Source organism: Mesocricetus auratus, unplaced genomic scaffold, assembly GCF_017639785.1.
Source record: "Mesocricetus auratus isolate SY011 unplaced genomic scaffold, BCM_Maur_2.0 Super-Scaffold_100004, whole genome shotgun sequence".
Taxonomy (NCBI): Eukaryota; Metazoa; Chordata; class Mammalia; order Rodentia; family Cricetidae; genus Mesocricetus; species Mesocricetus auratus.
Window position 1 is genome coordinate 113,492,269 of NW_024429189.1, and position 72,089 is coordinate 113,564,357.

General features: G+C 41.7%; 1 protein-coding gene across 2 annotated transcripts; it reads left to right on the forward strand.

The window, feature by feature from the left end:
- Positions 1-10,823: 10,823 nt before the first annotated feature.
- Positions 10,824-57,735, forward strand: Pax1 (paired box 1). 2 transcript variants are annotated; one of them, XM_040746453.1, is made up of 5 exons: positions 10,824-11,133; positions 11,555-12,184; positions 13,565-13,707; positions 14,143-14,365; positions 57,579-57,735. In XM_040746453.1, exons 1-5 carry the CDS (start codon positions 10,872-10,874, stop codon positions 57,689-57,691), a joined length of 1,371 nt encoding a protein of 456 aa, XP_040602387.1. In that variant the 5' UTR covers positions 10,824-10,871; the 3' UTR covers positions 57,692-57,735. The 2 variants fall into 2 exon arrangements, with proteins under 2 accessions (XP_040602387.1, XP_005072620.1); XM_005072563.4 differs by lacking the exon at positions 57,579-57,735 and adding an exon at positions 18,721-19,920 and having other exon boundaries at positions 10,833-11,133.
- Positions 57,736-72,089: the final 14,354 nt, after the last annotated feature.

Consider the following 72,089-nt stretch of genomic DNA (forward strand, 5'->3'; position numbering starts at 1 on the left):
AGGTCCCCCATTGCCCTTGGGGTGCTGCAAGCCAAATCATTTTCTTTCAGTGACAATCTCCACCTGCTTACAACATGTCTCTCAGTGGGGACAAAGAGGAACTACTAGGAGTCATCCTGGATCAAAGCTTGTGATTCTGCGGCAAAGACATATGCTTGCTTACACCTTCATCCTTGCAGCAAGGTTGGCAAAGCAGACAGTGTTCACAGCCTTCAGACTCAGCCTAGCCTCTTGGGACCTACCCTAGAGAGATATAGGGTTGAACTGAGTAAGAGGACAAGTAGGTTGATAATATAGTCAACTGCAAAGTCACTTGGTGCTCTGAAGCTGGGATGGCCCTTCCAAGTTGTTCTCCAATTCTTGTTTCACCAACTTTTATACCCTAACAGTGAGCATCAGTAGATATAGGGAAGTATTATCTTGTGCACACTGGCTCTCTAGCCTCCTGTGGGAATTGTGAACATCAATGTCAACAGTCTTATCCTATAGCAAGGACGTACTAGTACTGGCTGGGGAGATCTGGATAGTGCCTGACAGTGTCCACTGCTGTACATGAGTGACTGGCACCCCATTCAGTGGAGGCCATGAGATTACTAAGGAAGTTTGCCTAGCTAATGAGGTGTAAATGATTGGTGTGATGCTTGCCCTAAGGTTACAGTCATTTTGTTATAGAAGATGCCACTTAACTAAAACTTTAAGGCATTTAAGGATTTAAGGCATTTCTTGAAATGGGGAAAGTAAAAAATGTGTGGCAATCAAAAAGGGAGGTAAGTTTTTTGAAGAATTGTAATTCATGAATGAGGGAGTCTTGAATACCATTCTCAGTCAGGAACACTAAGTAGAATTCAGGAGGCTGCTAGAAGCAAGAGTCCCTGAGCTCCAGGGACTGAACTCCAAGAGAGTTCCTGGTGGCAGAACATGTTCAAAGGGCAACAAAGGAAGTGAGGGGCTCCACTTGGGGCAAAAAAAGCAAGAGAATAAATACAGAAGTAAATAAATATAGAAGTAAAATCACCAGGCAGAGCTTGATGTGACATTGGGCAAAGCCAGAGCAGCCTGTAGTTCCAGTTTAGACTAGGGCCCAGAATGTCTAGCCAACAAGAAAGAAATTCAAAAAGAAAGAATTAAAACCCTCCTGTGTTACTGGAAAATTCTGGGCAAACAGACTTTTCCTTCGTCCTCAGTTTTCTTAAATTGCAGAAGAGAGAGTTGATGGGGGAAGTCCTGTGTATATTTCAATAAAGCACTGTTGGCCAATAGGGAACCAAGATAGGTGGGACTAGGAGTCCAGGAGCACACTGGGAAGGAGAAACACAGGGAGTCAAGATGTAACGCCATGGGGTAGGAAGCCCGGAAACTTCTCCAGTAAGAGAAATACTTAGATTAACAATTATGGGATATATACTTAAGTCAGAGCTAGCTGGTAAGAAACAAGCAAGGCCAAGAGCTTCATAATTAATATAGCCTCCTGTGTGTTTATTTGAGACTGATGCGGCTCTGGAACCAGGCTGGCTAGAAGGCTTTCCCTTTACAGAGAGTGACATTTCTGTCACTTACTTTTTAAATTAGATGATATGATTCTGTATTCCCACAATATCATTTCAATGTGTTGAACCAGCCCCATAAGGGATACAGCAAGTAAATGAAACTTTGTAAAATACTTTAACCATCATTCCACAAGGCACATTGTGATACAGCTTTCTTTATCAACATTTCTATTAGCAACTCATTCCCTGAGCATCCAATAGACGGACATAAAAGCCTAAGGTTAGTCAACCTATATTCTGTTTAAGGCATATATGCTATTTGAGCTCATTGATACTAAGCTTTAAAAGGCAAGGGTGTTTGAACTCCACAACGGTGCATGCACACCCACATACCTCACCCCTAGCCCCACTTCTGCACCCCAACACACTTTGCCATCATAATCATCAGTCACCTCTGGCCACACCCTCCCACCAGTTTCCCATCCTCTTAAATGCAAAGAGACCCTCTGAAAGTACGACACCAGCCTCTAGTTCCATGACCCAAGTACCTTAAGTCCAGAGCTATACTGTGATGCCATCAAATCCCATCTGAGTCTATTCATCCAAATTGAAGCTCTGCTGCCTGCCAACTCCAGCCAATTCCATAACCCTTCTTGCAGAGTTACTTATGCCCCAGTTTAAGAGAAACTAAGATGAAAGTGCCAGATTTGTTCTGCTCAAATCAGCCGGCTGACATTGCAAACATGAACACATGTCCCACACATGCACCCAGCATCCCCGCTTCACACGAACATGACCTAGGTTACATTTTGTGTAACATAATTGCAGAAGAAAGATTAAACTAAAGAGAGTTTTGGTTCGACTAGAGGTATTATTACATAAAATGGAATGGACAGCACCTTCTGATGCTGCCCATGAGAGGGGGGCAGGCAAACCTTTTTTTTCTTGTTGGCCTGTCAAAAAGTAATAGTACAAACTCTGAGTATTTCCCATGCTGGCAGATATTAACTCACTCACTTTGCCAGTGTCTACATGCCTAGGAGTCTTGTCAAAACTAATTTTCTCAACGTATCTGTTCATGCAATTCACCACCTTGCCGCTCTTCTAACATCTGTCAGGACATTTCAAACCACCCTTCAACCTTCAGCTTCTGCTTATTATTGAGAAACCTCAAACAATTTTAAGTGCATTTTACTTTTGCTATTGTCATTATTGTTAACAATTTTCATATATCATTAAATTATTTTTCATATGATCTTATAGCAATTACTGCAATTTTATCAAAGAATATGAACATCAAGAATTTTTACAGAATACTTGAAATAATCGATAGAGTTTATAAAGTATATCATCCAAGAGATATCCTAAATAGATGTCAATGTAATGTTTTAAAACACACACATGCATACATGCAAGAGCTGTGTGCATATCTCAATGATAGAATGCTTGCTAGCATGCTCAAGGTTGTGGGTTCCAAACCCAGACACTAAATAATACCCCCAAACTCCAGCTGAACTATTATAGCTACCCACTTAGGTTTAGTAATGGTTTACATTTCACAGCTAGAAAGGATTTCTTAAACCATTGCATGTGGCCCTATACTTTCAAAGTCATTGGTTTTGCAGTGGCAGTGACTCAGGGAGTTTGCAGAAACTTGTTCACAAAATTGAAAGAAGCCAATGGTGGCTGCTGCCTATCTGCAACCCTAGCACTCAAAAAGATTGAGAGTTCAAAGCCAGAGAGGATTCCATAGTTTGTCTCAAACAGCAAACAAAGACAAAAACAACACAAAACAGGAAAAGGAGGAAATAACCTGAAATGGTACTTGAAGTTTGTAATATACACAAGCTCCTAAGACAATAAAGAAACGAATTAAAAAACATTATCCAGCTAAGCTAATAAGAACAAACGATTATTTCATTTTACTTCTGAGACTTTAGAGATTTGTAAGGTGGTTTTTTTTTTGGCTTTTCCTTACCTCCTCTCCTCTGGCCAAGATACCCACAGACAGTTCCATCGCTATCCAAGTCTGCATCTATTCTCCAGCACACATACAGCCTGACACTGCCATCATGGAAAAGCTTTCTTCCTCTAAGGTACATGGCACAGGAGTAACAACTACAACCACAAAGAAAAATCCAAAATTACGGAACTTAAGGGTCAGTATTTGTCAAATGATTTCAGAAGGTTGAGGGCTGTACTGTCCTGCCTATTGTTTAAGCCAGGTTGGAGTGTTATGAGGAGGTAAGCTCCCAGCTCCTTGGATGACACAATATTCCCACTCACCCGACGTGGGGTGCCTAAGGTTCATTTCTACATCCTTTCAGGCCAAACTGTGGCAATGCTCCTGAGCTAACTCCCATACACTCTGCAGTGTTTGCACTTAACCACGATCAGGGGGTCACCTATCTGAGAGAGTTGGAAGACAGGGCTCTTATAAGACAGGAACCTCAGCAGCCAGCGGTGACCGAGAAAGAGGCACAATTCCTGCCCTGCTGTTTCCAAGAGGCTCTAAGTGCCACAGAAGCAAAATTCACAGGGAGGCCATTTCAGACAAGGATTTGAACTTGTATTTAAGTGTCCTTATAGGGCATTAGCACAGAGAAGGCCAGCTGCCTCCAGCCTTTCTGTTTCACCTCTCAGAGCCTTGCTACAACGAAGCATCATGTCATACTCCTTGCCTCTACCTTCCTCCAAAAGCAGTCTTGAATTTAAAACCACCTAAATACCACCTAAATGTTTCTTTAAATTTTTGATTTCCAGACTGCAGCCCTATCCATTTCAAATCCAACCACAGTCTCCTGGTGTCAACATGGTCTAGAGTGATTCCAGCACTGTGGAGATTCAGTAGTTTTTCTAAAAACCCTTTGCAAAGGCAGGGCAGGGCAGGCTGCAGGAATCCCTATTTGATGACATAAAACCTACTACACTTTGGCTAGAGCCAGCTGTGGAATTGTGTTATTACAGGGCTGGAGAAGGGCACTCACCCCTCAGTGGTGAGGCAGGTCTTTTCCTGTATACAATCTGCAGACCCTGTCTAATATTTTCCATACTGGGCAATGAGATCACAAACTCCAAAACACTAAATCAAAACCGGAGGCATTACGGGTCTTCAATAAAACTCCATAGCCCATACACCAGGGGGAGGGAGAAGAAAATTAAAACCATCACTAAACAGCAGACATACTTTATACATACATAAATACGCGTGTACATACGTGTGTATGTATATGTAGCATCACTGGGATGTTGCAGTGACTCTACAGGAAAAGATAACCAATAGCGATCAGTTCAATGAAATAGGACAGACAAGCAGTGAAAAGTTACAAGTCAAAAATCCCATCTGTGCCTTAGAGAAACCTCACCACAAAAGACACTTGATTTCTGGTCAAGGAAAATGATTCCATGTGGGAAGAGATTATAGAGATGTGAAAAATTAAATGAACGTGAAGGAGAGCCTGTGTTGGTGAGACTACATAATTACAGAAGGAGGCTTTAAGACTTCCCAGCTATCGCTAAGGAAACTGACCCATGACCTCAGAGCAGAGGCTTTATTTCCACATAAAATGTTTCCTGGTGTTATGTGTCTATAGAAATGAACCAATGGACTTCTAATTATGAATCATTATGCTAATTATGGAAGAAATAGGTCACTGTTCTCTCTACACCTTTGGTTTGCAGGAAGGGAATCGGGCATTGAATTCCTGAACATTTAGTGTCCTGTGGTGAAATAATGACAGCAACCTCTCTGCAAACCTAACTACTACATTTCTAGTGTATAAGTGATCCTTTCTCTGCTGAAGAGTGGAGAAGACTGATGTCTAATGAGAAATCAGAGAGATCCGAGTAAATGAGGTCTGGCAGGCACTGTCTTAATTTAGACAAAAGGCTCCAATAAGTAACTTCCAGTTGCCATGTCCATCCTCTTTTCCGTCTGTGCAGAAGCAGGAATCTCAAAAGCATTGCCCTCGAGTTCACAGGAGCACACTTCAAGCTGTTTCCTATTAGGTTGGGCCAGTGTGGATTCGGCTCACATGTCAATCTCGGCAACTGAGCGAGTCTGATCGGCAGGGGCATCCTTTACGAAGTAGGAGACCCTCGTCCACCCCTGTATTTTAATAAGTCCTTTCCAACACTGGCACACCACCACCCTTGCAGTTCCTGCCACTTTGGTCCTTTATACCTCTCCCATGGCTACTCCCCGATTTCCCAAATACTCAGGAGATAAGCCCCATGCACAGCTGAAGTTCCTCCAGTGTTTCCAGTTTTAATGTTGCTGTTTAGATTTTTAGCACTAACAAATAAACATTTTAAGGTATCTCTGCAAGGGTGAAGTTTTGACCATGCCCTGAGTGTTCTTCGATTTGATATAAGTGGTAGTGGTGGTGGTGGTGGTGGTGGCGGCGGCGGCGGTGTGTGTGTGTGTGTGTGTGTGTGTGTGTGTGTGTGTGTGTGATGTAATGAGATGAAATAAATCTAATTGCATAATGTAGGTAACTTTACACAGAGAGAAACTGACGCTTATGTGATATGCCCATTGCCAGAGAAGTTGGGGAGGTATACAACATGAAGAAGTCAGGATTTTGGTCAGGTTAGGATTTACATAAACCAAGAACAAGATTTACATAAACGAATGGCAGGCTCCTTCAAAAGCTCAGAGAAACTACCCGCTTCCTGCCTCCACCCGCAAAAAACCCAAAAAACAAAAAAGCCTCACTGACTTTCGGAGTTTATTTTTTATCACCCAATGCAACCTTTGATGCTTCCACTCTGAAACTCTGAAAGCTAAATGGCAAATATAGTAGTCGGGTCCCTACATTTCAAAGCAGGAAGTGTCTTAGATCTTCACTGGTCATGCCCAATTTCCCCCTGTTTGTTTCTAATGGACTTGAACAGTAAATCTATTTTCTGCTATTTCCCCTCTAGTCTCAGAACCTAATGGAGGATCCAAGACTGTTTTTTTCCTGCAAAATAGTTATCTGTCCTTATTTACTACTTTCATTTGAAGAAACTGGAAAAAACTATTTTTCTTTCCTTCGTTTCTCTCATCCTGCATTTTCAAGGGCACTGTGAGCAACCAAAGTTGGTTGAAACAGTTCCGGTCGACTCAGGCCTGTTGCTCCGACTTTTCTAGGCTAGCAGAGGTAAAGCATAAAGCGAGCCTCGGCAAAGAGCTGGGCAGACACTAGCAGGCCAGGTGAAAGCCAGCCGCGGGAATCTGTCGGTGGGGCCTGAGGGATGGAGCGAGCGTGTAGCAGTGGGTTTTGTTCTTGCTGCCACAGCGATCCTCTCCTTACTCTTAGGGAGCTGGGAAGTGTGCTTTGGGGGGTGGGAGCAGGAGCAGGCGCTGGTTCCTCTGACTGCTAAGGTGGGGAGGGCACAGGTCTCCTGCTGACTTGACCGCTGCTGGTGTCAATTAATCTGTGTTCCCCCTTCTCCCCAGCCTGCCCTTTCCCACCTCAGTCACTTTCGGTGTAGTTCGTTGCATTCTCCCTGTTCCCTCTGGTTTCCAGTTCGGGTGGTCCCCGAGGGTTTGCAATCTTCTTCTCCTTCTCCTTCTTCTCCTGTTTCTTCTTTTTCTCCAGACGCTTTCTTGCACCTGGCCACAACTCATACTTTAAATAAATAAATAAATAAATAAATCTGTTTTCTTACTTTTAAGTGTTGTGTAGTGTTAAAATTGTCCTTTGTAAAATTGTCCTTGTCGTTGTAGAGTAAGTAAGGCTGCCCTTCTGAGTCCTCCTTACACAAAGCATTCTGTAATTTGTGTTGTATTTTAAAGCGAATTTTAGAAGAAAAGGGATTCGATTTGTTTTAATTTCGAACCGTGCAACGTATCTCCCAGTGTTCATAAAACGGCGAAAATGCAGAGCCTGAGCCAAGAGAGACTGGCAAAACCCACCTCTGCCAGTTCCCGATGGCGGCTGGTGGACTAGGCAGCTGGAAATCCGAGGCGTGCTGAGATTCGACCAAGGCTACTTCGGGCTTCTAGGCGAAAGCAACGTGGGTTTCTTCCCAGCATAATCAAATCGCGCACCCGCAGGGTCAGAATCTAACTTCACATGCTTGTTTAGTTTTCTCCTAAATGCGTGGGTCCCGGGGAACAATCAGCCCGTTGTATGCTTCGTTTGCACCCTAATAACTACCCCCCACAATCCCATCAAAAATCAAGGTGATGCCACGGAGTGAAGGAGGGAAACTGATTCACTCAGCCTGAGCGTTCAGGTCCTGCATTCACAGTTCTGGTGACAAATGGGCAGAATATTTCTTAGCGACTTTGTCAGCAACCAACCTCCAGTCCCCAGAAAGACAATCACTTTTCTTTATGGCCTCCTCTTTAACTTGCACCACCTAGCAAGCCGCTACCCTTTCCTGCCTTGGAATAACTGCGACAGGTCTTAGGATCCCTTAAGGACCTCACCTTGGTCCTTTGTCCCGGTGTGCATCCAGCGCCAGGTGGAGGAGGCTTTTGCTGAGCCGGGTTTCCGCGCTCCTAGAAACCACTGCTCACTCGTTGCACGCTGGGTTTAGCACAGGCAATACTGTTTTACCAAGCTCCAATGCGGAGTCTATATGTTTTCTTACCTCTTTGCGCACCTCCTGGACCATTAGCGGACTCGGAGCAGTGGAGATGACCAAGCTACAACCCAGAAGGTCGAGGAGGAACTTTGCCTTCCGCAGTCCAACCTTTCAGCCATCCCATCCCGTCCGCAGCGCGGGAACCTGCGCAACCAAGCCGGGACCCGACCCGACAGGGGGCGACAAACTGTAAGGTTTTCCCCGAAGCCCAGCAGGATTGACCGCTGTGTAGCCCAGACCCGCTTCTGACTGTTGGGGAGGGAACCTTGGTGGAGGGAAGGCTAGCAGGCTCTGTTAACGCCAGAAAGTCGCTGGCCCCAAGTGTGATCCCTTAAGTCTCCCCTCTACCTTCTGTCCTGCATCACGGGGCCGCCTTTCCCTAGGGAGTTTGGTGCTGTCTGGATTGCACTATCTTGCCAGCGAAGCACGCGGGCTGAGCAAATTTACAAAAAGGTAGCTGGGTCGAAAGTGCTGTCATACTGGCAAGGTTTGCTTCAGGTTCTCTTTGACAGTGCCTAAGGACAACCCACCTGCAGCCCTTCGCTACGGTGATGAACATCTGGGATGCACCCGGATAAGGGACCAGGGACAGAAGCCCTGTGTTTCACACCGGGGAGAGTCCACGGTGGATGGTTACACGTTTCTTGGTATCCCTTGTCTGTCTAGAAATCCTGGAAATGAGCCTCTACGTTAGAGGGTACCAAATCCTTAATCATCTAGAGAGAACTGACGGTGAGGTATCCTGACACCCCAAAGCTTCAAAGAACTGCTCTGTGCACTCATGTTCCTCAGCTTGTTGCCCAGCATGTCCACCTTAATCGACATTGTTCCCTAGATCTTTACTGGAAGGCTGCTCTGTTCTGGACAGGCCTGGTGTTCCAAGTGAGGTTACTGTTCTCACGCTGGGGTCACCTTCTAGGGTGCATTGATCCCCTAAAGCTCTTCCACATTTCAGCAATCTCACTGAGACTCTCGGGGCCTGGGGCTGCACTGTGTTCTATGGGCTGCTAGACAGAAAAGTGTCTTCAATTCTTTTGAAACTGCCATCTCTCCATCCTCTCTCTGTTCCTCCCTCTGTCCTTCCATCCCTCCATCTGTCCTTCCTTCCATCTGTCCGTCCCTCCCTTTTTCTCTTTTGCCATGGCTCCAACATGATTTCGCTGGATGTTGTACAGTTTCCTTGGAGAGCCCAGAATTTATGGCTCAGGTCCTTTTAACACACATTTGCATAGGTTGATTGAGGTCTATTAAATTACACTCCCCTCTCCTGAAAATGCGGCAGCAATGGGGTCAGGGACTCCAAAGAGGCTCCTGAAGCTATGAAGCTATGCGTCTGCAGGGAGCCTTGAACAGTCTCACTGCACTTGTGGAGCAAGCAGTTTCCAGGCTGCTCGGAAGAGCTAGAACATGGAGCGATGTGTGTTGGTGCAGAGGGGTGTTTAGACTCCTTGGAAGTTCCAGGTTATGGCTGTTTCTGAGTTCCCACCAGGCTCTCTTTCCTGTTGTTTTGTGACCAGCCCAAAGCTGTCTCTACTTGGCTCACCTGGAGACTCCCAGGTCTCGGCCCCCTGGCTCCAGTTCAAATGCAAAATTATATGATTCTCACCACCACCACCACCACCACCACCACCACCACCACCACCACCACCACCACCACCACCACCACCACCACCACTACCACCACCACCACCCTGCTGCTTAGTGGTTGCTGCAGATATCAAGACCAGTTGGGAAGCCCAGAACTGTGCCTTGATTCCGAGTGGAGGAGCTAGTTTTAAATGCCAGTGTCAAAGACTCGGGGACTGTGCAAACTGCCTTAGGTGGGGAAAGGGCCGCTGAGGGATTTAGCAGAACTGCTGGTACTAGTGAAAGGCAAAGACAGACAGGTACAGGGCAGAGCAGAGTGGTGCGGGGCTTCATAGCCTGCCTGAAAGGGACTGTGTAGATTTAGGACAGGAGCTCAGCGGTCATCAGGCATTTTGCGGATTGCCAGATTGCTGGGGGCCGGAAGTAGCAAACCGGACTCTTTCTGGCCTGCTCCTTGTGCCAGTTCTTGGAGACTGAGTTCTGGTGGGTGGGCTTTGTCATTAGAGACAGAATCTGGAATGCGCCCGCTTGGGTCATTGATATCACCTCATATCACTCCAAAGGAAAGTCGTTAGGCTTTCTTGAAAGCAGGATGGACACAGTAAGACTGAAGTGAGACATGGGAGCCTCGGCCCCACAAGCCACCAGAAACCATCTTTTCCAGGTGCCCCAAGCAAACTGGACTCCTCTTTCTTTTCATTTTGGCAGTTTCCTGAGTGCTGCACCCACCCGCCTTGTCTCTTATTCTGTTCAGGGCAGCAGGTGGTGAATACACTAAAACACCTTGCCCGGGTGAAGGTCTATCCTCCGAAAGGTTATTAGTAATGGTGGAGAAGTGATTGTAAAATTAATGTGTGGTCAATTTGAAACAACTTCCATAAAGTATGTTAGAGAGGCGGCAAAAGGCAATGGAGATTGGATGTTTCTAGGATCTGGCTCAGCTAGGTTTGGGATGATGTGTGTTCTTGGTGTGGGGGAGGGGGAGGAGTAGGGGGATGGGTTCCGGAGGGAGTGGAGAAAGGCGGAGGGGGAAGCCTGGAGCTAGGAGGTGGGGTAGAGTTTCTGGGCGGGGAGGGGGACGCTAGGGAGCGGTGACGGGAACCAATGAGCTGCCAATTCGTGAGTCTCCTGCGTGACTGAAGAGATTGACGTGGAGGACACGTCAAATTGATTCTCGCACCCCACAGCTTCCCGGTCAGACGAATTTCTCCCAATCGGATGAAGTTCACCTTGGGCCTGGGGTCGCGGGCCTGGAGAGTGTCCTGGGAGCAGGCGGCGGCGGCTGCAGCGGTGGGCCCTGGGGCGGGCGGCGCGCTGGGCAGCAGCTCACTGCGCGTCTCCTGCCGCCGCGGCCCTCGGCTCGCGCGCGCCCTCCCTCTATGCCTCTCCGGCGGTGGCGGCGCCCGAGCTCTCCCGGACTGCTCCGGGCCCAGCCACCGCCGCTCCGGCGCCAGGCAGCTGGCCGGCCCGCGCGCGATGGGTAAGGGGCGAGCCTGAGGCAGGGCGGGAGCGGAGCTGGGTTGACACTCTCTGTCTGCCTTCTTCATGATCCTCTTTCCCTGGGCAAAACGGCCTGCTCCCTCAGTAGCCGCGTTCTCTGACGTACTCGGTCCTCGAGGGGACAGTCTCTTAAGTTCTGGGAGGAGGTGAGAACGTTTGACCAAAGTCGCGAGAGGGGAGGGAGGGCTGAAGCGCATAATACTTGCCTCTGGTCCTGACTCTTGCCAGCATGTACCCCTCTCTTCCCTCAGGATCTGTGCTGTCAGGGGTATGGGTGGACCTGCAGGTTACCTTGGAGTGGCGTTAGGGTGCACAGTACATCGGCCCGCTAGGACACTCATGGCTAACCTGCCGGTGTTTTCTTCTCTGCCTACTCACTCCTATTCGGCGCGTCTCCGCAGAGCAGACGTACGGCGAAGTGAACCAGCTCGGTGGCGTGTTCGTCAACGGCCGTCCCCTTCCCAATGCCATCCGCCTGCGCATCGTGGAGCTAGCACAGCTGGGTATCCGACCCTGTGACATCAGTAGGCAACTGCGGGTCTCGCACGGCTGCGTGAGCAAGATCCTGGCGCGCTATAACGAGACCGGCTCCATCCTGCCCGGGGCAATTGGGGGCAGCAAACCCCGAGTCACCACCCCCAACGTAGTGAAGCACATCCGGGACTACAAGCAGGGAGACCCTGGCATCTTTGCCTGGGAGATTCGTGACCGGCTCCTGGCTGATGGCGTTTGTGACAAGTATAACGTGCCCTCTGTGAGCTCTATTAGTCGCATCCTGCGAAACAAGATTGGCAGCTTGGCGCAGCCAGGGCCCTACGAAGCAAGTAAGCAGCCGCCACCGCAGCCTGCGCTGCCCTACAATCATATTTACCAGTACCCCTACCCCAGCCCAGTGTCGCCCACGGGCACCAAGATGGGCAGCCATCCTGGGGTCCCCGGCTCCGCGGGCCACGTCAGCATCCCGCGTTCATGGCCCTCTGCACATTCAGTCAGCAACATCTTGGGCATCCGGACGTTTATGGAGCAAACAGGTCAGTTGTGATGTCCTCTGTAATTCTCTACAAAGGGACAGAATTGGGGGCGGGAAGACTAGCGAGGTGTTGCATGCCTTTCTTTCCCTAGGACTGATTTTAGTTCAGAGAATAGTTCAGGACTGGTCACAGAAGCTGGGGGTCCAGAACCTTCTGTGGGAGTCTTCGGACATCTTGAACTTTTTATGACAAATATGGAAAATATTTCCCAAATAGAAGAGCAGGCGCAGACCACAAAATCGGAGGCTTGAAATTGCACTTTTTCATTCTTGCAAAAAGAATGCAAATGCCTATCGCCAAATCTAAGCCAAACAAACCACTAGGGACATTGTGCACCGCTCTGTCTTTAGCTTTCAGGTTCCTTCAGGAGCTAACGCAGGCCCAGAAGCTCTGTTGAGTAGAAGAGAAAGAGCCCCCGTGGTCAGTTTTTCTTTTAGATGTGGCCCAGATCTCTGTCAGGTTCAGAGGTCTTTCAAGTCCTGTTCTTAGAATAGAGGTAATGATGCCCCATTCTCTTCAGGAACAGTCGCTAGGAATTGTGCTTTGATTGTCATTAAAATTCAACCAAATGTTGGTATTTTTTTTTTCGGGTGGAAAAGGTTGGAAGTTTCCTCAGGCAACTTTGGTGCCCTGCCTAGGATGATACATATGGGTGTTTTCTAGAAGCATCGTTTCCTTTTCCCAAGGAATCTAGCAGACTCCAGAGGACAGTAAGCAGTCTAGGAGAAACAAGCTGAAGAGAGTGGAGGACTTAGCCCTGATTTCTGAGGTTTTGCATTCTGTTCACTGGTGGCTCTATACTAGAATAACACCAACCAAAATTTCTCGTGGAGCAACAGAGAACAGGTTGGGAGGTGACTACCATGCCTATGCCCGCACTGGAACCTTTCCTTGCTGGGACACACACCTGAACTGGGAACAGTTCTGTTCCCGGGGATATCCTGGTGTGGGTCTCAGAGTTGTTGCCTCATTTGGGAGACCAAGAATGTCCTTAGAGGCAGTCTCAGGTCAAAATGAACTCTTAGCCCTTTAGATGATAATTAAGACATGCAGAGGCTTACACAATTTTAGTGAAGTTGCACTGAATTTGGAACTTTCTGGTTGTCACTTCTGAGCGTAGGAGGAACTGCCTTTGATTGAGCTTTTCGTAGGAAGCGGGCCAAAGGTTGGGGGAAATGAAGGGCAGGCCCTCTCCTCCCTGCTCCCTGCTCTGAATGAAAGCAAAGTGCCTGGCCCTGCCTCCCTTATCCCTCCAAAGAAAGGCCTTGGTATGTGTGGTAGCACCCTTGGATTCTAGTTGAGTCTTTGGCTCCTTTGCAAACGTCTGGACTGGAGATCTTCAGGAGTGCACAGGTTTCCACTCCATCTGCGTTCCTGCAGGGGCCCTGTCTGGGGGCGAAGGCGCTGCCTACTCCCCCAAGATGGAAGACTGGGCGGGTGTGAACCGAGCGGCCTTCCCCGCCTCACCGACAGTGAATGGGCTCGAGAAACCTGCCTTGGAGGCAGACATTAAATATACTCAGGTAACCAGAATGCAGGGTAGGAGATGACCTTGGGCGGGGAGTTGGGGGGCGCAGAGGAAGGGTTGGGGAAGGGAGACATAGAGAAAGAACAGCACTGTCTCCCAGGCTTTTCGTTTGAGCAGAGCGGTCTTCAGCGGCTCAGTGCTGTCCTCAAGTCCGGCGGTCCTAGTTTGCAGCAGTCTGGCTTTGGAGGGCAGGAGACTGCCTTGCCTTGTGATTAAAAAACAGACAAACAAGACTGAAAGCCCCCTTTTGCCTAAACCCTAAAGGTGGCTACCGCGACTTCCTCACTTTCTATCACCGGAGTAGACTTTTAGAAATCTAGGGAGGGAGTCCCAGAACAGAGGCAAGCGATGGGACAGCAGAGTCCACGCTTCAACGTGGCCTGTGCTGGAGAAGTCGGCGGGTTTTCTGACAATCTGTGTCTATCTGCAGTCCGCATCCAGCCTTTCCGCAGTGGGTGGCTTTCTTCCCGCCTGCGCCTACCCGGCTTCCAACCAGCACAGTGTGTACAGCGCTCCTGCAGCCAGCTACCTTTCCCCGGGACCTCCCTGGCCGCCAGCCCAGGGACCCCCGCTGGCGCCCCACGGAGCTGGTGTGGCCGTTCACGGCGGGGAGCTTGCAGCTGCCATGACCTTCAAACACCCCAGCCGAGAAGGTGAGGGGACACCATCTGGGAGGTGTCAGGATATTGGAGGGGTTAGGAAGTGGGGAGAGAAGCCTGGGAGATAGAGAGAAGGAGGGGGGGTGAGGGAGGAAAAAATGAGGGAAGGAGAGAAGAGAGAGGGAGGATAGAGACATTAGAATACTAGAAATAAACCTGAATTATACTTTAACCATGCAGCAACTTGTGGCAGATTGATCTCTAGCAGGTGTACCTAAGAAAAGACACAGGGAGACTGGGAGAATCCTTAAAACGCCTGCTTTAACCATATTGAGAGACAAGGAAGAGAGCCGGGCTGGTAAACTAGACTTCAGGTGTGAAGGGAGTTCTTGCCACGTTGGTAAAATCGCTACTGCTCCTCCCTGGTCTCAGGTTTTTCCATTCCAAGAATGGTCTAAAACGCCTCCCAGGCCCACATTTGTGTAGTCTGCAAAATGTTGCTTTCTATAGTATACCTGCCATTAGCATTCCTGTCCTCTGCACCTGGACCCCTCTTTGGTCCCATCAGTCTGTTTCTTTCTAGTTCCCCTTTAACCTTGGCCCTGGTCTCAGATTATTTTCTTCAGCACATTCTCTGGGGGAAATGGCCAGCATTCAGCTTTGGTCTTCGGAAGTTCAGGTTCTTTCTTTCCCAGAGCACTCTGACATAGAAACTCATCATCCTCCCCTCTAAATCTGCTCCCCCCAAAAGTCAACCAAGAGATTCAAACCATAGGGCCAGTATGGATTAAACCACACTGTCCAGGGAGTTCTTATTTTTCACTGGACCTGGGAAATAATTCACCTGATCCTAAACTGCCACTTACGAACCTGACTATATTTAGGTTCTGATCACCAGAATATTTAAACTTCATTGTTCTGATGGGGAGGCAGTTCCAGCAGAGAAAGGGCTCCTGTGCGCATAAACCCTAGGGGTCAGATGGATGTTCTGGGCTTAGGAAAGGAACTACCTTATCTGTTTCATACCTACAAAGGCTGGAGGGGGGTGACAGTGGGGGGTTGGTGGCCATGGCCAGGCAGATGATGGTGGTTCCCAGACAAAAAGAGCTATTTCCAAGAAGTTTTAGTGGGGCACGGTGACAGGATCCGGGTGCCAGAAGGGAGGACTAGGATACCATCCACAGGAGTGAACTGAAGGAAGAAAATAGCTTTAAAATTTTTATATGTTTTACAGAACATTCACTAGGATATTCAGATAATGCTCATTTGCCTAATTATTCAGAAAGTCAAGTGCAGAAAACTGAAGGAGCCGAATAATTTATTTTAATTTAGTTTAAATAATAGGATAATACTACTTGCTTATTTGCAGGAAAATCCAAGAAGTAATTCCAAAACGGAGACTATGAACTCCCAATAGCTGTACATTTAAGGATAGCTAAAGGGTCACAGTGTGAGATTTCACTCAGATCCTCCACTTCTCCCATTGAAACGCAGGGCTTTTGATATGGGTATTTGAATGAAATTTGACACACTATTGTAAAGTGCTTAACTTAGCAGGCTTACTTGAATTAAGTAAGTATAGCCATGAATTTGAGTGATTTCTCCTGGGTTTATCCCAAGGAGAAGGAAGGCCCAGGAAAATTAAGAGTTCTTTGATTTCAGAGGGAAGTAGTTCATTTTTAGAAGGGTCATTTGGTCCGAGGGTGCTTCCAGCCCCGCATTATAAACAGGTGAAGGAGTATGGATACCATCTAAAGGTGATCACACATGCACTGACTTTAAAGTTCTGTAGTCTACATGGACAGGAATCTGCATTTGGGTTTATTTCTGCTGATTTTCTTTATCAGACAACTCCTTTTTAGAAACACAGAGCTTCTCACTGACAGTCCCGTCTCTGTGACTATTGTATCTGCTTCCTACAATAAAATGTCCCATTTCCAAAACCTACAACTGAGTTAGCTATGCTGACTATTAAATTAGTAAGTTAATGTCCTGACTCAAAAAGTTCCTTTGAAAAAAATCGATTAAAGGAATTATTCACACCCATCTTGACAAATGATTTCTCATGCTGGCATGCAAGCATGTCTGTTCAAGGATTGTAAAAAAATTGTTCACTGAACACCTATTTTTGAAGTATGAGAATTATACACTCCCTTAGTGTATAATTTCAATGATTGCTTCCTAACTGGTCTTTGAAAGGTCAAGACAAAGGTATACAACACAGTGCCACTTATTTTCAACAATTTCTTAAGCAATTAATGTCTTCAAAGAAACCTACTCCATAAATTTCTTACTATTAACTTTTGTTCAATTTATAATAACAGGTTTATAATATTTAGCTAACTTTTAATAAAAATTGTGGAGATTATGAGTTCATATTCATATGAATATAAATATACTCATTAAAAATCAAATTATTTTGATGAAAACGATTTATAATAAAATTTACACTGGAGTGTCCTTCGAGTTACCTTCAAATGGGCATCGCACTGATCATTCAGTCTGGAACTTCAAATATCAGCTTATGCTTCACAATTTAGTACTTTTGTCTTGGTGAAAGGTTCCATCCTATGCAGGGAAGAAAGTAGAAGCAGTGTTGTCTCCCATCTCCCGAAAGGGAACTTTAATTCTTGGCAACTGAGAGGAGTGTAAGGAAACTTTATACTCTTTACAACGTGGTGTGGGATTTTGAAGAATATTCACATCCATCCAAAGGACTTTGTGCCAGGACTTTCCTCCCCAAGGTGACAGACCCTTACAACTTACCCCCTCTCAAGGCAACAGGCATTCAAAGCACATTTCAGAAACCAGCAATCCTTTAGTGTTCTAAAACTGCTCCCAGGAGGTTTTAAAAAAAGGAAGGGGGTGTATTTGGAAATCAAATCTGGGAGCATCACTTTTTGGCTTCCAGTGAAAAAACTTGAACAAGGAAAATTTGCTATTTATAGTTGTTAAAGGGAATTTGTAATTTTATTCTGTTTATTGCTGATCCAGAGTTAATGCTTGTAGGATACCAAAAGAGAATTGTGTCACTGATGAGTAGCAAGCTATTGCAAACCATGCAGCTCCTGGCTAGCCTTTTTCTTTTGCTTGGTGGAACTCTGAGGCTCCCTTGGTCCTGTTATACCATACTTGTAATCCTAGTATTTTTAAGACGTCCACCCTAGTTGTGCTCCCATAGATTAAAGTATGCCAAGTGACCCTTGCTGGAGGTCCCCAGAACGTACACACCCACATTCCCAGGCCCCACAGACTACCAAAAAAGGGAGGGGTTCTGAGACAGAGATGAAAGCTGAGGAAAATTTTTTGCCGAGGTGGGATGGAATCCCTCTCCTGGATCCCGGGTGTTTATTTTTCTCTGCTTGTCTCTAAGGTAACTTACTCTTGCCTGAGAAACTTCCTTCTCAGATGTTTTTAAAACAGTTCCTCACGTTTGAAGTGTGTGGACCAAGTGAAAGAAGCCTGGATTCTTGGTTGTGCAGGCTTTATAGCTCTTCAAAATCTTTCACTAACCGTGTGCGTGCGTGCGTGCGTGCGTGCGTGCGTGTGTGCGTGTGTGTGTGTGTGTGTGTGTTTTCCTTCCGTGTACTGTTAATTTCAGGTAGAACAGTCACAACACTTTAAGCCTAGGGCTGGGAGGACAGCTGGCAAGTCAGAGTTACCTCTCATCCGAATAGAATTGAGGCTTTCGAGGGGAACTCGTTGTAGTAGGAAGGGAAGGTAAATCGAAAACGCGCCCCTTTAGAATTTATTCGTTTTTCCTCCTGGTGCAGGACAGGCTGCACCGGGATCCCAGGAGAGAAAAAACAGGATTGCACAATCGTGGCATCACTTTCTGGCTTCCAGTAGCAAATCTTGGGCCCCTTCCCAAACCCCAAATAATAGAGCAATGCCGAGAATACCGCCTCATCTGGCAAACCCGCTGCCAGCCATTTTATCCCGGAGACCCATAGGGCTCAGGGTGGGCTGTGTCTGCAGAATTCCCGCTGCTTACCTAAAAGGATACCTTGGTGCATGTCTGAGGCTCCCAGGAATGTTTGGCAGTGCATTTTCCACACCGCACCTACCTCCAGCCCTCGCACCTGCTCATCCCACTGGCATCTGGAGTGGATCAATGGGTGGGGGTCGGGAAGACATGTTTTGCGGGTGTCAGCACCAGGTTGGCCATATTCTGAAGTCTCCTTAGGAGCTGAAGACCTTCACGGAACTCCATGGCCATCTTCAGGAGTGAACGCTTGGTGAGGAAATCCTAGTCCATCTTGCGGCTCTCTCAAGAGCACAAGGAAGGATGAGCTTTACTGGTTCCAGGCATTGGAAGGGTCAGGGAACCCAGTCCATGACATAATGGCGTCCTGCTCCACTGCCTAGGCTCTGGGCAGTGACCCGATGCTCCTTTGCTTCCTCCGCAGGGGCCGACAGGAAGCCCCCCAGCCCAGGCGGCAAGGCTACAGACGCACTTGGTAGCTTACACGGACTGCCCATCCCAGCCTCGACCTCCTAGGGGCTGCCCCCTCGAAGAGCCACAGGCCAACGACTCAGCTCACTGATCCTCTGTCTGGACACACGGAGCTGGGGCCGGCACTGCCCCGGCCCCAGCCTGCCTCTGCCAGTCCCGCTGCTGCACTTCTTCAATAAGCCCCTGGGATCTTTAAGGCTTTTCTGAACCTTTGCTTTAGATGGTTGCATCCTCTTAACCATCCTAGCTGGGACAGAGACTCCGCATTCACAGCCTCAACTTAAAATTTTTATCCCCCCATCTATATCCATCTTCCTCTTCTTCCTCTTCCTCTTCTCCCTCTTCCCTCCTCTATCTCAATCTCCTTCTGCACCCCCCCTTTTTTTGCCAGTATCCTAGTCTCTCTTCTTTTTCACTTTTCTCACCATAAAAGGTCAAGTCGTCTTCACCTATACAGCTTCCCTGATTGTACTTTTCCAATGTGGAAAGATTCGATGCACTCTCCAAGGACCTATCCCTCCTCTATACTCCTGACTCCTCTGAGAACCCACAGTCCTAAGGAAGTGGGGATTGAACCTAGGAGTGAAGAAGCCGAAACCCTTTATTATGTATTTTTATAGTAACAAGCCAGATTACAACTTCCTTGAATTGTCCCCAATCCCGAATATTGTTTGGAAATCTTTTTCTTTTTTTCTGTGCCCAGTGTCTGGGCTGGCTTTGCTTCTGAGTTATCACCTAAAAGAAGACAGGATAGAGAAAAGGGACGCTGGGGCTGATGGTGTTCTAGTCCTTTCCACCCAAGTGCCTAATCTAACAGCAAAGCCACCAGTGTTATTTGGGTGTTCGAGGCTCAGTACATTTGTTAATTTTGAAAAACAAACTGCTTCAAAGGACCAAGGTTCCTTCTGGCCTCTGGTTTGCAAGGAATAGGGGTTGGGAAAAAACCCAGGAACCCAGGAGGTGTCTGCTGGAGCTGGGAACCAGGGCTATTAACTGAATTCTAAGTTCAGGCACACTGGTGGTGGGACTCAGTGTATAATGCATTTTTTTGTGGTCATAAACATATTATTACTGGTGAGAGTCTGACATCACCTGTTAAACGTGGCTGCCTTTGAATAAAGGAAAGTCTGAACCTCGCTTGGTGAGGGAGAAAGTCTGTGTCCTCTGCAGTGTATTGTGCTCACACTGAACTCCCCCATCTACCATCCCAGGATACATATTATTAGAGGGGTTTCTTTGATTTTCTTGATCCATCACTGACCAGCTTAGGCAGATGTTGAAAAAAAAGGTGTCCTACATAGGGACCTTTGTCAGTGGCTTCTGCAGATTGATGGGATGGTGGTTCCCTTTCCTCTTCAGGACCAGCTTGATAAGAGCCCAGGAAATGCCAGCTCTGCTTTAGAGACCTGCAGAAGCAGTTGTAGAAACCATCCTAAAATGAAGTAACTTCTTAAAGGGAAAAAGGCAGGGAGCAACAACAGGGATTTTTCTAGCATTCCAAAAGCTAAAGGAAATTATCTCAGGTTACCAAACAATCAAGTGCTTTTAAACTACAAAGGAGTTTCTGGCTGATTGTTTCTCCTCCTCCCTCACAGTGTTTGACTTTCTGAAACCAGGGAAGAGACTTTTGAGTTATTGCCGAAAAGTGGCACTGTCTGCTGCAGCTGTCTGCTGTATTCTCATCCGTAGGACCAGTGGGAAATAATTTTCACTGGGTTTAAAAACTAATAGTACCTGTTGAATTGACTGGTCGTAAACCAGTAGACACTTTTCTTTACACAGAAGCCTTTTTCATGTTTTAAAGTCTCTTGGCTTTAAAATGTTGCATTTTATAGATAGAAATATAGAGGGATAGTGCTGGATTAATTTTTTATGGACCACACAGCGAGTTATGAAGACAGAGCTTGGGCATTGAAATGAATGACAGAATCTCATCTCATCTAAGAGTCAGGTTTGGGACTTGGGCTCCAGAGACAATGTAGCCAGCTTTCCACAAGCCTGTAGAGAAGTGGGTATTAAGGAGACTGGGAGGGAAGTGTGAAGAAGTAGCAGGGCCTCTGTGACTTCAGCTATCCTCCATGCACTTAGATGGGTGCATCGTCATCTAATCCAGCAATCCTGGCACTGAGCTTTAGAGGTCCTTTCTTGCTTTCTGGAGCAGGACTGACTTGCTTAAACTGGTGTAGACATTGCAACCTTTTCTACTGCAGTCACCATCGTCTGAGTGTCACCACCTCTTGTTTCCTGGCATTCCCAACCAGTGTGTAAGCTGCTTAGGCATAAAAGACGGGAGGGAGACTCTTGAAATCCAACTCAGGATGACAGACAGAGACTTTTGTTTTTCTTAAGTTCCACCTGCAAAGAGAAACACTTCTCAGATCTAGATCTTTCCCACATTGTTTTGAAAGCCTGTGATAAAGGTGAGTCTTCAGCATTTTGGGCTCTGGGCGGGCTGTATATAAGGGAGGCACACAGTAGTCACAACAACAATAGGCTTTGGCTTTTCCTGTTATGTTAGTACTGAGGGATAAACTCTTCTGATTCTGGGGCTATGAAGATTCCCAGTGAACCTGATTTCAGTTCCTCCTCCACTGAGGGTGTCAGAGGACTGCAGTCCACCCTGCCTTAGCCACTGACTCCCATCTGTGAGATGCACTCTTCCAGTGTAGTAACGCCTCCAGGAACCATCAGTAGGAGGACTGGCATTGCCTATGCTTGGTTTCTCTGGAGATGAATTTTTTCTGCTGTTAAAAGGGGTCAGAGAATTATTTCTAAGATTGGTGGGAGATTTGAATTCCATTTAAAAGACAATGTTTTGTTCTCTGTGCATCTGGAGCTCTAGAGGAATTGCAGATTCACCATACAATGTTATAGCACCATGGAGGGTAGAATAATTTGAGAGAGAATCACTATTCGCAGACTGTTTGTCTCTGGGCAGCCATGTGTGTTTTGTTTTTACTTTAAGAATAACTTGAAAAATAGAAAGGCATATCAAAGAGAAAATCATACAAAGAAAGAGAATCATTCAGATGGCCCTCTGGTGGTTTTGAAAGAGTGGGAGTAATACACAGTATAGTCATCCAAACTAAAACTCAATATTTCTTCCTAGTCTTGTCTCTGTTCTTCCAGGTGAATGGATGCTCTTGTCACCTCCCATATGACCTTCTCTCAGTAAAAGATTTGTTTCTGCTTCATTGATAGCCCAGGGAGGAGCTGTGCTGTGCATACAATTATGGAATGCGTGTCTGCTGCTTGCACGCCAGCCTCTTAGTTTCTACCGCATTCAATCATTCTATTCTCTTGGATGGATATAGATCAACAAGGGTTTACTGAAAACACTGTATTTGTAAAGAGGGCTAGCTTCGTGCTTTCAGTGACTAAATACAAGATTTTGTTTCATTGCTTGTTGGAGGAACTACTTAGAATGGGTTGCAATAACTTCCCTGGGAGAAGTGGCTACTTTGTAGCAAGGAGAGCCAGCATCTCAAGAGGAAGAGGACTGAAGGACAAGAGAAGGTAATCTGACTCCTTCAGACCAGGGATGGAGTTGTTGAATTTGGTTTTCTCAGTCTTGGGAGGGAGTCAAGTCTCTCTGGGTCAGGAAAGAAAAGGATGGGAGAGACCCTGACTCATCATAGGCTTTGTCCTTTCAGCTCTCCACAGTTCACCGGAATCCACCAGGAATTAGATAGCTGCTGGTGGCCCTCACTCCTGACAACGGCATTTTCCCATTTGCTTGTTCTTTTCTCCTCTAAAAAGATGGAGCTTTATTGAATTCAACTGTGGTCTGGGTATCGTTCACTGTCAATTTCTTGGCACCAGCTTCTCTAGCTAGAATTACATGGGCCAGAGTTTCTTTTCAAAAGAAATGCTACCTGCTCCGTATTATTTGGATGATATGAATTTAGAATCTTGCCAGAATGCATCGTAGGAGCTCAGTTGAAAGACTTGTGCACCCAGACAGGCCATATAATGAGAACCATTTGATTCCTTTCACTAAATAGAAGAGAATTATGCACAAAGTGGTACTTGGTCTTCACCTTAACCTTGCCATCTCTAGCCTCACTGAGGAAATGCCCTATGGCTGAGATACTTATGTTCAAATCTTTGGATCTCAACTTGATAAAGACATTTTCTCCCTGCTTTTTATATCTCTCCCTACCCCCCAGAGCAGAAGTAGGAGCAACCTCATGGTCTTCCTCTTCAAGGTCATATAACCGGAACCACACATTTAGCCCCAATCCAGCATGGGAATTCTAAAAACCTTGGGACAATTACAGTCAATTTAGTCTAGTCACTTTTTTGGAGCATATGCTAGTTGAAAAGCCCTGTTTTAACTCTGAACAGTATTTCTTGAGGAGGTAGAGCCTGGGATTCTCATTGAAACACACATCTGTTTCTGGGCTGGCCAAATCCAAAAGTGGAATCCCAATTACAGTTTTCATGGGTGATAGAATTTCTACTGTATTACAATTTAACCACCTGGGTTGCCTCCACTCTCCTCCTTTCTTCTTAGGGATGAAATAAGCCGCTCAAATGTTCATTCAGCTATTAAATTGCATTTCCATCCTGTAACATTTCATTTCCCTTTTCTCTGGTGAGATATACTGACTTGATGTATAACTTCCAGTGTCTTTCTTACACCAACACTGCAGTTTTAGCTTTCAAGAGTTCTCCAAGTGCTAGTGTAGGAGGTTTTAGTTTTATAAGATTTTTCGAATAACAAAGAATAAAACAAAACTCCTTTAGGTAACTAGTTGGTTTTGATTTAGCAGCAAACTTCTGGGGTAAAAAACGAAACAAGATATTGAATGAATGGAAGGAAACTTTTTTTTCCAAAGCTGAACTGGAACTGTAAGCTGGTGGAATGAATTAAAATGATCCTGGGGCAAACAAGTTGTGATGTGATTAGCTCTATCTAGAAAAGGCAATATATCATTCTGGCCACAAGGGGGCGTGCACATTGTACCTGGAAGATAAAAAGGAAGATAACTCTGAAAAAAAAATTCCCTGAAAGCCGTACCCTTCCCTGTTGTAAATATCCACGTATGAGGAGCACTATTTTTGTTGTTGGAGCAGTTATTTCTATTGATAACCACATGTGTAACATGTGCCTTCAAATGTTCTAGGTTCATCGATACAGGAAGCATCAAAGACGTTAGTTGCATGTCAATAGCCATTCAAAGACAGACCTCATTTCTGACCCAAACTGCCATCTAGATGTCTGTTAGTTCTTTGAAGAGATAACAAGCAATATCAGTTTTAATAGGAACCCACTCTAAGCTAATATTTTTGGGAAGTGAAATCAATTTCACCCACATTTGTGAAATTTTGAGTTTTGGAACGATGATTCAAGCAACTTGTCCACTTCTAGCAATCCTTCACTCATTTTCTGTTATTTGGATCTGCACACACTGATTCTCTGTTGGGGATGGCATGTCTCAGACATTGCAAACAGCAAAGGGAGGTAGGAGCCCATCTCTTGTTAGTTATTGTTAGGGTCAAATGCCAAGAGGATTTTGTAAATGGAGTACAGAGGATTTCTTTCTTGGATTGGAAAGAAGGGGCCTCTCTCACCAATCCTAATGAGGATTTCCACATATGAGACCCAAACTGTCCAATGGGAAGAATGCTCTGGGGGAGAAGTAAGGGAAAAGGGAGTGTGTAGTGGCCAGAGACTGACACAGGTAGACAAATGTTGGTTCAAATCCTGTTTTTCCCCCCATTTACCAGTTGTATCACTTTGGGTGACATTACACGAAACTACTAGCCTCAGTTTCCTCATCTGTTCAATGGGAACTGCATTCCTTGTCTGGGCTATTGTAAAAAATTAAATTTCATAATAGTCATTCATAGAATCCTGGGCCTGGTGGCACAAACCTATAATCTTATATTTTTGATTCAAAGCCAACCTGGGAAAGTTAGTAAGAGTCTACACCAAAGTAAAAAGAAAACCAATCAAACAAATCAAACCAAACTATCTCAAAATCAAACCTGGAGATGCAGCAGATGTAGCTTGGGGGTGGAACACTCCCCTGGAATAAACACAGCCCTAAGTTCAGTCTCTAGTACCAGCAAGAGTAGAAACTTGCTTGCTTCCTGTCAACTCCTGATGCTGTTGCTATTGGTTTCCCCTACTATTTTCCTTCCAACTCCTTTTTCTCTTCTTTCTCCTCCTTCTTTCAGACAAGATCTTGCCATATAGAACTGGTTGGTCTCAAAAACCGCTATGCAGGCCTCAAATTTGAGACGATTCTGTTCAGTCTGAGTGCTGGGATTGCAAGTGTTCCATCATGCCAAGCTTTGTTTTGTCAGGGAATTACCTCATGTCACTGTCTTGACAACTGTATTTTTTTGTAAATTAGATCTGTGAAAAATCCACCATATATCAAGACTATTAATGCTAGTTTCTGAATTGACTAGAACAATCAAAATCATTAGAAGGGGCAGGAACTGTCAACTACTGATCAAATCTGGTAGCTTCAGATGGCCACTAAGACCTTAAGACTATTTGGTGATCTTATGGATAGGCCTGAGAGATTAATTGTAGCAGGTAGTCATAAATACAGCATTGAAACAGACTATGTCAAGTCCATTTTGGTTAATTTTATGTGATCATGCGTTGTGTCACCTCTGCAGACCTGGGAGTGTGTCCAGAGACATTGTGGTACCTTGTGGTACATTTCCATGGAGATGGAAGATCTATTGAATCTGCTGCTGTCTTTAGTGGGATGATTACTGGTGATCCCGCTGTGTTTTGGCTTGTGTCTTACTCCCTTCAGAGGGCAAATGAATTTTTATTAAGATCAAGCCACCATGCTTGGAATCCCCCTGCCCTGATCCCCATCCACAGACTGGCTGCCACCATGGACATTAAAAACAAAATAAAACAAAACAAACAAAACAAAACACAAAACAAGAAACCCACCCAAATCTTCAACTCAGTATCATCAGGAGGACTTACATTAAAAATCTTTTCCTTTAGGAAGCCTGGGTACAATTTTTAGAGCTATGAAAAGAGGGATGGTCTTGTGTCCTCTTCCAGCACTTTCAAATACTCAAATCCTTAAACACATGCACACTCACTCCAAATCTGTGACCAAGCACAACATAAAAGATAGCTGTAGAATTTAGTGATACAAAAAAAAACATTCACAAGCACTTCTTAGGTTTCCTAACAGCACTTCTTGCTCCAAAGGGTGCTCATGAATCTGTTCCACATGTTTGCAGCCTTATCAGTCATGTGTGAAGGGTGCACATTCATGGAATATGGCAGCTTGGTTCTGATTATTTAGAGTTTGCTTTTACAAACCGGATGCTTGCAAGAGTAAATAAAGACATTAAAAGATTTAAAAAGAGACTGTCACATATTCTGAAGTGCAAAGTGTAAATGAAGTTTTATAGGCATATGGATTTCGTTTCTGTGATAATATGCATGGATTCAAAAATTAAAAGGAAATGTGCTGGCTACAATGTGTTTTTAGTTCTCATTTAGTTGTTGAAAATAATCCAAGGTACCTAACATATTCAATACAGAGGAGACACTGCTCCCTGTGATGTCATTGAAGTCATCAGATAATGACTAATATTGACTGATAATGGTGTTTCCTAAAAGAAGCAACAGAGTGGTGGTACTTGCATTTTGAGTTCCTGTTTTGCTTTTTTTTATTTTTAAGGGGTTCTTCTGTGTAACAGCCCTTGCTGTCCTGGAACTGCCCTTGCAGACCAGACTGGCCTCTAGTTTACAGAGATCCGTCTGCCTCTGGAGTGCTGGGATTAAAGCTGCACCACCATTCCTGGCTTTTGAGTTTCTATTTTCAAGTGAATCCCACAGTTTTTGGACAGACTCATCACTTGCTGTGTAGAAGTCCAGGTATCTTTATGCAGCACACTGCTGCTCTCTTCCTCTGGAATAATAGCATCACAGTTAGTGGTAACTGGGGAGGATTCAGCACGATAGTTACATGAAAGCAGAAGAGGACTAGTAGGGAAAAACAGTGCTAGGTCCTCCTGGCTGTATGGGATAGATTTTGTCAAGAGTGTAAAACAACAACGGCATCTGAGTCATGTTTAGACCCCATCGAGGCTCTACCAATCCACTCAAGAATGCAGCTAACATTTTGTTTTAATTGTCATGATAACACAGCTTCAGGGAATTGTTCACATTATACTGGCTCAGCATCAGAAGAAAATTTGGTTGCAGGAATTTCATTTTGTTTAGTTCAGCAGAAGCAAATTATTGAAGTGAGCTTTTAGTTTTAAAAAATTGTTTTGGGGCAGATTTTACTACCAGCTGTGGTATTAATGATGATATAATATGTTGCAGGATATTCGGTCATACTGTGAAGATTTGTCTCTGCCAAGGCACATTCTGATTGGTTTACTGAAGAGCTGAACAGCCAATAGCTAGGCAGGAGAGGATAGGTGGGACTTGAGGGGAGAGAGAGGAACTGCGGGGGTGGGGAGGGATCTGAGAGGCTCCCAGGGGATTCTCCAGAGAGACATTGAGAAGAGATAACAAGTCACATGGCAGAATGTAGATTAATATAAACCAGTCAATTTACGTTATAAGAACTAGTTGGGAACAAGCCTAAGTTAAGGCCAAGCTTTCATAATTAATAAGAAGTCTTTGTGTCACTATTTGGGAACTGGCAGTGCAAATGAAGTCCAATTTTAGTAACGAAGTGAAACAAAGTGGTTCAGGAATTTCTCCTGAAAGTTTACTATACATGAAAATAATAAATGATCTATACACTCCCAGTTGTCTTCATCAAGATAAGACTCATGTTTCCTTTATTTAAAAATAAAATTCCCAGCTAAGGGATGGTGGTTCATGCCTTTAATGCCAGCACTTGGGAGGCAGAGGTAGGGGGAACTCTGTGAATTAGAAACCAGCCTGGCCCACAAATGGAGGGTCAGCACAGCCAGAGCTGTTATATAGAGAAACCCTGTCTCAAAAACTAAAATAATGGTTTTTTCCCTTACCTTATGCACCTTGAAGCATTAGAACTTATGAAACAAGAGACAGGTATTTAACACCCTTTAGATATGGAATCAAGGTTATCCTGGATTATTTTCATAGTAGGTATGAAAGAGTTGTTTGTCATTTTATTTTGATATCTAGATGTGGAAGGAAAACTGGGGAATTGAGTAAGTTACTATCTTAGGTAGGGCTTCTATTTCTGTGAAGAGACACCATGACCACGGCAACTCTTATGAAGAAAATATTTAATTGAGGTGGCTTTGGTACAATTTCAGAATTTCAGTTCACCACGGCAGGGAGCATGGTGCCATGCAGGCAGGCATCATGTTGGAGAAATATCTGTCTCCTACATCTTGAAGGTAACAGGAAGTTTATTGACTCACTGGGTGGTATCCTGAAACCTCAAAGCCTGCTCCAACAGAGACACATTTCCTCCAACAAGGCTACACATCCTAATAAAGCCACTCTCAAAGAGATTTTGGGATTATGTGATTATGGGGACCAATTACATTCAAACTACCATAGTTACTCATTGTAGATCCATGTACACACACACATACACACACACACACAGACTATTATTTTGACTTTAACAATGCAGATAGTTCAATCCTTATTTTCAGGCTTTGCTGTAGTTCTAGAGGTAGTAATGAAAGCATTTAGACTACATGTGGTCTTATCAATAGATTGTTTTAGTTTGATCTTTAAAAGACTCAAAAGATTTAATCTGATGCTACAACTCTTGACTGGGTGATTCTAAACACTGATGGGTGAGGGTGGGATCACAGACACACCTGACATTCTGGGCATCCCGGTGTGAAACCTGGATGCTTGTAGTTCTGAGATTTATTTGCTGCATCCTTAAAGTTCTACACAATAAGCATTTTCTTGTTTTAAACTGAGGTTTGGCATTCACTTAAGAACTAGGAAAACAATCTGATGTTTACACAGAGAAGAAAAAATACTTGTCTTTGGATAAAAACAGAACAAGTCTTTCATTTCTGGGCCTTAATCCTAGGCATTAAGTTCAAATACATCCAGGAGCTTTTGTCTTTCACAAGCACAAAGCCCACTCAAGGGTGCACAAAGTACAAGACCACCATGGAGCTCCCCAACAGTCTTCTTCAATCCAGACTTCTGCTCATGTTGGTGGAAGGAAGAACCTGTAATCATGGTGTCAGAATGGCATGGGGACTCGGTGTGGATCCTGCATTCAGCAGAGAGCCTGCTGCTATGGCAGACTTGACTGGGGAACTTTATTCTTGTCTTCAAAGCCTCATCTGTAAAATAGGCCTGCTCCACAGTATAGCTAATAGGGTTACCCTATAAGCACTTTTAGTTCAGGGTTCTAGATGACCAATTACCATCAGTTATTACTTAACTAGAAAACTGTATCTTTGGGCTCTTTAAGGGATAAAGTATCTTAGGGTTTCATTCATATTTTACTCTAAAATTTTCATAGCACTTCTGGTTTGATTTTCTTTTTGCAAATCAAAGCAAAACAGGAACTCAAAACGCAAGCGCGACCACTCTGTTGCTTCTTTTAGGGAAACACCATTATCAGTCATAACAGATTCAGACAATTGAGTTAAAAAAGAATTCAGTCATATCCTTTTAGCAACTCAGCAACTTAGCAGGTGAAATGCACATGGAACTTTTGTTTCAGGATTGATTTGATGTGGCTGATCTAGTCAGGCAAATAAAGCTGACAGAAGTCTTTGTTATTGGTCACTTGCAAAGAGACAAGGTTGATTTTGGCTCACAGTTTGAGTGGTTCCATTCTGTCATTCATTAGTCCACTGTTTCTGCAGAAGTTTGTAGTTGGAAACCTGCATTGTCAGCAACTAGAGAGAAAGAGGAGACAGAAAAGAGGTCAGGATCTCACCTTCCTCTTCATGGGCATGGACAAAATGACCTAAAGACTTTACACTAGGTCCCACCTGACAATAGATCCACCTATCCCCAATAGTGCCATAAGGCTTATGGACCAAACCTTTTATATGAAGGTTTTTGGAGTGTATTCCAGATGCTAATTGTAGCACCTGCTTTCTGCATTCCAGATTTGATGCACACAAGATCAGCAGCATAGCATTTGTACCCATGGGACCAAAAGGCCTGCTCACTGCTCTTGTCCTTAAATTTTCCCAGTGGTATACCTGTAAATACTACTTTAAAGATGTTTACATAAAACAACTATGAGTGCTAAGCAAAGACATGGAAACATGTACATCTAAGTATTGAAAATACTCACCAAAATGGAAAATTTAAGTCTCTCTCTCTCCCTCCCTCCCTCCCTCCTTCCCTCTCTCTTTCTCTCTCTCCCTCTCTGTATTTGTGTGTAGTATGCATTGACCAATATCCATATCCCTGGAAGAATTTAAAGGCAGTACCTCATATTGCAAATTCCTAACAAGGTTACGTCTCACAGTTGGAGTAGTTCCTCAGTAACAGTCTCTCACTGCAGAGTCTGTCAACTCAGCAACTCAGTTCTTGTTCAGTACACAAAGGCAAGTGCTTCAGTAGTCCCAATCCTGTGTGGAAAACCTGGAAAGTTCCTGGAGAGATGTTTGTCCACTATGGAGTCTGGAAACACTGATATTAGTGAAGGAATCAGCAGTAGCAGCAAGAGGGTAAATTAACTCAGTGATGAGATGGAAGGTGAAAGAGACAAAAAGTTCTTCCTTCTGAAATCCCCCTTTTATCTGGGCTACCAGAAGGTGCCACTCACAATTGGGGTGGGCCCTTCAGGTCCCTACCACATCAGTCAAGGCTATCAGGACAGTTCTTCATGTGAGGTTCCCTTCCCAGGTGAATAATTTGTGGCAGCAAATTGACAGTAAAATCAACCACAGTAAGGCTGCACTTCTATAATCTTAGATTCTAGGATTTAAGAAACCTAAGGACAACTCTGAATTTCTGATTATCTTTTTTCCCAGTGTGAGATACTCCCTTTGTCTGTACTTTGAAATTTTCAGATAAATTAATTTTACATTCATTAAATAAGAGAAAAACTTCAAATCTACTAAAAATAGTACAGAAACAATGAAGAATAGAAGATCAAATAGAATCATTCAATACTTAGATATTAAAAACATGAGACTATGAAATTAGAGATAAAGGTTAAAAACATCAAATCTCTAGAAATGAAGGAGAGAAGGAGGAGGAGGAGAAGGAGGAGGAGGAGGAGGAGGAGGAGGAGGAGGAGGAGAGAATAAAGTAGGAGTGGCGTATGGTGACACACCTGTAGTCCTGGCGTCCGGGACAGGCAAGGAGAAGCATCTTCAGTTTGAGTACAACTGTTTCAAAAGGGAGAAGTAGAGAGTATATAAATGTAGCAGGATAATAAGACTAGAGAAAACTATAGAGAGGTACTCTTTAAGAACACAGAAAAATGATTTTAATAGAGTTTTCTTCTGTGATATAGGACACTACCTAGTTAACTAATTTTTTGAGAAAACTTTCAGAATTAGAAAAGACAAATGGAGAAAAATCCATCAGCATCAACAATATTTAAATAAATACTAGAATTTGAATTTTCAAAGGGAGTTTTCAAGTTTTGTGTTGGTTTTGTTTTGTTTTTGAGACATATTTCTCTGTGTATATTCCTGGCTGTCCTGTAACTCATCTTACTATAGACCAGGCTAGCCTTCTGAGTGTTTGATTAAAGGCGTGCACCACCACTGCCTGGTGAGTTTTCCAGTTTTTAAAGAAAAATGTATGTTAAGACTTTTTAAAGAGAAAACAGAGAACAAATGTTTTAGCTTTTTACTATTCAAATGTTTTTAGCGTGATCATGGTCTCAGGACAATACCATCTTTAAGAAGTACAGAGGGAGCCGGGCGTTGGTGGCACACGCCTTTAATTCCAGCACTTGGGAGGCAGAGGCAGGTGGATCTCTGTGAGTTCGAGGCCATCCTGGTCTACAAAGTAGTTCCAGGAGAGCCTCCAACACAATACAGAGAAACCCTGTCTCGAAAAAACAAAAAACAAAGAAAAAAAAAGAGAGAAGCACAGAGGGATACTCTCTCAGCGTTTGAGGAGTATTGGAATTGGCTCTTCTTTGAATGTCTGGTAGAATTCTGCACTGAAGCCATCTGGGCCTGGGCTTTTTTTGATTGGTTAGATTGTTTATCTGTTCTTGATTTAGTTTTGGCAAGTGATATTTATCCAGGAAATTGTCCATTTCCTTTAAATTTTCTAAGTTTGTGGAGTACAGATTTTCAAAGTATGCCCTGATGATTCTCTGGATTTCCTCAGTGTCCGTTGTTATGTCCCCCTTTTCATTTCTGATTTTGTTAATTAGCATGCTCTCTCTCTGTTTTTTGGTTAGTTTGGACAGAAGTTTGTCTATTTTGTTGATTTTCTCAAAAAACCAACTCTTTATTTCGTTGATTCTTCTCAATGTTTTCCTGGTTTCTACTTGATTGATTTCAGTCTTCAATTTGATTAATTCCTGGTGTCTGCTCCTCCTGGCTGAGTTTGCTTCTTTTTGTTCTAGAACATTCAGCTGTGCTATTAATTCTCTAGTGTGACTGTTCTCCAGTTTCTTCATGTGTGCACTTAGTGCTATGAACTTTCCTCTCAGCACTGCTTTCAGAGTGTCCCATAAGTTTGGGTATGTTGTGTCTTAATTCTCATTGAATTCCAGGAAGTTTTTAATTTCTTTTTTATTTCTTCCTTTACCCAGGGATGGTGCAATTGTATATTGTTCAATTTCCAGGAGTTTGTAGGATTTCTGCAATTTGTGGTATTGTTGAATTCTAATTTTAATGCATGGTGGTCTGATAAGATGCAGGGGGTTATTCCAATTTTTTGTATCTGTGGAGATTTTCTATGTTTCCTATTATGTGGTCAATTTTAGAGAAGGTTCCATGTGGCGCCAAGAAGAAGGTATATCCTTTTGTTTTGGGTGAAATGTTCTAATGATGTCTGTTAAACCCAGTTCTTTGGTTTCTTTGTTAAGTTTCTGTCTGGAGGTCCTGTCTAGTGGTGAGAGCTGAGTGTTGAAGTCTCCTACTATTAATGTGTGAGATTTTATGTGCGATTTGAGCTTTAGTAATGTTTCTTTCACGAATGTAGGTGCCTTTGTATTTGGGGGCATAGATGTTCAAAATTGAGACTTCATCTTAATGGACTTTTCCTTTGATGAATATGAAATGTACTTCTTCATCTCTTTTGATTGATTTTAATTTGAAGTCTAGTTTGTTAGATATTAGAATTGCTACACCTGCTTGTTTCTTGGGTCCATTTGATTGGAAAATCTTTTCCCAACCCTTTACTCTGAGGTAACGTCTGTATTTGATGTTGAAATGGTTTTTTTGTATGCAGCAGAAGCATGGGTTTTGTCTTCGTATTCATTCTGCTAGTCTGTGTCTTTTTATAGGCAAGTTGAGACTGTTGACATTGAGGGATATTAATGACCATTGATGATTCTTGTTTGTGCTTGATTTATTGGTAGTGGAGTTATTGTGTGTAGGTTCTCCTCCCTTTTTCTGTTGGTGTTTGGTAAAGTGTGATTATATATTGCCTGCGTCTTTGTGAATGTAGTTATCTTCCTTGGCTCTAGGTTTTCCTTCCAGCACTTTTTGTAGAGCTGGATTCATGGATACGTATTGTTTAAATCTGGCTTTGTCATGGAATATTTTGTTTTCTCCATCTATGGTAATTGAAAGCTTTGCTGGATATAGTAGTCTGGCCTGGCATCCTTGTTCCCTTAGCGTTTGTAGGACATCTGTCCAGGATCTTCTGGCTTTCATCATTTCCATTGAGAAGTCAGGTGTAATTCGGATAGGTCTGCCTTTATATGTTACTTAGCCTTTTTCTTTATCTGCTCTTAATATTTTCTCTTTATTCTGTAGGTTTGATGTTTTGATTATTATATGGTGAGGTGACTTCTTTTTCTGGTCCAGCCTATTTAGTGTTCTGTAAGATTCTTGTATTTTCATAGGCATATCCTTCTTTAGGTTAGGGAAGTTTTCTTCTATGATTTTGTTGAATATGTTTTCTGTACCTTTGAGCTGTATTTCTTCACCTTCTTCTATACCTATTATTCTCAGGTTTGCTTCTTCATGGTGTCCCATATTTCCTGGATATTTTGTGTTAGGGATTTTTTGGTTTTGAGATTTTCTTTGATTGATGACTGTATATCCTCTAATGAGTCTTCAACACCTGAGATTCTCTCTTCTATCTCTTGTATGCTATTGGTGATACTTGCATCTGTAGTTCCTGATCATTTACTCAGCTTTTCTATTTCCAGCATCCCCTCGTTCTATGTTTTCTTTATTGTTTCTATTTCAGCTTTCAATCCTTCAACTGTTTGAGTTGTTTCCTTCATTTGTTTGGTTGTTTTTTCTTGGTAATCTTTAGATTCTTTGAGAGATTTGTTTATTTCTTGAATTTTCCCCCCATTTCATGGATTTTTTTGTTTGTTTTTTCTTCTATTTCTTTAAGGGATTTCCTCATTTCCTCTTTGAGGGTCTCAATCATCTTTATAAAATAACTTTTAAGGTCTGTCTCCCCTGCTTCATCTATGTAGTGCTTTTCAGGTCTTGCTGGCATTGGTTCTCTGGATTCTGGTGGAGTCATGTTGGTTTTTCTATTGCTGAGTGTGTTCTTATTCTGTCTTCTTCCCATCTCTTCTTCCAGTGGGTGCAGGTGGCTTCTTTCCATCTCCACTGGTCTCCTTCCTTCCTGAAGCTGAAGCTGGAGATGCTGACACTGAAGCTGAAGCTGAAGCTGGGGTCGCCGGAGGTTGGGGCCTGGAAGGGCTGATGCCTTTCCTGTGTGAGTGGGCCTTTTGAAGAGGGCTCCCGGAAGATCCAGGGGATGGGTGTTGGGTGGGGGATGGGATTGCATACAAGAAACACCTCAGCTTCAAAAACAGATGTTACCACAGAGTTAAGGGTTGGGAAAATATTTTCCAATCAAATGGACCCAAGAAACAAGCTTGGGTAGCAATCCTAATATCTAAAAAATTAGACATTAAACTAAAATCAATCAAAAGAGATGAAGGAGGTCATTTCATACCCATCACAGGAGAAATCCACCATGATGAAGTCTCAATTCTGGACATCTGTACCCCAAATGCAAAGGCAACCATGCTCGTAAAAGAAACATTACTAAAATTCAAATCTCACATAAAATCTCACACACTTACAGTGGGAGACTTCAAGACTCCACTCTCACCACTAGACAGGACTACCAGACAGAAACTTGACAAAGACACAAAGGAACCAATAGAAATTATGACTCAGTTGGGTTTAATAGACATCCATAGAACTTCCCATCCAAACACAAAAGAATATACCTTCTTTTTAGTGCCACATCAAACCTTCTCAAAAGTCTACCATGTACTTGGCAACATAGTAAACATCAACAGGTACAAAAAATGGGAATAACTCCATGTATCTTGTCAGACCACCATGCTTTAAAGTTAGAGTTCAACAACACAAATTGCAGAAACCCTACAAACTCATGGAAATTGAATAATGTGCAATTGCACCCTTCCTGAATTAAAGAAGAAATAAAAAGGAATTTAAAGACTTCCTAGAATTCAATGAAAATGAAGATGCAACATACCCAATGGGACACTTTGAAAGCAGTGCTAAGAGAAAAATTCATAGCACTAAGTGCCCACATGAAGAAACTGGAGAATAGTCACACTAGAGAATTAAGAGAATAACAGAAATCTCTAGAACAAAAGGACGCAAACTTACTCCTGAGGAGTAGACATCAGGAAATAATCAAATTGAGGGTTGAAATCAATAAAGTAGGAACTAGGAAAACAATACAAAGAATCAATGTAATGAAGAGTTGGCTCTTTGAGAAAATCAACAAGATAGACAAACCTTTATCCAAACTTAACAACGGCAGAGTGTGAACATGCAAATTAACAAAATCAGAAATGAAAAGGGGGACATAACAATGGACAATGAGAAAATCCAGAGAATCATCGGGTCATACTTTGAAAATCTATACTCCATAAAATTCCAAAATTTAAAGGAAATGGACAATTTTCTGAATAGGTATAACTTACCAAAATTAAATCAAGAACAGATAACCAATTTAAATAGACCTATATCCCCCAAGGAAATAGAAGCAGTGATCAAAAGTCTCCCCACCAAAACAAGCCCAGGGCCAGATGGCCCCAGTACATAATTCTACCAGAAATTCAAGGAACAGCTTATACTAATTCTCCTCAAAGTAATCCACGTAATAGAAGCAGAAGGGTCATTGTCAAACTCTTTTTACAAGGCTTCAATAACCGTGATATCCAAGTCACACAAAGACACAACTAAGAAAGAGAACTATAGACCAATTTCTCTCATGAACATCGATGCAAAAATACCCAATAAAATACTAGCAAACTGGATTCAAGAACACATCAGAAAAATCATCCACCATGATCAATTAGGCTTCATCCCAGGAATTCAGGGATGGTTCAACACATGAAAATCTATCAATGTAATCCACCATATAAACAAACTGTAAAAGAAAAACTACATGATCATCTCACTAGATGACACAAAAGCCTTTGAAAAAATCCAGCACCCCTTCATGATAAAGGTCCTAGAGAGATCAGGGATAACAGGAACATACCTGAAAATAATAAAAGCAATATACAGTAAACCAACAGCTAACATCAAACTAAATGGAGAGAAACTCAACGCAATTCCTCTAAAATCAGGAACAAGACAAGGCTGTCCACTCTCTCCATAGTTCTTCAACATTTTACTTGAAATTCTAGCCACAGCAATAAGACAACAAAAGGAGATCAAGGGGATACAAATAGGAAAAGAAGAAGTCAAGCTTTCACTATTTGCAGATGATATGATAGTTTACATAAGTGACCTGAAAAACTCTGCAAGGGAAATCCTAGAGCTGATAAACACCTTCAGCAAAATGGCGGGATACAAAGTTAACTAAAAAAAAAATCAGTGGCCCTATTATATACAAATGATGAAGTGGCTGAGAAAGAAATCAGAGAAACATCACCTTTTACAATAGCCTTAAACAGCATCAAATATCTGGGGATAATGTTAACCAAGGGAGTGAAATACCTGTATATCAAGAACTTTGAGTCTTTAGAAATCAAAGAAGATACCAGAAAATGGAAAGATCTCCCATGATCTTGGATTGGTAGGATCAACATAACAAAAATGGCAATCTTGCCAAAAGCAGTCTACAGATTCAATGCAATCCCTATCAAAATTCCGGCACAATTCTTCACAGACCTGGAAAGAACATTAATCAACTTTATATGGAAAAACAAAAGGCCCAGGATAGCCAAAACAACCCTATACAATAAAGGAACTTCAGGAGGCATCGTCATACCTGACTTCTAGCTCTATTATAGAGCTATAGTCCTGAAAACAGCTTGGTATTGGCACAAAAATAGGCAGGTAGACCAATGGAACCGAATTGAAAACCCTGATTTTAACCCACACACCTATGAACACTTGATTTTTTGACAAATAAGCTAAAACTATACAATAGAAAAAAGAAAGCATCTTCAACAAATGGTGCTGGCATAACTGGGTATTGGCATGTAGAAGACTGCAGATAGATCCATGTCTATTGCCTTGTACAAAACTTAAGTCCAAATGGATCAAAGATCTCAACATAAATCCAACTACACTGAAACTCTTAGAAGAAAAAGTGGGAGATACTCTCCAATGAGTTGGTACAGGAGAACACTTCCTGAACATAACACCAGTGGCACAGACTCTGAGATAGACAATTAGCAAATGGGACCTCCTGAAACTAAGTAGCTTCTGTAAGTCAAAGGACACAGCCAACAAGAAAAAAAGGCAGTCCACAGAATGGGAAAAGATATTCACTAACCCCACATCTGACAGAGGGCTAATCTCCAAAATTTACAAAGAACTAAAGAAGCAAGTCTCCAAAACACCAAAGAATCCAATTAAAAGGTGGGGTACAGAACTAAATAGAGAATTCTCAGTAGAGGAGGCTAAAATGGCCAAGATTCACTTAAGAAAGTGCTCAACATCCTTAGCCATCAGGGAAATGCAAATCAAAACAACTTTGAGATACCATCTTACTCCTGTCAGAATGGCTAAAATCAAAAACACCGAAGACAGTTTATGATGGAGAGTATGTGGAGAGAGGGGAATACTCCTCCACTGCTGGTAGGAATGCCAACTCGTACAGCCACTTTGGAAATCAGTATGGAGATTCCTCAGGAAAATGAGAATCAATCTATCACAAGAACCAGCAATTCCACTCTTAGGCATATATGCAAAAGATTCACATTCATACAACAAGGGCATCTGCTCCACTATGTTCATAGCAGCATTATTTGTAATAGCCAGAACCTGGAAGCAACCTAGATGCCCCTCAACTGAAGAGTGGATAGAGAAAATGTGGTACATTTACACAATGGAGTATTACTCTGCAGAAAAAAATGGAATCTTGAAATGTGCAGGCAAATGGACGGCATAAGAAGAAACCATCCTGAGTGAGGTAACCCAGCCACAAAAAGACAAGCATGGTATGTACTCACTCATATATTGATTTTAGTCATGGATCAGGATAGTGCCAGTCTACACTTCCACTGACAGAGAGTCTGGGAAACAGGAAAGAACCTAAGAGATATGTATGATACCCAAGAGAAAAGAAATGAGGCAAGATCCTCTGAACAGATGGGGAACATGGCGAGGGTGGGGAGAAGTGGGAGCTGGGAAGAAGAGAGGGGGGAAGAGGAAGAGAGAGTAGGACGTGGGGGAACAGGAAGGTTGAGTGGGGTTAGAGTAGGGGGAAGAGGGAATCATAGGTTAGAAGACAGATCAGGCACCAGTGTGACCTCTATTGATCTAAAGGGATGACACCAACTGGCAAGCTAAGCAATAGTGGAGAGACCACCTCACCTCGAATGCCCATTCCTGATAATGAACTTGATGTCTATAACCATCCTGGAGTCTTCATCCAGTGACTGATGGAAGCAGAGGCAAACACCCAAAGTTAAATACTGAACTGAACCCAAGGAACCCAGTGACAGAGAGAGAGGAGCGATGAGCAAATTGGCAAAGAATGGGCTGGCAAAACCAGCAGAGACAGCTGATCTGAACAGGGGAGAGCTCTTGGACCCCAGACCGACAACTGGGAGTCCAGCATGGGACCGATCCAGACCCCTGAATGTGAGAGTCAGTGAGGAGGCCTGGACAACCTATGGGGCCCTGGGCAGTGGATCAGTGTTTATCCTTGGCATACAAACAGACATCGTGTGTCCATAACACAAAGAGGGATGCTCTCTCAGCCTGGACTCTTAGGGGAGCGCCTGGACCCTGCCCTGAGTGAAATGTCAGACTCTGGATATCCCCTATGTGGAAGGAAGTGGCGATAGGGTGGGAAGCTGGGGGGGATGATGGGGGGGTGTGGGAGGAGGGGAGGGAGAGGGATTACTGGGATTGACATGTGAAACAAGCTATTTAAAATTAAAATAATAATAAAAAAGAGAAAAAAAGAAAAAAAGACTTACTTTGGTTGATGAATCTATTTCTCTTAGTGTATTTTTAGCACCTGAGATTCTGTCTTCCATCTCTTGTATTCTGTTGGTTATGATTGCATCTGTAGTACCTGACCATTTGCCCAGCTTTTCTATTTCCAGCATTTCTTCAGACTGTGTTTTCTTTTATTGTCTCCATTTCAGCTTTCAATCTTGTACTGTTTGAATTGTTTCTTGAAATTTTTGCTTTGTGTTTTCTTCTATTTCTTGCATTTTTTTGCGTTTTTGGTTTGTTTTTTCTTCCATCTCTTCAAGGAATTTTCTCATATCCTCTTTGAGTGCCTCTATCATTTTCATGAAGTTGTTTTTAAACTCATTCTCTTATGCTTCATTTGCATTGGAATGTTTGAGTCTTGTTGGTGTAGAGTCTCTAGACTCTGGCAGGGTCATATTTGTTCATCTGTTGGTAAGTGTGTTTTTATATTGCCTCTTTCCCATACCTTCTTTCAGTGGGTGCAGAAAGAGCCTTTTCCTCTCCTGGTGTGTATGACCAGGGTTCCCTTCCAGTGGGAGCAATCAAGTTCAATACTCTGGTAGCTCTCCTCTTCCTGGTTCTGTGGGTGGAGAAATGGACTAGGATGCAGGGGTGCCTTGGCTCCTTCCAGGATGGCAACAGCGGCTGTCCCCAGGTACAGGAAAGTGGCCTGGTTTACCTAGTCCTGTGGGTAGAGAAGGAGACTAGGATTCTGGGGTGGGTTGTCACCCGCTGGGATGGGAGCTGCAGTGGCAGTTCCCAGGCACAGGAAGGCGACCTGGATACAGGCCCAGAGGATTTTTTTTAATGGTAGTCATTCTTAATGGGTTGAAAGGGCATTTCCATGTAGTTTTGGTTTGTATTTTCTTAATGGCTAAGGATACTGATGTCTATTGCCCATTTGTTTTTAGTCTTTAGAGAATTATCTTTTCACTTGGTTTCCCCATTCATTGGTTAGATTATTTCTGATTTTTGGCATTTACTTTTTGAGTTCTTAACATGGTCTAGATATTAATCTCTATGAGATACATAGTGTTTACATACTTCTCTCCCATTCTCCATGCTCTCTTAACTCTGATGATCACTTTGCCTCAATTTAGGCTATCAGCATCTTTATAAAAAGTCAGATATCTGCTGGGTGGTGGTGTTCATGCCTTTAAACCCAACACTTGGGAGGCAGAGTCAGGCAGATCTCTGTGAGTTTGAGACCAGCCTGATCTACAAAGTGAGTTCCAGGACAATCAGAGCTGTTACACAGAGAAACAAAACAAAACAAGTCAGATATTTGTAGCTTGGTGGGCTTACTTTTGGGTCCTCTATTCTAATTTGTTGGTCTATATGCCGGGTTTTGTGTGTCAGGGGCATTTGATTACTTAGTTCAGAAGTATCATTTGAAATGAGGGATTCTGACATCTCCAGCATTGCTGTTCTGTTCAATTTATTTATTTGTTAACTTATTATTATTTTTGCTGTTTTTTGTTAAGGTGCTTTGTGCTTCAATGTGGATTTCAGCTCTTTTGAAGAATGCCATTGGAATTTGATGGGGATGGGATTGACTCTATAGCTCCATTTGGCAATGCAGCCACATCTGCAGTAATAATTCTGCTGGTCACAAATATGGAAGTCTATACTTCTACCGTCATCTTCCCTTTCTTCAGTGCTTCAAATAACCTTTGCTTGCTGAGCTATCTCAATGGCCCCAGTTTGTCTTCTACTGTGAAGGTTTTGGCTATTTACATCTTTTATGTAGCCATTGTTTTATGCATTACATGACTATTATGCATCCATGTGATTCTCTCTTTAATGGTATGGTGCATTAATTGATTTTGATTGCCAATTAACATTATCTTTCTGAATAAATGCAATTGGCTATCATATAGGATTTTCTTTTTGTGTAACAGTTTGCTTTTGTTATATTTTATTGTGGTGCATTTAGAAATGGGATTGGTCTACAATTTTTTCTTTTGTAATGACTTTTTCAGATTTTAGTGTCAGGACTGTGTTAGCCTCATGAAATGATTTAAGAACTGTTCCTGTTTTTCTGGATTTGGAAGAGTTTGTGTAAAGTTAGTCAGTGTTAAATTTCACCAGAGAAGCTACCTGGGTCTGTACTTTTTTGAGGGAATTTTGTTTTTATAGCCTCACTTCATTTAAGATTTTCTTTAATTGTTATTATACTCATCCATTTTTTAGTTATGTCTCATATCTGTTAGGCTTATCATTTGAATGAATTGTTTATAGTGTCCCCACATCTGCCAGTTCTCTGAGACCTGTGATGGCCTCCTCTCATTTCTGAGTTCAATAGTTTGTGTTTTTCAGTCTGCTTTTCTTCCTTCCCAAGGTTAATTTTTGCTTTCTATATTTTTTCTGTTATATATCTGTTTTTTATTTCATCAATTTCTATCAGCTTCTTCATCCTTTCTTTGTGTTTAGCCATTGTCCTTTTCTTATTTTGTTCTTTTTTAAAGTGTTCATTTAAAGTCAGTCATTTCCTTCTAATTGGGACTTTTCTTGCACTTCACAGGTTTTGATAGATCATATTTTTGTTACTACTCAACTCTGTATATTTTCTGATTTCTACTTTAATTTCTTTTCTCCATTTGCTGGAACATTTAGAATGCAGCACACACACACACACAAGTTTTTTCACTCATTATTTTTGTATTAGTTTACTGTTTTAATTTTCTGTGGCTGACAAATATAACATCTCTTATTTAAAATGTGCAAAATACATCACAACCTGACATAGGTATTAGGTTTGTTTTATTTGAGTTTTTCCTTTAGAGATGGGATTTCCCGTGTTGCTCAGGCTGATCTTAAGCAATCCTTCTGTCTCAGTTTCCTGATTAGATAATTTTATATTTATAATCTCTTTTCTAGCTTTCTAATGAACTGAAAAAGAATACATGCCTTGTAATTGTCAATACGGGTTAAAAAAATAAATGTATTCATTGTCTCACTTGTATCCTTAGTGAGATTTATTTCTGTCTGTTCCATTTAACCTAGCTGTAGCTTTCTTTGTATGTTTCTCTTCTCATAATCCTTCATAAATCTGAATATCATGTCTTCAAGTATTGTAAGTATTACACCTGTCACGGTTTCTGGCTCCTCTGCTTTGTAGATTCCAATTGTACTATATGCTATTACATGTTGCACATTTCTACTGTGTCATGTAAGTTTCTGTTTTCAGCGTCCCCTATGGCTTAGTTTTTTACTTTCCACTGATGTTCCTTTTAGATGATCAATTCCTATCTTCTTAAGAGCCCATCTGTTTCACTTGTACCTTCAGTGTATTAATTAATTAATTTTGGTGCAGAAACTGCCTCTAGTTTTAACTTTCTGCTGAAATCACCCTCTATATCTTAGACACATTTTTTTCACACGTATTTTAAACCTTTTCCAAACTCAGTTGTCTGCATTTCCTGTTGGACTGTTCTTCAAGCTTGTGTGTTGTCATTTATTCGCATCTTCTAGAATGCCTGGTACTTTTTATTAGATATCTAACTTTATATATGATAAATTTCAGAGTGATTGGAGGCTCTGGGCAGATTTATTTTCTAGATAGGCTTTTCCTGTATTTTAGGCAGACATTTTGATTGCTTTTTTTTGAGACAGGTTTTAATAATTCAGTTGAGTCTAACTCATCATCCTCCTGTCTCAGCTTCTGAAGTACTGGGATAGCAGGTTTGTGTTATAACACCTGGCTCTTTAGAAAGGCTTGGAGGGAAGAGAGACCATGCTAATCCAGTGAAGATGGGTCACTGCCTTTCCCACAGTGTGTTTAATTCTGGCTTGACCTTTCTCCAAGTGTATAACCTGCAAGGTTCTGCCACACAGCTGCAGAAGCTTTCCAGGGTTCTTTTCTCTGACAGACTCCAAATTCTGACTTTTCTTCCCTAAAAAAAAAGTAGTTTTGTGAGGCTACTCAAAGCTCTCACGAAACCTCAGAGTTTCGCCGTCACTCTCTGCTTGCCTTCCCTAGTTATGAGGCCCCAGGCTACTGTTTTGGAATCCATAAATATCTCATGGCTGCTGTTCACTTGTTTGCTGCATCCACAACTCTGTTATCTCTCATAATATTTTACATATTTTCCAACTCTTGTTTTTACATAGGGTATTTTTGTTTGCTATACATGAGCAGAATCACTTCTGAGATGACTTTTAGAAAAAAATTATCTGTATTTCTCAGCTTGTAGGCCATAGAACTGAGGTTCTGGATGGCTTTACTGAGGGGTCATGAAGTGTAGACTGAGGATTTGAATCCGGTCTTCTGAATCTAAGAGCTGCTCAAGACCTCGCAGTTCCTTGTAGCATGTGCATTTGAAGACTGACACTTCAACTAGAGCAACAGAGAGTGTTGAGGGAGAAGAGTGAACAGGATGCTGGTTGCCCAGCCAACAGAGGCCAGAAGGCATGTTTATCTTAACTGGCTGTTTGTTGCACTTATCCTGAGCTTGAGTGAAGTCCTATTTCTAGTGAGACAGTATTTATCACTCATTTTCACTTGTTTATGAACACAGTGTGAGGCCTGGATCCACACACATGACTCTGCTCACTGCAGGTTTGAAGAGGTACAGAAACAGAACTATTCAGGCAATGCTAATATCTAGTAGTCAATGGCATGAAAACTGGGCAAAGACCTATACTACTGCCTTTGGGAAAGGTACAAAGTTGTGTAAACTGTACTTTAAGGCAACTGGCATTGGCTAAGCCTAAGAGGAAACAAGTATTTTATTTATAACATCAAAAAGCACAAGTCAGAAATATTTGTCAGAACAGCTTTCCTTTTGTAGAAAGAGAGCCAACAGAAATCGCCAATACCTTTTGTAATGCTGGGAATGGTTCCAGAGCCTGATGCATGTGAAACAAGTATTCTACCTCCCCTGAGTCAACATGCTTTAAATATGTACCCTGGCCCTCTAATGTCCCATTGAAGTTTGATCTTGGTTAGAAGCTATACAGAGATTGCCACCTCTTGAGGTACAGGTATCTTCATATTAGATATGGGTACAGGAAATTCCACAATGGGCTCAAATACAATCTATGCCTTCCTATCTGACTGCCAAATAGTCTATAAAGGCTATTATTTTTGTCTCTCCTAGTTGAATACCATACTCTGGAGAGAATCATTTGAACCTAACTCCTTAATAGGAGGAACATCTCACTTTCCTTGTTGGACTCTTTGCTCTTAACATCTGGATGTGCATTTGCTGACCCTTTGACAAAAAGTGGGACAGGATGTTGAGATTTCTTAGTGTGTTGATGCATTTGTTGAACTTGTAATAAAGAAAAAGTTGGAACATCACATTACAATAATAAAAATTCTATTTTTGAGCACATCATCTTGGTTGTCCAGATTCTTAGAACACAAGTCTCAAGTCATTAATGTAAATGGATATAGCAGAACAACACTACACTATAAATAGTAACGAGAGAAGAGGAAAAGGAAATGACAGTGGAAAGAGACCCAAGAATCCAGGTGAACAGGTGTGAACAGAAGCACTGTATGGATAGCTGACTAGTGTTCTAACAGTACTGGAGATTCTTGGAGGAAGGTGCTACCTACACATAAATAAAATTGATTTCTCCACATTTATCATATCCTTTTGCTGATATCCATCACAAAATGTACAGAGCTTCAGATTACTATTTGACAAATTATTTTACAGGATACTTCAAAGCAGTGGCTCTTGGGAACTCAGGAGAGAATCCACCAGCATTTCCCAAGACCTTGTTTTCCATCATTTTTGATACCTGATCATTTTGAGAGTGGGAATTCTGGATTTGTGGAAGAGAAACTCAAAGAATATGGATCACATTGCATCCTTGTCAATCATTCTGAGTAGAAACTTGGAGTACTATTTTATCTCTCCAGGGCAGACATCTGCAGTCCTGGTCATGGGAGTCACTCTGAAAGCATACTGTCCTCCTCCAAAGTCATTTATAATGGTTGTATGAATGCAGCGTTATGAAGCTGAGAGGTTTTGATTCTGTCTATGTATGTGACCCCTTACCAGTTCTTCTGAGCTCACCATGGAGTCTTCACCTGGCAGTGAGTCTTGGTAATAGACATACAACCCTATTTGTAGAATGAGGGTGTCTGTGTGTGTGTCTGTGTGTGTGTGTCTGTGTATAATAGGTTGCCTAGCAAATATAAGTTTGCCAAGTGGGAAAGATGTATGTGAAAAAGGAGAGGGAATGGCTACTTGAAGGAAGACAAAGGGTTGTGGGCTGCAGAGCTTTTCCTTCACAGGTCTGGCACCAACTTCACATCCTGACATATACATTTGTTAGGTCATCAATATCACCAGGTCTGCAACATTGTCAAGGCAAGATTTGTTTTCAAGTCTTTGAAGAAATGGCTTCCAGCATGGCGTGGAGGGATCTAGCTACCAGGAATCTGAGCTAAGTGTCTAGCAGCAGCCTCTGGATTGGTGTCTAGTTACCCAGTGAAACTCTGGGAACTTTTTTTTCTGTGACAGACAGCCTTTAAGAGGGCCCCTCTCCAGTGATTACCCCTTCCAGGCTTTATGTCCTTCTGTAACTCCTTCTGACATTGGATTAGTCTGAACTGTGACACAAACACAACCTTGAAGAAATAATAGCATGTGATGTGTCTGTGTATGCTTGTGTGTGTTTGTGTGTGTGCATATATATCCATGTGTATGTGTGTGCACACAGAGACTAGAGGTGATGTTGGACGTCTTCCTTAGTTACATGCTCCTTTTCTACAATTTTTTATTTAGTGGAGACAGAGTCTCTTGCTGAACCTGGAACTCACTGATTGACTAGACTTTCTGGCTAGTGAAGTCCAGGGTTCTTCCTGTCCCTGTACCCCTGAGAGCTTGGGATAGAGACTTGTGCCACTGGACTTGGCTTCTAACAATGATCCTGGGGATCTAAACTCAGGTCCTCATGATTTTTTTGCAGCAAGCACTTTATGGGCTGAGCTACCTTACCAGCCTACAATAGCCCAATTGAATCACAAAGGTCACGTGGCTCCTGTTTTGCTTCTGATAAACCACATGCTCTGGGGGAAGCCAGCTTCCATGTCATGAAGATACTCAGCCTGTGGTAAGGAAGTGACACCTGTCAATTGCCATGCTAAGCCCCATTGTTACTTTTGTAAAATGTGAATGCATCCATCATATTTCAGAGTTTGATGAAAATTAGATGACAGGATCCATGCCAAGTGTTTAATGTGTTCTCCAATTGAGCAATATTTTATTTTTGGTTCTAGTATACCTCTTGGTATGTACATATTAAGATTAATCAAATTGTCTTCAGCTGAGCACATAGATTATTAGAAATTGTACAATTTTAAAATCAATTACTTTGTAATAAGTATTTTTGGACTCCTGTTTGTCTAAGTCTTAGATTATTTCTTTAGGATGTGTTTACTAGAATATATTAGAGACTGATAATATGAAGGTTATGAAATTTTAGTATGAGTTGGCCCTTCTTATTTGTATCATATCAGAGCCATCAAAAACTGAAGAGTGCATGTACAAAGGGTCATGTTACCCTGTATTTCTAGTACCATTTCTAACCATTTCATGTCATTTCTAATACAGTGTCTTGGGAAGAGAAAGATTTGGCTGTAAAAGCAAAATACCTGCTGTAACAGGCATTTCTTCCTGAGTTAGCCTCTGAACTAATTAAAAGGAGTTGTTGTCTCACCTTTTACCTTGTTTGAGACAGGCTATCTTTTTCTTCTTCTCTGTGTAACCAGGCTAGCTGGCTTGTGAAGATCCCCTCCTCCACTCTCCCATAGCACTGTAAGAGTGATGGGATTACAGTCACATGCTACTTTATTCAGCTACATGTGGGTTCTGGAGATTTGAACTCCACACATTGAATCCTCATGCCTCTGGGACAAGTGCTTTACTCTCTGAGCCATCTCGCTAACACGCCCCACCTTGGTATGTTTTGATATATGGTTAAAGGAGCACCTTCTCCTAACTCATTCTTTTTTTTAACATTTAAGTTTTAGTGATTATTACCAATTTAATCTTCCTAATAGGAGAAACAAAGATAAAATATAACGGTGAAGAAAATGTAGATCATTTAAGTGACAATGTAAGCTAAGTACATGGTTGACTATCCTCTTGTTCTTCATTCAAACTTAGTGATTTCCTTCTTTGCTTCCTCCAACATTCAGTTCCTCTGTTTTCATTGCTTTGTTCCCTGTTGGTATTTCTTCATTAACAACTTGGTCAGCTTTGGAATCACCTAGAAAAGGCATTTACAGAGAGAATTAACTGTGGAGGGAGTATCCAACCTGAATGAGGGTGCAACCATCCATGAGCTGAATAAAAAGGAAAAAAATGATCAGAGAATAAATCTTTATGTGAATAAGCTTTTATCTTTTTCTGCTTTCTAATGGAGCCACAATGAAGCCAGCCAGCCTACATCCTGTTGTCATTCTCTCCCTAACACAGCATATGATACTCTCCAACTGTGAGCCAAAATAAGCCCTTCCTCCCTTAAGTGACTTTTGTCAGGTGTTTGGTCAAAGCTTTGGGTAAACTAATTAGTGCTGAGAAGTAGGGCTTTTGCCATGATCATGTAATTCATAGGCCTTTAGAACTGGTTTGCAGGAAGAGTTTGGAAGAGTTTGAACCCATGGGCTACAGAAACTCTAAAATGCTGTAAGCAGAGCCTGATTGGGTGATTCTGGTGGGAGTATACAAAGCAGAATGCTGATGGATAAGTGGATAGCAGGGGCTAGAGAAATGGCTCAGAGGTTAAGAGTAAGTACCATTCTTACAGAGGACCCAAGGTTAGGTTCTAGCACCCACACTGTGGGTCTTACAACTGTATGTAACTTCAGTTCTAGGGATCTAATGTCTCTGGCTTCCATAGGCACTGACACACACACACACACACACACACACACACACACACACACACAGAGCGAGAGAGAGAGAGACAGAGAGACAGAGAGACAGAGAGAGACAGACAGAGAGAGACAGAGACAGAGAGTCAGAGAGAACTTAAATGAGTTAAATGAGGGAGGCAACTCCTAGTCAGTGTAACATCTGCTGTCTCAAGGTCACACTTCACTACTTTCTGGTCTTATTCAGATTTACAATGAGAAAAGGCAGAAAGATATGAAAGACGGTGCAGCTTCGTGAGAAAAGGAGCTTGGACTCATGTTAAAGTTATAGGCAGATGCAGAGAAAACAGCTGTAATTATTAAAGAGACTAATGCCATTAATGAGAAACCTCATACTCAGCACTGGGATTATAGGAAATGTGATTTGAGAGCAATATATCATCATGGCTCTGGCTTCTAAAGATTCAAATTCATTTGAAAGGAGAAGGTCTGAACTGAGAAACCCATCACAGGGTCCTTGTTCTAGAATGGCTCTCTAGGGAAGTGTATATCATGTTTTAGCTTGCAAAAGCACGGGGCTAAATCTGAACCTGGAAGCAGAACTTGGCAGTGTCATCCACATGGCACTCACTTTGCTGATATGAAAGATGTAAATATGAGGGGTCATGGAGTCTAGTACCAAGATTCCAGAAGGTCGCGTAAGCCAGGCATAGTGTTTCGGGGTCTAAGTATCTGAAAGAATGCCTCCAGAGGCTACATTATATGAAGCTTTGAATATGAAACCCAAATTGTGATAAATACTACAGGATGTCGGAGATGCCAGGACAGGGGGCTGTCTGTCTAGGAAAGCAACAGCACAGAATTTAATCAGTCCCATGGAGAACTATAGGTGCTTTGGGCAGTATGAAGTGTAGAACTACCCAAGGCTGTTGAAGCCCTATAAGCCCCAGGTGACAGGCACTGATGGAAGGTTTGGTGTTTTCCCTGGTGAACTTCAGTCTTTTTTGTTCTGATTTTTTTCTTGGGCTCCCATTCCTCCATTTTGGAATAAGAGTGTTTATTCTATGCTATTGTATATTGGAATGAACTTTTTTTAAAAAATCTATAATCTTTCACAGATAAAAGATTGCCTTGATTCTCAAAGGAGAATTTGAATTAAAAAGTTTTTAAAACTGTGTGGGAACACTTAGAGATGGACTTAATGTATTTTTTATTACCAGTTGGCCCTGAACCTTTAGGTTTAAATGTGTGTCAAGTTGGCAAGGGGTGGATTTGTGATGATTAACAGTATTTGTAATCAGCTGGGGGATGCACCTCTGTGGATGTCTGTGAGGATTTTCACAGAGTTTTGAGGAGAGAAGACCTGCACCAAATGTGAATACCTCCATCCCATCTATTATGGTTTGTGGATGAATAAAATGGGGCAAAGGAAGAAATCAGGTAAGTACAAACATTAATTCTGCTTCATGACTATAGACCAATGTGACCAGCTACCTCATGCAGCAGCCATCAGATCTTGCCACGATGGACTATATCCTGCCTAAAACCACAAGCCAAAACCAATCCTTCTTTCCTTGAATTTATTTGCCAAGTATTTTGTCACAGCCAAGAGAAAAGTAACTAACACACCCCTATTGACTTATTGGCTTCCTGTTGGATCTTTTCTATAATTTCTACTTCTTATTCTGGAGTGTTTCCACCAACAATATTTACTTTTTAGAAACGATTAGTATAGGAATAGGGAATCATACATGGTACAACAGTCTTTAAGGACAGCTTGATGGTGCTAGGGATGTAGCTCAGTGGTAGAGCATTTGTTTAGCATGTGCGAAGCTCTGGGTTCAGTCCTCAGTGCTGTAACAAAGCAAAACAAATGCAGTGTGACAAGTTTTTATAAAGCACACATCAACAGTATATTTTTCACACTTGCTCCTACTCCCTACCTCATCTCCCCTGAGAATGAACCACTATTTTGTCTTCTAGCATCACATGTTAGTTTTCCTGTTATTCAGCATCATATAAGTGAACTATACTATTAGTGTTCTGTGATGTCTGGAATCTTTGCTCAACTTCATGTATGACATACATTGGGCTTTTCAATTTGTTGTGCTTACTTTCAAGACAGTGTTTTTCTCTGTAGCCCTGAAATTCACTTTGTAGATCAGGCTGACCTCTGCCTTCCTAGGGCTGAGATTAAAGGCCTGTGTCACCATGCATGGCTGAAATTAATTGTTTTTAGGTATCAGTAGTTTGTTCTTTAAAAAATATATAGCAGTGGAGTAGCATATCATTAAACAAAAGAAAAGCCTAAACCAAAAGCAACATATTTAACCTAACCCACAGTTTATCCATCTTATGGTTGACAATATTCTTTCATAGCACGCCTATAAAGTATGTTATTTAATTAGAACAAAGAGCTTTTTTTTTAAACTTTCCTAGGGTCGCTTTGTCAATTTTCAAATCTATCTCACCTAAAGCAACAGTATAACAACAGAACTTAAACCATCCTCTGAAGTCACTGTCACAGAACCCATCTAGTGAAACAAACACCTTTCTCTTCATTTTATTGTCATGACCTGAGGACACTGAAACTTTAGACATGCTTTTACCAGACTCTCACAAGCAGTCAGGGAAGCACCACGAGCAAAGAGTTAAAAACTGTTTTGAATGTCTAGAACGTTTGCTCATTGAATTTTTTAAGTTAACATGTAATAATTGAAGTGAGGAGACTTATGTAAATTTTAAGACAACAAACAATTCATGATTGTTTCCCGTGATCACTTGAGACAAGGCAGAAAAGAACCCAAAGGTCTGACAGTACACAGAACAGGTCCTCCAAAAACGGGACAGCCAGTCATTGCCCTGTTTTCTTTGGAAGCCATTTATCACTGTCAAACACACACAGTGGCCTCTCTCTTTTACCTCTATTTAAACAAGAATAAACTTTGCATCTTGACATTTCCCCGAAAACAGAGAGTCTCCTTTATTACCAGGGCATATTTCAAGCTTCATATCCACTGTTGTGAAGGCAAGCTAAAGCTTTTGAGGGTGGCTTTGTTGAACAATGCCATTTCCTTGTAAAGACCAATGAGTTGGCTTTTTAAATGTGTATCCTCCACAGCCTCTTCCTGTCTCAGTAAAACCAGGCAATTGTTATTATATATTATGTTCTTATTAAGTTTACCTTTGGTCTGTAAGTAGTTACTTCAGTTTTTATGCATGTGATGTGGCTCTTAAGCTATTACTATTCATGCATATATTAAGAAAGAAGAAGGTGATTTAAATATGTGTCATAGCTGAAATTAGGGTGACTTTTTTTTAGATTGTTTACTTAATCCTTAACTTTGCATAGAAATTACAGTTTAGTAATTGACTGTCCTGTAGTCTTTTAACTGAGAATAAAATGAATTACTTTCTACACCAGCTGGCAAAATATGTAATTATTAGAGACTTTTGTCTGAGAATAATGGTGAGAAAATGACTGATATGTAGTTATATATGTATACATTATTCAGTCTCTAAGTTCTTAAAATGATTCTTAAAATGATGAGAGATTGATAAAGTTGAAAAACCCTTTCTTTTTCTTATAAAGGAAATGCATTCTGAGTGTAGAAACAGAAGAAAATACTACCTACAACTACATAGTAAATACAGTCTAATTCTGTATTTGAATCCCATACTCCTACAGCTTGGTGACACTTAGGAGATACTTGAGCTTAGTGGTTGGAAAACCAGCACTCCTGGACCAAACCTAATGAGCTGTACATCATGATAAATAAGATTTGGTTGTACCTCAGCCACACCCATATGCTTATAGGTCACCCATGGCTGCCTTTATATGTGATGCATGGGTGAGTGGTTGTGTCAGAGACGAAACACCATACAAAGTCTTAGATATCTGCCATTTGTCTCTTTACAGAAAACATTTGATGACTCTTGAATGTACTGTGATGTGGCTGATCCTCACCACACAGAGACTACTGTCTAAATGGAAAGACAAGCTGTAGATATTAGTACAATTCTAAGCCTTAAAACCGATCAATATCATAGAAAGTATAAAATACTTCAGGATCTCAATGGAGTCATAGGGAAGGGAAATGGAAACTTTAATGGATGGATAAGACTTAATTATGCCCGTACGTGTGTGGAAAATTCCTGTTTTGTGGTGCATGGATGAGAAAGGCTGGGAAGACAGAGCATTTCCAAAGGCACCCAGGATCATGTGGAGGAGTAGGAAGGTCTGGGAAAGAGTGGTCTGAAGATTGGGGATGGTAGGACTCGGGGTAATCTGAAGGCAGGTTGAAGCTCGAAAGGCGTTGAACTTTATAAAGTCTGTGACATTTTCCTTAAGACATGGAACTGAATTCCTTCCTTCTGAGTTTAGATTGCCCTGGACTTGATATCTTCCTTTTGAAGTACAGAGGAAAGGAAGTGATAGTGTGTTATTTTCAAGACTAAGTCGTGAAAGACATTCTGGCTTCCTTCTGCACTCTTGGGTTGGTTGTCTTGCTATAAGGGTACTCAAGAAACCCATGTGTTATTGAAAACCCAAGTCTTCCTCTAACATTCTTCAAGGAACTGAGACTTTTGCCACAGTCAAGGTGAGATATCCTGAAAAGCAGATCTTGCAGCTGAACCTTCAGACAGCTGTGGCTGTGGCTGCAACCACATGAATAACCTGAGTTAACCCACCAGTAAAGCTGCTTTTGGATTCTCAAACCTTAGAAATTATTAATCAGTGTTTATTGTTTTAAGCCAATAATTTTTGGAGGATATTTGTTATGTGGCAATAGATCATAATAGTTATCATCTATCTAGTATTGTTTTGGGCAGAATGAACCTAGTAATTTTAATTAAATAGTTAATTAATTAATGACTGTACTCTGAGCAGCACATTGTAGGAGCCTTGTCTCCTGGTTTTATAGAATGCTATGGTGTATAAGATGAACAAAGAAGAGATTAGGAATGGGCAGATGGTTCCACAGTCAGCCAGGAGGAGCTCACAGTAGGCCCTCTGTTGCTCTTCTTACACAGTTCATTATATGTCCATAACTTTATGCCTTCTTTCCTTCAGTGAGATCTCTGACTACAGAGCATGCTCAACTTGAGTGTGAGGTAGACTGGGAACAGCAAGAGACAATGCCCCAGGAGAAATGCTCAACTAACAAAGGGAAGAATTTGGTCAGTGAATTTCCCAGCTTCTCACTCCAGAATAGGGCAAGCCTGAGGTGTGTTCCTCAGGAGGTCCCTTGGGAAAGAATCTGGGCTGTCCACAGAGTCAACTGTTACAGTCACACACTCTTGGTTGACTTATTTCACCTTCCATTCTCAAAGTGCTTCTCACAATCAGCTTCCTAATTTGTGAGTTCCTAATTGCTTGTATTGGGTTCTGCTTCTGAGGGAATGCAAACTAGGAGAGAGAAACAGATTTGGGTGAGAACAATCACTCTAAGAGGGCAAGAGAGTGATATGGAAGACACACTTGACAAAGATGCAACAAGACTCTAAAGCCTACCGTGGAGAATCATCTTGGTCATTTTCAGGTGAAGTTGTCCCTTAAGTGCTCACATCCAGGCTTGACGTCTGAAACCCCGAGGAAGAAGTCACATGTTCAGGTTCCAACAACAGGTCTAACCAGAGTAAAAAGATGCCCAAGACTGAGCTTATGTCCCACACTTTAGCCCCAGTTTCATCAAGGTTTCTCAAGCCACACATGGTAACTGACACCAGGACACTGAAAAGTCCAGAGACTCATGGCTCAGCAGTGACAGGGTCAAAAACCTACCAGGTCAGCTGACTCCAGGCCAAAGTTGTCATTGGCCTTTCCTGAGAATATGTTTAAAATATTTACATGTAGTTATTTATTAGGTGTGTGTGTATGCACATGTGAGCTCATGGACTCACACATGCCATGATGTGTATATGGAGGTCAGAAGACAATTGGCTGGAGTTGACTTTCTCCCTCTACCATGCTAGTCTCAGGGATGGAACTCAGGTCATTTAACTTGGCAGCAGATGCCTTTACCTGCGCAGTCACCTCCCAGACCTTCAGGAGAATCTAAATATACATTTATTATAAGCTCAAACAAATAAGATTTGCTCCTTTAAGATCCTGACTTAAAATTGGCCAAGGTGCAGAGAATACGATACTGTGAATTCTTCATCCCTAAATGAGACATAATATGTCTCACCCTTGCTTCAAAGTTCAAGGATCACTGAGGAAGAAGAGAGAGGAAAGAGAGAGGAAAAATTATAGCCTGAGGAGGTGGATGATAGTTTTTTTAAGAGTGTTACTCTTCCATATGAAGTTGAGTATTGTTCTTTCAAGGTTTGTGAAGAATTGTGATGAGATTTTGATGGGGATTGCACTGAATCTGTAGATTGCTTTTGGTAGGATTGCCATTTTTACTGTGTTGATCCTACCTATCCAAGAGCAAGGGAGATGTTTCCATGTTCTGATATCTTCTTTAATTTCTAAGCTTTAAAGTTCTTGTCATACAGATCTTTTGCTTGTTTGGTTAGAGCTACCCCAAGATATTTTATGTTATTTGTGGCTATTATAAAAGGTGATGTTTCCCTGATTTCATTCTCAGTCTGTTAGTCATCTGTATATAGGAGGGCTACTGATTTTTTGAGTTAATCTTGTATCCTGCTACATTACTGAAGATGTTTATCAGTTATAGGAGTTCTCTAGTAGAATTTTTGGGGTCACTTAGGTATACTATCATATCATCAACGAATAGAACAGTTCGACTTCTTCTTTTTCAACTTGTATCCCTTTGATCTCCTTTTGTTGTCTTATTGCTCTAGCTAGAACTTCAAGTACTATGTTGAGTGGACAGTCTTGTCTTGTTCCTGATTGAAGTGTGATTGTTTTGAGTTTCTCTCTATTTAGTTTGATGTTGACTGCTGGGTTACTGTATACTGCCTTTGTTATGCTTAGGTATGTTCCTTGGATTCCTATTCCCTCCAAGACCTTTATGATGAAGGGGTGTTGAATTTTCAGCATCTAGTGTGATGATCATGTGTTTTTTTCTTTCAGTTTGTTTATATGGTGGATTGCATTGATGGATTTTGTATGTTAAGCCATTCCTGCATCTCTGGGATGAATCTTACTTGGTCATAATGGATAATTTTTCTGATGTGTTCTTGAATTGGGTTTGCCAGTATTTTGTTGAGTATTTTTGCATCTGTGTTAATCAGGGAAATTGGTTTGTAATTCTCTTTATTAGCTGTGTCTTTGTGTGGTTTGGGTATCAGTGTAATTGTAGACTCATAAAAAGAGTTCGGCGGGGTGGAGAGATGGCTCAGTGGTTAAGAGCACTGACTGCTCTACCAGAGGTACTGAGTTCAATTCCCAGAACCCACATGGCAGCTCACAACTGACTGTAACTCCAGTTCTGGGAGATCTGATGCACTCATACAAACATACATGTAGGCAAAATACCAATGCAAATGAAATAAAAATAAGTAAATATTTAAAAAGTTTGGCATTTAACTAAATATTAAGAAAAAGTTCTGTTTCTATTGTGTAGAATAATTTGAGGAGTATTGGTATTAGATCGTTGAAATTCTGGTAGAATTCTGCACTGAATCCATTTGGGCCTGGGCTTTTTGGGTTGGGAGACTATTGATAACTGTTATTTTCTTAGGGGTTACAGGTGTGTTTAAGTTGTTTATCTGTTCTTGATTTAATTTAATTTTGGCATGTGGTACTTATCTAGAAAGTCGTCCATCTCCTTAAAGTTTTCCAGTTTTGTGGAGTGCAGGTTTATGAAGTATGACCTGATGATTCTCTGAATTTCCTCAGTGTCTGTTGTTATGTCCCCTTTTTTGTTTCTGACTTTGTTAATCTCAATATGCTCTCTCTGACTTTTAGTTAGTTTGGAATTTGTTGAACTTCTCCTTATCAAGATGCCAGGGCATCTGGAATTAAGAGATCAAATTTCCCTTAGACCTCAGAGCACTGGATTCCCCTAGGATCCTTCTTACATACTTTCATTGATGCATAGGGTGAGCTTTCAGTCTTTTCACTAGAACCTTGTCTCAGGGATGAGGTGGCTAACTTGTGGATGCTTTTCGGGGACTAAATGAAGAATGGGGCTGGCAAGACATAAACAGAGGGAGACAGGCTGGTAGGATCACAAAGAGATGTCAGGGCCCATACTCTCTTGCTTCATCTGCAACTGGCTGATGGTTTGTGGTTTATCATGTGTTGTCCATTATTCACCTAGGTGTCCTGTGAACCAGAGGTGACATATTGATTGTCCGTGGTGACACAGATTCTTTCAATGATGAATATCTTTTCCTAACTCTCCATCTCACCACATAGAGGCTTCCTATTGGTCCATAGTATATTATTTCATTATCATTAATTTTTCTTCACATTTTCACAGAATTATTTTAGCTGGACCACTCACTAGTGGATATTTCCAAGCACTTTTGTAGTTATGTATTAGTTGTCAATTGTCCTCATGTAGACTGTGATTCTGTTTTTCCCCATATGACAGTGGTGTTGTGTTTTCATTTAAACTCTGTATTTAAGTAAATTAAACTACTAGAAAGGAAAAGTAACTTTCAAGTTAGGTCTTGCAGGAAAAAACCCTTGCAGCTGCATTTTGTCCAAGCTAAATGGAATGCCATGAGGTTTTTATTTTTATTTACTTTTTAAAATGTGTATGGGTAGTTTGCATCATATACCTTGAAGATGAGAATAGGTATTAGATCTGCTGGAACAGGAGTTACAGATGGTTGTGAGTCTCTAAGTGGGTGCTGGGAATGGAAACTGGGTCCTCTGGAAGAGCAGCCAGTACTGTTAAGGGCTGAACCATGTTCACAGATCCCAGGCTTTTATTTTTAATCCAATCACCTTTATCTATATTCAGATATTATTTTGTGAAGAAGTCGAACAAGTTATATCAAGCACTGGGAATAGTCTGGTAGTATTGTTGAACAAACCTTTTGGAGTCAAGAAACAATGGGACTTAATTTTAATTTTCATACCTACTGATCTGAGAGCTTAATTACGTTGTTTGTTTTTTAAAACTTGTTATGTAGTCTAAATTGGTTTTAAACTTACAAAGATCCTTCTGCCTATACTTTCCCAGTATAGAGACCTGGTTCAAGATCTTGTTGTCAATTGGACCTTGGTATTGTCACCTTCAAAACGGCATAACAATTCCTTTCATGGGGGTGTGCTGTGACTGTGAGGATGTCTCTGCAATGCTTAGCACACAGTGGGTAATCAATGATCAACATCTGCAAGCATTATCTCTTTACTCTGTTCTGTAGGGTCCTGGATTTGTGGTCATTTGGAAACACATATCTTAATCTTAAACATCTGAGACCATCTGACTTTGTGGACAGTTTACCTTGAGTACAAGGGAGGCTTGTCCATGCTTCTGGCATGTGTCTGTGCCATGATTAACCAGCAGGGATACTGCGTGTTGTATGCTCTGTAACTATAATTTCAGTGTCCTTTCATTGTCTAGGAAATCCCAGAGGGAGGCATTGCTGGAAGTCCAGATGCTTTGCCTTGTTCCAGCCCAGCACCATGGAGCAGTGCCTGCTTGTGGACTACCACCTGTCAAGAGCCAAGATGTAAACATGGAAGCCTCAAATACAGCCATGGTCCTCTTGCTCATTGGCCCTAGCATTAAAAATATGGAGGACGAGAACCACAAAGGAGTTTTGTTTTACATTCCTGTGTGTCTATTGACATACTTCCTTCAGATTTTCTTTGTCATAGATGTGTGGACCATGGGGATAACTGATATCGGTGGTTTGTTCTTGGAAGAGCTGCCACTGACCGCATTATCTTTTGATCACATCTCCCTGGCTATTGGAATGCAACCTTCTGAGCCCTGGCTGAAGAGGGTCAGTGCAATTGTGCATCAAATGCTCATCCGATGAGCCCAAGAGGAAGAATTCCAGGTGTGCTGTGACATTCAACCTCAACCTTTGATGCTCAAGCTCCTTACAGAAGACAGGGAAGTGTTGAGATGGGGGATCACCAGGAAGAATATATGATAGGCATTGCATTATGACAATGATAATAGTTTATACTTCAAAATATTCAGGTTCATAGTAGTTATAACACTGATATGTTTAAAACTAAGCTGATCTTTTAAAAACCAACTTTTATCCAAATATATATCACTTAAATGTGATTGCTATAAGACAACAAGAACTTTATGATGAGAAAAATTAATAAAGAAAAACTTTATGATGGAAACTATCAAACGCACAGCAAATGTCTCTACAGTCACCTTTGCCATGCCTATTGCCTAGAGTCTGTCACTAAACTTTGCTGATTCACTTACTATGCATAAAATTCAGGTGGGGATTCTATTGGTCTGTTTTGTGTAGACCTTTGGCTCTGGTTAATTAATCTCAGTGTTCCTAGAAGAGAAATAGACAGGGAGTCTAAGAAGTCCACGTTAGATATGTAGAAGAAAAACTTTCCAGTGGAAAGGGACAAAACTTGCCATTGATTGCAGCCAGAATCCTGTTCAGGTCTTGTCTTTGCTCCCTGACCTGCCAAGATGTGAGGAGCTCAAGTCACAGGGGAAACTTGTCAGTTAAGTGGTGTGGAATGTTATTTACTCTTTAAAATGAAGGAATTCTGTTATTTGTAGCAACAAAAATGAACTAGTGTCTTTAAGTGTTTGAATACAAAATAACAATTACCTTTCCTCAAATCTGAAAAACTTTCTTTAGAAAAGTGCAGAAGAAAGAAACAGAATGAGACAAATAAATTGTTCCTACTTCACATGTTAGGGATTGCTACGCTTTGGACCTTACATGTACCCTTACATGTACATGTATGTGTAGTAAGGGCTGTTAGAAAGGCACTGCTTGGAGATGGGGGAGCCTTTAGGAGGTATGGTATTAGGAGGTAGGAGGTTTTTTGGTCATCAGTGTCTCCAAAGGGATGTAGGATCCTGGTCCCATACTTTCTCTTTTTACTTCCCAGACATGAGGCAAGTGGTTTGTTCTGTCACACATGGGAGTGTATGATTATTGCCTTTCTGAGGTCTAAATACAACAAGGTAAACTGATTTATAGACTGGAATTGATGAACTAAAGTAGCTATTTTCTCTATGAACTGATTATCTCATATTTGTTACTAGTAATAGAAAATTAATGAACATAGAGTAAATATTAAAATTTCATATTATTACTGTTGCATGCTTACTTTTGTTGTTCGAATGGTGCATTTTTCTATCTGTGAATTTTTCAAACTTAGGCTAGAAAAGAATGCATTATAATTTCTTACCATTAATATTCAAGAAACGTTAATGTCTTTATACTCATAGCTAGGCTTCCAAATATATACTGATGTTGTTAAGTAATGACTGGTCATATGGGGCGGCACAGCTGGCTAAGTGTGCATCACTGGCTGATCTTCCAGAAGACCCAGGTTTAAGTTCTGGAACCTATATGGTGGCTCACAATAATCTGTAATTCTAGTTCCAGGAGATACAAACCCTCTTCTGGGCTCTATAGGCACAAGATACACATGTGGTGCATAGACATATATGCAGACAAAACATTCATACACAAAAAATAAAAGAATAAAGCAAAAAATCCAACAATAGAAGACCAATCATGTGCTATAGGTCTTATTGGACTTACTGGACATTCAGATTGTATAGAGAATAGTTAGAAACTTAAATTTGTGACTTTGGGATTGTCATCTACATTATTGGGTTTAAGTTTCTCAGGAGGCATGCTAATTCATATGCAGGGAAGATGCGATGGCTCTCTAGTCCATCTGTATGAACCACTAGTGGAACTACACTTCCCAGTATACCTTCCCCTGCATAGTCTAGGTTTCAGTTGCTGAGACTGGAAAGCCAAAGGAATCTGGCTTAGTTTGTGGATTTACTCATGTGCAGTTTCACATGGTAGGTGAGAGCAGAGGCAAAGTCCTTGGTTCCCTTAGTTCTTACCCATCTTCTCCTTCACTCTCTCTTGCAAGGTGAGTCTTCTGGGTGGCAAGATCGCCACTTACTTCTGAAGGCCACTGATGGTGTAAATGGACTCTAATTCCACTCTGTCTCTGTGGGTTTCTTTATGTTCACAGTTACAGTTTGAATATAAGATGTTTCCAGTAGGCCCATGTGTTTGAATCTTTAGTCTCAGCTGATGGTATTATTTTGGGAAACCATGGAACTTTTGGAATGCAGGGCCAAGCTGGTAGATGTAGGCACTGGGGTGTACCTTGGCAGTGACTTCTTGGTCCTACTTCTAGTCTTGTCTGATTCCTGGTCTACCAAGACATGTGGGGCGCCCCACATGCACCTACCACCAGCAGTTCCACCATGCCTTTCCCACTGTGATGGACTGTATCCCTGAAACAGTGAGACAAAAACGGTCCTTTTTCCTTTAAGTTGCTTCTGTTAGGTGTCTGCCACAACAGTGAGAAAGTTAACTCATAAAGTCAACTTCTCTTCTAGATAGCCCACTCTGCTGACTTCAGGGGTTAAAGGCTCATGGTCAATGCAGACACAAATAAATATCCCCCAAATGGAAAGCAATCAAGCTAAGGCTTAGGGAAAGCATGTGTGTGTTGGACCTACCCTATAAATTACTTTTAGCTATGATTAAATCTTTCTGTCTAACGAGTTTCTGGACCATCAGCTACTATAATGGACAGGGCTTCTGTAAGTTGTATGCTTATTTGCCAGAATTCAGAAGAGTGCAATGCTCCATGGAGACAATGTTAACCCAGGTTGCACATTTTCAGAATTTTCCACTAACTCCCATGTTGGTCAAGATCTTGTATGTATGGTAAATAGATGATTCCACATTACTCAGGGAAGCTTGATCATATAGAAGTCAGGGAAATGGTGTTCATCTCACTTGGCAATGCAGCCTTTGTAGGGGAGCTGAGGGAGGCAGACAGATTTATTCAAGTTCTCTCCTGTGCCAGGCCTTGGCTCAGTGCTCCTAATGCATTTAATATTCACAACAGGTATTATCGCCATTTTATAGGCAAGGAAGCTCAATTTTTCTTAGGGTCTGTTCCACTAATATATTTTTTTGCCTTAAAAATTTTTATGAAGAATCTGTCATTGTAAAAATACTGCCCTGGAGACAAATTTTCTAAGAGCAATAAATACCAGAAACTCAGCCAAATAACTTCAGCACCCTGTTGAGATTGGAACAGGGCATTATTGACTTATTTTCACTTAAATTTGTGACTTGGAAAAACCCCCAACAGAGCTGAATTTCTTATTCTTCACTCCTTTAGGTCTGTGGCTGCAAATTCTTTTCATAGCCAACAACTTTGCTGCAAACAATAGTTGCCTAAATGTACTTGAGATAAATGGGTTGCACGATGGGTTCTTCAGCTGTATACTTATTTGCCATAATTCAGAAGAGTGCAATGCTCTATGGAGATAATGTTTACCCAGGTTGGGCCTTTGAATATTAAGCATAGCTGGATATGGTTCAGGCTTGCAGGCTGACCATTTGGTCATCCATTTCTTTGTGTTCAATTGCCCTCATGTCCCTTGCTACTCCAGGCTGGCATTCAAATGCCACATTCCAAAAACATTTTGAAAGAATGCATTTGAATGCAATTACTAAACCTGTTTTAGAAGTTCAGAAGCCCTGTCCACTATAGTAACTGATGGTCCAGAAACTTGTTAGACAGAAAGAATTTAATCATAGCTAAAAGTAATTTATAGGGTAAGTCCAACATGCACATGCTTTCCTTAAGCCTTGGTTTGATTGGTTTTCATTTTGGGCATGTGTATTTGATGCTTGAAGCAATTTTTCTCAGTAATGCTTTCATTTGAGGCTAAGAGTTCTTATACCTGTGTGTAGAAAGTAGGGGAAAGCCAAGAGGAATTTGGTGCTGATGGTGACTGTTGAGATTTCAGGATAATTAAAATACACTGCTTAATATCAAGAATGTTTGATTAAGGTTACTCCTTTGGGCCGGTACTGGCCAGTTTCTGAGGAGAAGCTTTCCCTGATACTTCCTCCCCTCCCCCTCCTCCTTCTCTCTCTCCTCCTCCACCTCCTCCTCCTCCTCCTCCTCCTCCTCCTCCTCCTCCTCCTCCTCCTCCTCCTTCTTCTTCTTCTTCTTCTGCTCAGATGTCTGCTAGTGGCCAGTTTACTCCTATCTTTACAAACTGTGTTCTGGCATCTTCTCTCTGAAAACTCTGATTCTGCTTCAGCTTTTCCTGGTCTTGGGAGCCTTATGGGATAGACACATAGAGGTTGCAAATTCTGGGGAGTTACTGCATCAGGTAGTGGCCCTTGGTGGATAATTGAGTGGCAAATTATATATAATACTATCTTCTGCAGTGAGTTTAAGTCCTTATTGACTGGGAGTTATGTGCTCATTTGTACACCCTTTGCTGACTCCTCTTCAAATAAAGACAGTGCCTTAATCTTTGCTTCTCTCAGACCTGGTTTTGAGTACCGACCTTCAGGAGTTACCTATATTGTGCCAGTTGAATGAGGAGACTATGAGTGGTAGTTCCATCTATAGAAGGAGCAAGCCAAGGACTTAGGACAACTGGGCTCCTCAGGCTCATGTAAAAAGAGACAAGAAAGACAAGGAAACTGTTAACTGGGTCAGCACTCATCAGGGGATGGATCAAAAGAGCAGGCTTATGGAACGGTTTAAGCTCACTGTCCCACCTGGGGAACAGCTGGATATTTCTTTTCTCTCCACCTGCTTGCTGAAGCACTTCACTCTTCTGTCTGTTCATGCACTTGCTATGAGATGGTGACCATTAATGTCTAGTCTTCCTTCTATTCAAACTCCAAAGAGATATTTTCATAGCATCTTTTCAGTGACTGATAGTCATTGTCCCAAGATGTTCTCAAGGAATTCCCATGTTGACTGACCTTAATCTGAGCTGTTTTCTCTGCGTGATCCTCCTGTATCCTTTTATGTTGTGGGATTCCCACCTGGGTCCCATTGCTACTTTAGCCCCCAAATAACACACAAGACACTATATTAATTATGAAGCTGTTGGCCATTTGCTATGTTTTATTTTTTAAGTTTAAATTTAGATTAGAAACAAGGTTGCTTCACAAGTCATTTCTGGGTCCCTCTCCCTTTCCCTCCCCTCCTCCCATGCCCTCCCCCAACCCCCCAATATCCCCTCATTTCCCCAGGGAGGGTGAGGTCCTCCATGGGGGTGTCCATAGTCTGTCATTTCATCCAGGGCAGGGCCTAGACCCTCCCCCCGAGAGTTTAGGGTGAGAGTGCACCTCACATTGTTGGATGGGAGTCCAAAGTCCATTTGTAAACTCGGGATAAATATTGATCTACTGCCCAAGGCTCAATAGATTACCTAGGCCACCTCACTGACACCCCCATTCAGGGCATCTTGATCAGTCCCATGCTGGATTCCCAGGCATCAGCCTGGTATTCAAGAGTTAACCCTTGTCAGGGCAGCTGTTTCTGGGGGTTAAACCGGCCCAGTCTTAATCCCTTTGGTCATCAGTCCTCCCTCTCTGTTACTGGCTTTCTTGAGTTCAGCTCAGTGCTTAGCCATGGGAGTCTGCCTCTTCTTCCATCAGCCATTGAATGAAGGTTCTGTTTCCCAGACTCTCTGGCCATGGGATTGTAGGCTGGCACTCCCCAGATCTATGTCTAAAATACATATATGTTTCTCTTTTTTATGACTGCGTTACCTCACTCAGGATGGTTTCTTCTAGTGCCATCCATTTGCCTGCAAATCTCAGGATTCCATAGTTTTTTTCTGCTGAATAGTACTCCATTGTGTAAATGTACCACATTTTCTCTATCCACTCTTCGGTTGAGGGGCATCTAGGTTGCTTCCAAGTTCTGGCTATTACAAATAATGCTGCTATGAACATAGTGGAACAGACATGCTTGTTGTATGAATGGGCATCTTTTGGATATATGCCTAAGAGTGGAGTTGCTGGGTCTTGTGGTAGGTTTATTCCCATTTTGCTGAGGAATCTCCATACTGATTTCCAAAGTGGCTGAACAAGTTTGCACTCCCACCAGCAATGGAGGAGTGTGCCCCTTTTACCACATCCTCTCCAGCATAAATTGTCATTGGTGTTTTTGATTTTAGCCATTCTGACAGGAGTGAGATGTTATCTCAGAGTTGTTTTGATTTGCATTTCCCGGATGGCTAAGGATGTTGAGCACTTTCTCAAGTGCCTCTCAGCCATTTTAGACTCCTCTATTGAAAATTCTCTATTTAGTTCTGCAGCCCAATTTTGGTGGATCCTTTGGTGTTTTGGACACTTGCTTCTTGAGTTCTTTGTAAATTTTGGAGATTAGCTCTCTGTCAGATGTGGGGTTAGTGAATAATTTTTCCCATTCTGTGGGCTGCCTTTTTGTCTTGCTGACTGTGTCCTTTGCCTTACAGAAGCTTCTCAGTTTCAGTAGGTCCCATTTATTAATTGTTGATCTCACTGTCTGTGCTAGTGGTGTTATGTCCAGGAAGCTGTCTCCTGTACCAATTCGTTCAAGGGTACCACCCATTTTCTCTTCTAAGAGGTCCAATGTGGCTGGATTTATGTTGAGGTCTTTGATCCATTTGATCCATTTTGTGCATGGCGATAAACATGGATCGATCCACATTCTTCTACATGCCAGCCTCCAGTTATGCCAGCACCATTTGTTGAAGACGCTTTCTTTTTCCCATTGTATAATTTTAGCTTCTTTGTCAAAGATCAGATGTTCATACGTGTATGGGTTAATATCAGGGTTTTCAATTCGATTCCATTGGTCTACTTGTCTATTTTTGTGCCAATACCAAGCTGTTTTCAGGACTATAGCTCTATAATAGAGCTTGAAGGCAGGGATGGTGATGCCTCCGGACGTTGCCTTGTTGAACAGGGTTGTTTTGGCTATCCTGGGTCTTTTGTTTTTCCATACAAAATTGATTATTGTTCTTTCAAGGTCTGTGAAGAATTGTGCTGGGATTTTAATGGGGATTGCATTGAATCTGTAGATTGCTTTTGGCAGGATTGCCATTTTTACTACATTGATCCTACCTATCCAAGAGCATGGGAGATCTTTCCATTTTCTGAGGGCTTCTTTAATTTCTTTCTTTAAAGATTCAAAGTTCTTGTGATACATGTCTTTCACTAGTTTGGCTAGCATTACCCCAAGGTATTTTATGTTGTTTGTGGCAATTGTAAAGGGTGATGTTTCTCTGATTTCTTTCTCAGCCCTTTTATCATCTGTATATAGTAGGGCTATTGATTTTCTTGAGTTGATCTTGTAGCCTGCCACTTTGCTGAAGGTGTTAATCAGCTGTAAGAGTTCCCTGGTAGAGTTCTTTGGGTCATTTATGTAAACTATCATATCATCTGCAAACAGTGAAAGTTTGACCTCTTCCGTCCCAATTTGTATTCCCTTGATCCCCTTTTGTTGTCATATGGCTCTGGCTAGAACTTCAAGTACAATGTTGAAAAGGTATGGAGAGAGTGGACAGCCTTGTCTTGTTCCTGATTTTAGAGGAATTGCATTGAGTTTCTGTCCATTTAGTTTGATGTTGGCTGTTGGTTTACTCTATATAGCTTTTATTATGTTTAATTATGTTCCTGTTATCCCAGATCTCTCCAAGACCTTTATCATGGAGGGGTGTTGGATTTTGTCAAAGGCTTTTTCAGCATCTAGTGAGATGATCATGTGATTTTTGTTTTTCAGCTTGTTTATATGGTGGATTACATTGATGGATTTTCATATATTGAGCTATCCCTGCATCCCTGGGAGGAAACCTACTTGATCATGGTCAATGATTGTTTTGATGTGTTCTTGGATCCGATTTGCCAGTATTTTATTGAGTATTTTTGCATCAATGTTCATGAGGGATATTGGTCTGAAGTTCTCTTTCTTAGTTGTGTCTTTGTGTGGCTTGGAGATCAAGGTTATTGAAGCCTCGTAGAAAGAGTTTGGCAAAGACCCTTCTGCTTCTATTGCTTGGAATACTTTGAGAAGAATTGGTATAAGCTGTTCTTCGAATTTCTGGTAGAATTCTGCACTGTGGCCATCTGGACCTGGGCTTTTTTTGGTTGGGAGATTTTTGATGACTGCTTCTGTTTCATTAGGGGTTATAGGTCTATTTAAATTGCTTATCTGTTCTTAATTTAATTTTGGCAAGTGATAGCTATCCAGGAAGTTGTCCATTCCCTTTAAATTTTCGAATTTTGTGGAGTACAGGTTTTCAAAGTATGACCTGTTGATTCTCTGAATTTCCTCAGAGTCCGTTGTTATGTCCCCTTTTCATTTCTGATTTTGTTAATTTTCATGTTCACTCTCTGTTGTTTGGTAAGTTTGGACAAAGGTTTGTCTATCTTGTTGATTTTCTCAAAGAACCAACTCTTTGTTGCATTGATTCTTTGTATTGTTTTCCTAGTTTCTACTTTATTGATTTCAGCCCTCAATTTGATTATTTCCTGGCGTTTACTCCTCCTGGGGGAGTTTGCTTCTTTGTGTTCTAGAGATTTCAGCTGTGCTGTTAATTCTCTAGTATAACTATTCTCTAGTTTCTTCATGTGGACACTTAGTGCTATGAACTTCCCCCGTAGCACTGCTTTCAAAGTGTCCCATAGGTTTGGGTATGTAGTGTTTTCATTCTCATTGAATTTGAGGAAGTCTTTAATTTCATTTTTATTTCTTCTTTGACCCAGGAATGATGCAGTTGTGCATTATTCAATTCACATGAGTTTGTATGTTTTCTGCAATTTGTGTTGTTGTTGAATTCTAATTTTAAAGCATGGTGGTCTGATAAGATGCATGGAGTTATTCCAATTTTTTTGATGCTACTGAGGTTTGATATGTTGCCAAGTATGTGGTTGATTTTTGAGAAGATTCCATGTGCTGATGAGAAGAAGGTATATTCTGTTTTATGTGGATGAAATGTTCTATAGATGTCTGTTAATCCCAGTTGAGTCATTACTTCTATTAGACCCTTTGCTTCTTTGCTGAGTTTCTGTCTGGTATTCCGGTCTAGTGGTGAGAGTGGTGTTTTGAAATCTCCCACTATAAGTGTGTGGGGCTTTATATGTGATTTAAGTTTTAGTAACATTTCTTTTACGAATGTGGATGCCTTTGTATTTGGGGCATAGATGTTCAAGATAGACACTTCATCTTGGTGTATTTCACCTGTGATGTGTATGTAATGACCTCCTTCATGGCTTTTGATTGATTTTATTTTAAAGTCTAATTTTTTAGATATTAGGATTGCTACCCCTACTTGTTTCTTGGGTCCATTTGATTGGAAAATTTTTTCCCAACCTTTAACTCTCAGGTAATGTCTGTCTTTGAGGGTGAGGTGTATTTCTTGTGTGCAGCAGAAGGATGGGTTCTGTCTTCGAATCCATTCTGCACGCCTGTGTCTTTTTATGGGTGAGTTAAGGCCATTATTGTTGAAGGATATTAATGACCATTGATTGCTCATTCTTCTTTGATTTGGAATGGTTTTTGTTGGTGGAATTATGCGTGGAATTTCACTGCTTTGTTCTTTTGGCTGTTGGTAGAGAGGGATTCTCTAATGCCTATGTTTTTCTGGTTGTAGTTAACTTCCTTGGGTTGCAGTTTTCCTTCCAAAACTTTCTGTAAGCCTGGATTAGTGGATACGTATTGCTTGAATCTAGTTTTGTCATGGAATATCTTGTTTTCTCCATCTATAGTTATTCAGAGCTTTGCCTGGTATAGTAGTCTGGGCTGGCATCCATGGTCTCTTAGTGTTGGTAGAATATCTATCCAGGACCTTCTGGCTTTCAGAGTTTCCATGGAGAAGTCAGGTGTAATTCTGATAGGTTTGCCTTTATATGTTACTTGGCCTTTTTCCTTAGCTGCTCTTAATATTCTTTCTTCATTCTGTATATTTGGGGTCTTGATTATTATGTGGCGAGGGGACTTTTTTGTGATCCACTGTATTTGGTGTTCTGTAAGCTTCTTGTACCTTCATTGGCATGTCTTTCTTTAGGTTGGGAAAGTTTTCTTCTTTGATTTTGTTGAATATGTTTTCTGCCCCTTTGAGGTGGTTTTCTTCTCCTTCTGCTGTACCTATTATTCTTGGGTTTGGTCTTTTCATGGTGTCCCATATTTCCTGGATGTTTTGTGTTAAGGATTTGTTGGATTCAAGATTTTCTTTGTATAAATGCAATATTTAGTCCATTAACATTAGCAAGATTTAAAGAAAATATCATCTATCCTATCTTTGTGAATTTAAAGTCTTATATGTAACTTATCTTTTATCATAACTAAAGAAAGCTATAATTATAACTTTCTATCTTCAACTCCATCAAAGACTACAGAAGGATAATATATAAACCCTAGTATCGACAGAGACATCTTTCTAGCTGGATAGTCACCAGAAGTTCCTCTGTAACGTTGGGGCATCCATCTTCAGCCCATAGCTCACAGTGTGTCTGGAAGACTTCTCAGCAAAGCAGGGAATTTTAAACTGTCCATCTGTATCAGCAGTCTGTCAGTCATTTTTATGTGTCCTGCAGAATGTTGGCAGAATCTTCCATGAAGCAGGAACCCTTTAGGATTGTCCAAGTTCAGCAGTCACTTTCCTGTGGGTCCTGCATGTCCAGTTTATACAACAGCAGTCAAACAGTCCAGGCAAGAACAGTTTCTTGCCCAAATGGCTAATCTTGCCATGTTGAAAGCAAACTCCATAATGAGTTTCTTCTATGCCCATCTTCCTCTCAGATGTATTTGGTGCTCCCAGGAGCAGACATTTCTCATTGTCAAGAAAAATCCTAAACCATTTTAAATGCCATTTTCTGAAGGTCTTTGAAAGGTTTGAAGACTATCTATCTATCTCAAATATATCTCTGTATATCTAGAAAACCTAACTTACCTAAATATAAGTTCTGACTATTCTAAGTAACTATCTATAATCTATATTTTATTATGCATTATGTTTTAAAAGATCAGTATAAGCACAATACTTAATCAAGAGGAGAAATAAACATATCACAAAATTGATCTTAAATTTTTATCAATAAATGAAAATCCATTCTAAGACAAAGTATTCATTTTTATATCATATTCTCTTTTTCCCTTTAGAAAGAGATTGACTGTGATCATTACTATTTAATAAGCAACTCCATTCAAATGAAAACAAAGATTTATAAACAATATTTGGGAATTTGGACATTGTTCATTATAAACTGCTTCCTGCTGGTAGGGGGCACTGTCCATACCTTGGGGATCATGACAAAACAAAGAAACCTGGCCAAGTCCTTGTTTTTTGTAGTCTGTAAGGCTACATCATCTTAGCTGTTTTAGATACTGGATGGCCTGGGCCACTGCTTCTGGGGGTCTTGGTTCATCAAACCACAGAAGCCTGGAAGGAATCCACAACTTTCCATTTTCTGTGGAAACATAAACAAAATTTTTTTCCTAAGTAACCTGTCCTTATGTTTAAATTTAGAAGTCGAAGCATTTTTAAAATATTTAAGTTGAATTAATTTAGAAGCATTCATAATCAAGTGTTTTTCAGCAGTTTTTCTTTCCTTAGCAATTGAACAACTGAAAAACACAATAGCATACAATATCCAAACTCTCTGTGTATTTTTCATCTTTACATGGCTTTTTTTTAACTCTATATCTTTTACTTTTATTTATTTGTTTTTTCTCTGAGACAGGGTTTCTCTGTGGAAATCTTCCTGCCTCTGCCTGGGATTAAAGGCCTGTGTGCCACCACTGCCCAGCCATTGTCTATGTTTTTAAACCACTTTATCTTGTTTCTTTTTCTCTCACAAGCCTACGTATATTTTTTAACACACTGTAAACTTTTAGCAGTTTTACTCCATCTGAATCTGACTTTACTGTAAATCTTTAAGTTTTTCTGACCACGTGTCTGTTATCTGCTAACAACATTGCTAAAGTCAAAGTGGCAGTGGCTGTTTTAGCCACTGACTTTCCAATATGGAGGGTGTAAGTTTATGCATCACTGGTAGCTGTGATCACTGCCTTAGTCTATGCTGACATCATGTAGCATGCTGCCAGCTTGGAGATGTGGTCATTGTCACTGCCAGCTGCTCATACACAGCATTCAATTGATAACAGGCCCTCTTAAAAGAGCCATGCAGTTTTTCCATTTATGCTGAGTCAGGAAACCTCCCTTAAAGGAGCCGAGTGAGTCTCTGCTTGTCTCTAGCAAAACAGAGCTCACCTGAGAAAAACGCTGCTACCAAGAAGCTGTGCTTGCCTGTGTTCTTTTGATTGCAAAATCCCTTTTTAAGCTTTTGTTAAGGTTTAAGTGGAAGTTCTTTATACCCACGTTGTCGGCACCATATTTTTGTGGGATTCCCTCCTGGGTCCCGTTGCTGCTTTAGCCCCAAAATAACACACAAGACACTATATTAATTATGAAGCTGTTGGCCATTTGCTATGGTTTCTAATCAGGTGTCTCTGACTTAATTATTGACCCATAATTACTAATATATATTTTTCTAAGGACTTACCTTTCCAAGGATGCAGTTTTATGCCATGATCACATGGAGACCACTCTCCTCACTACATTTCCCAGAATTCTCCTAGACTCCTAGTCCCACCTATCTTGCTTCCCTATTGGTCAACAGTGCTTTATTTATACCAATCAAACATATACACAGAAGGACTTCCCTCATCACTCTCCCCTTTTCCTTTTTCAACATGATTTCCTGAGGTCAAAACCAATCTGCTTTTCTGAGCCATCTGCTGCTCCTCTGTGTCTTATTCCTCACTCAAACTCATTCCTGGACAAGGCGTCTCCCTGCTGCCTGCTTCCTACTCACACTTCCTCTCATTTCAACATCCCAACAGTTTCATGAAGTCTTCTGCTCTTCCTCCTCATTCATCTTTCCTGTATTTTACAGAGTTGTCTGTGCAGATGGTGGATCTGATCACAGTTTCCACCCCACAAGCCTTTGATGGTCACCCATTGTGAAAAGAAAAGCTTGAGTCCTTTGAGTTGGCACTCAGACTTTCATGTCACTTGTCATGTAACTTGCGACCTTTTCTACCCTACATGTGTCTTACCACATCTCATGTGCATCTTAGGTGTATATCCCAAGCAATGTGGATGCTAAATATGTCAGTAACTTTGCTTAGAAGCATTGCAGAAAAGTTCATCTTCAATTGATAGCTATTTGCTTTAAAAATTGTCATACATATATACAACGTATCTTGGCCATAGCAATCCCCCACTCCTTCCCTCCAACTCATTCTCACCCCCAACATATCTCAAATCTCCCTCTTTACTTCATGTCTCCCCACCCCCAGAAATCAGTAACTCCAGTTAGTGAAGCCCATAGATACATGTGTGTGGGGTCATCCATTGGGTCATGAGCAACCTGCCAACTCTCCCTCCCTAATAAAAGTGACCTCCTCCTTTAGCAGTCACCAACTACTATTATTCCTTAGCTAGGAGGTAGAGAATTAATAGTTCCTCTCCTTCCTATGCTGGGATTTTTTAAAACTCCATTGATTTTGTAGAGGTCTCATATGGATTACCACAGCTACTGTAGAGGTCTTAAATGGATTACCACAGCTACTGTGAGTTCATCTGTGTAATAGACATACCATGTCCCTAGCCAGCCTTTCACAGTACTCCTTGCCATCCTCTGACTCTTGCATTCTCTCTTCCTCCTTCTCTCCAATGTTTCCTGAGCCTTTGGGTGGGAGTGGACAGTTGATTTAGATGCCCCATGTATAGCTGAGTGCTTACAGTGGTGTAGTCTCAGCACTTTAGGAATCTCTTCATTAACGCTACCCTCTGCAACAAGAAGTTTTTCTGATCAAGGCTGAGAGAAGCACGAACCTACAAATATAAACATAAATGTTTAGAAGAGAGTTGACAATATGGCAGTTTAGAAAATCAATGAGAATAGGACCTCTTTGGCTTCCCTGTCTGTGGGGTTTGACCATGTTTGCAGTATCAGACCTGAATTGAGATGCCCATCAACACAAGCTTTTACAGTAAGAAATTAGAGGTTCCATTCATTATGCCAAGCTCTCTTTATTAAAAGTATGCACTAGT

Bases quoted from the DNA above. Each gene is read 5' to 3' on its own strand.
- Pax1 (XM_040746453.1), top strand. From the start codon at position 10,872: ATGAAGTTCACCTTGGGCCTGGGGTCGCGGGCCTGGAGAGTGTCCTGG. The intron at 12,185-13,564 runs GTCAGTTGTGAT...GCGTTCCTGCAG, and splicing joins GACGTTTATGGAGCAAACAG to GGGCCCTGTCTGGGGGCGAA. The intron at 14,366-57,578 runs GTGAGGGGACAC...TTCATTGTCTAG, and splicing joins CAAACACCCCAGCCGAGAAG to GAAATCCCAGAGGGAGGCAT.